Source organism: Narcine bancroftii, chromosome 7 (genome assembly GCF_036971445.1).
Source record: "Narcine bancroftii isolate sNarBan1 chromosome 7, sNarBan1.hap1, whole genome shotgun sequence".
In the NCBI taxonomy this organism is placed as follows: Eukaryota; Metazoa; Chordata; class Chondrichthyes; order Torpediniformes; family Narcinidae; genus Narcine; species Narcine bancroftii.
The window spans coordinates 95,713,838-95,785,926 of record NC_091475.1 but is presented as its reverse complement, the minus strand read 5'-3'; the positions used below and the strand labels follow the sequence as shown (position 1 = coordinate 95,785,926).

At 39.3% G+C, this 72,089-nt stretch overlaps 1 long non-coding RNA gene across 1 annotated transcript; it reads left to right on the top strand.

Annotated features, from left to right (window-relative positions):
• The first annotated feature begins 26,593 nt into the window (after window positions 1-26,593).
• On the top strand, window positions 26,594-39,619 carry LOC138739126 (uncharacterized). The gene is made up of 3 exons (XR_011342017.1): window positions 26,594-26,848; window positions 30,217-30,331; window positions 35,656-39,619. It is a non-coding gene; the product is annotated as an uncharacterized lncRNA (long non-coding RNA).
• Window positions 39,620-72,089: the final 32,470 nt, after the last annotated feature.

Sequence of the window (72,089 nt, the reverse complement as noted above, 5' to 3'; positions counted from 1 at the left end):
GGCTCAGTGTCGATTTTAAGGGACCTCTCCCCTCCACAAAGAGGAACACTTTCTTCCTCTCTATCATTGATGAGTACTCCCACTTCCTTTTCGCCATTCCACTTTTTCAGTCATAAAGGCCCTTTGATTCCATCTATATTCATAGCAACTCTTAAAGCTCATCCTTTAACAGTGATAAGCTAAGTCAGCTCCTGCTGGTAAGAGGAATTGCATCCAGCAGGACTACAAGCTACAAACCCTGGAGTAACAGGCAGGTTGAAAAGGAAAACACCATGGTTTTGAAGGCTATCAAACTGGCCCTGAAGTCAAGAGGCCTTCCAGACACATACTGGCAGGAAGTCCTTCTTATGGCACTCCTTTCCATCTGATCACTACTATGTACTGCGACCAATGCTACACCTCACGAGCTCCTATTCAATTTTGAAAGAAGGTCTACATTGGGAACTACACTCCCAACCTGGCTCAACACTCCTGGTCCAGTCCTTCTCAGGAAGCATGTGAGGAGAAGCAAGACCAACCCCTTGGTGGAAAGGGTGAAACTACTCCACGCCAATCCAACGTATGCTTATGTGGAGTACCCGAATGGCAGGGTAAACACCGTCTCCATCGATAACCTTGCACCCGCTGGAACAGAGGGTCCGCTGCCTCAAGTGCCCTGCGAGCACTTGAGACCTCGCCCGCCAATCCTTCCCTACAAGGGGCCCAGGAGACCCAAAGCACAAGGCCTTCCCATGCTTAGATGCTCCACTAGGATCCCTAGATCCTCAGACCACTTAAATTTGAAAATAACTATTTTTTTTTTCTGAATCAATGTTCTCTGTCTTCATCCACAGACACTAAATTCTGCAGGAAGGGGTGAATGCAGTGAACTGAGATTCGCTGGTGGTGTATTATACTGATGGGTGGCTCTGCCTCCTGGTTCCACCCCCATCTACCCATATATAACCCTGGTTTCCCGCCTAAACCATGAGCCCCTCTGAAGACCACTGTAAGACACTGCCCTCAGTTGTAAGCTAATGAAAGCATACGTTCTCCCTCCAGTCATGGAAGCTTTTATTCACACTACAATCCTGCCATTTTTATTCGGCTTGGTAAAAACATGACTATTAATACCTGCCTAATTCAGGGGTAACTAAGGATGGAAAATAAATGTAGGCATTGCCAGTGATGTCCACAATACGTGAATGGATTCATTTTAGTTTCAGAAATTTAAATTAAATTCATTAGCCCTCAGTGCCAATGTTCACTCAAAGCATTAAACATTTTTCATATTTTCTCATTTCAGTCCTGCAGTTTTTATCCAACGCCCTGTCCTTATTGAGCATTCTTGAATTTCCAGCCAGTTTGCACATTATTATCTCGCAACGTTGATGTTTACAACTGATTTATTTTATATGTAGATCTTAATTAAGTAAGATTACTTGCAATATCTAAAATTAATTATAAACATAAGCACTTTAATAACTCATGGGACAAAGATTTAGCAATAACATTTCACTCAAGTGCAGTCTCTGGCTTCAATTTAATATTTATCTACAGAGTTGTTTCAAAACTCCCCACTCATTATCCAGGCTCCCTGGAGGTGGAATGCATTTGGTGCATGGAAGGCATGAGGAACTGCAGATGCTGGAATATTGAGCAAACAAGGAGAAGCTGGAGGGTTCCAGCATGTCAAGCATAATCCACACAGCACAAATGGACAATCAATGTTTTGGGTTGGGTCTCTTTTTTTTCAAGTTTGTGCATGTTTTAAATGCTGTAACCAACATTTGTAAATAAAAGAGGCCCTCCTTTGAAATACCAAAAATCTAACGATCAGTTCAGGTTATAAAAAGACTTGGTTACACCTACTTTAATAATGTTAAAATCTCCAGCAATTTTTAAAATCTGTTCAGGATGATTGATTGGAACTTAATTTTTACCCATAACAATAATTCAATTCTTTGTGAAGCATTTACTTTGAAGAGTACACGTCACATATTTAATCAGATGCTTTGATGCAATCATGCAAAAAAGGCAGTGTGTGATTAAAGTAATCAAAATGTAGATGTGGCAAAAGAGAACTAATTAATTATTGCACCTAGTTGAAGCATTATAAATGTAGAAAACACAACTTCCACTCCATGCACGAACATAAGGGGACATCCTGGATGTTTTCTATTGTTTATATTTGTTTTTATGATTAACATCAGAGGAAAAAGATTTTCATTAAAGTTCTCCTTCAGTCATCTGGATTTTTAAGAAATAAGCCCACACACAAGGAACATCAAAATACATTTATATTTTCCCTTGGTAAAGATTATGTTCAGTGTATGTAACAACATAATGTGTTGAAGTATAGCCCTCCAAACTTCTCGGTGCACTTGCAATGGGCTGTCATGATAATTGAGTGGAAGGATATGCCAATGCAGTTAAAAAAAATGCTTCAGCTTGAAGCTTTCATCTATGGCAGTGGTTTTCAAACTCCCCCCTGCCAAATTCACATTCAACCTTAAGTAATCCCGATGCCATCAGAGTTCTGTGAATAGTAAGGGATTGCTTAAGATGATATGTGAGTGGGAAGGGAAGGTTGAGAACTACTGCTCTAGACCAATTGTTACTGAAATATTTTGCTTGAGAAAAATTGTCACTGGCCCATTTCCTTTGGGGTTCTGAAACTGTGCACATGGCAAGTCAATTTGCTATAATTAAAACAATGGTTTTCACACCTTTTTCCACACTTTCATACCACCTTGAGTAATCCCTTACTAATTACAGTGCACCCATGGCATAGGGATTGCTTAAAGTGGAATGTGAGTTGGTTGGGGGGGGGGGGAGCAGTTTGAATACCACTGCACTAAAGTCTAACTGCATATCAACAGCATATTCTAGACCAGAGCTTCAAATCATCATCCATTGTCACTTTAAAGAAAATGGATCAATTGAATTATTTAGTGCCATGTGTACTAAGATGCAGTGAAAAGCTTTGTTTTGCATGCTATCCAGGCAGGTCAACCCAAACTTAAATGCAGTACGTATTCCAATAATAAAGCAAAAGTGCAGGTTGTAGTATTGGAATATTGTAGTATTGTCAAGGAATGCAGGGTACAGAAGTACAAAGACAAAGAGCAGGGTAGAGAGAAGTGTACAGTTAAAAGTGTACAGTTAAAAGACCTCTCTTTTCCAATGAGAGGTCCATTTAAAAGTCTGTTAACATTTAAAACCCTTGAACCTGGATGTTTGTGATGTCAAGCTCATGCATCTTCTGCCAAATGGAAGTGGGAAGATAAGAGTGTGATCGGAGTGGGATTCATCAATGGTGCTTATGCACTCTAATCTAACCACAGGTGCTCCCCTACTTACGATGGTCCGACAATGATTTTTTTTTTACAGTTACTATGGTTTGACTGAGTATTTTCAATTTTGAATTCTGATCTATTCCTGTGTTTACGATGTATGGCACACTACTTTCTCATGATGCTGGGTGATGGCAGCATTGTGTGAGGATATCGTACAGTATACTCTTTTGCAATGATGTCTCAACCATGCTCACAGTCCTCTGTAGCGATCATGTGACTGAGTGCACCATAACCAACCCATCATGTTGTCTAAACATCCATGTGTATCTCCTTACCATCCAGCAATTAATTTTGGTTCACTGCTTCAAACATTCTTCTTGCCCAGTGTACTTATGCAAATAGTTTTTTTTAAAATCAGTATGGAATAAAGACATTCAAAATTTAATGATAAATAATGGTGGTGTGGTATTCTTTCTCGACTTTCGATAGGTTTGTTGTGTGAGTATGTACAAATATAAGTATGTACAACATATCTCTCTATGTATATCAAGCCAAGTCACCTTTATTTATCGATCATATCATGCTTGCATGGTAAAGTCGAGACAGTGTTTTTCCAAGACCATAGAGCATATTTACATAAATACAAGTTAGAATCAAAGTTAAACATATTAATATTAATACAGTCCACAGTACCTTTTCCACAAATATTCTGGGAATTAAGGAGTCTGATGGCTTGGGGGGGAAAAAGCTGTTGTCCAATCTGGACATAAGGGCTTGAGTGCTATGTTACCTCCTACCAGATGGGACAAGGGAAAACAGTTTACATGAGGGGTGTGTGGAGTCCTTCACAATGTTTATTGCCTTTCACCTCTATCGAGTGTTGCTGGGAAGAAGAGAGCCCCCAATGATCTTTTCTGCTGATGTTACTATCCTCCACAGGGTCTTGCTTCCGAACCATGTGGTGATGTAGTTGCACAGGATGCTCTCAATACATTCTCTGTAGAACGTAGTGAGAATGGAAGATGGGAGATGAACTTTCCTCAGCCTTCACAGAAAGGAGATGTGCTGCTGGGCTTTCTTGGCTATGGAGATGGTGTTAAGGGACCAGGTGAGATTCTCCATTAAGTACACACCAAAGAACTTGATACTCTTGATGACCTCAATGGTGGAGCCATCAATGGTCAGCAAAGCATGGTTCCCCCTGGGCCCTCACATGCATATATAGCAAAAAGCAGGCAGGTGTCTGAATAAAATGGTGGGAGGTAATAGGCAAGGGAGGAGCACAGGCCCAAAGGCAAGTAGTCATAGGTGGATATGGGTAGGAGAGCACAAGAGAAAAAAAGTTGAGGTGATAAGGGGAGAGGAAAGGTCTCTGAATGGAGAAGGAAGGGGGTGGGGAGCTGAAGGAAAGCAGATAAAGGGATGGGGAAGAGAAGGAGACAAGGAAATGCCTTACAGGTACAAGAGAAGTTTATGTTGGAGGGTATTTTGTTTAAATGGTGTTGTGAGTGAGCAAACAGGTTTGGTAGGTCTCAGAACACAGTTTCCTTGTAGTAAAGGATTTTATTTAAAGAAGGCAAGTGTAGAAAATACACACACACTCTGAACAGGTACATGCAATGATCAAGGAAAAATCACTATGATGGCCCACCACCCCTTGACTCAGTGCAGGCACAACTCGATGCTACAAGGGGTACTAATTAAATGCTCCCAACCTTTCCAACAGTGCATATCTTGCCAACAGTTTCTCCAGCACACATCCACATTTCTAGGTTTGTAGTGAAGCAGGGTGGTCTCAAGCTAGCAAAAAAAAAAAACACATACAGCACATGGCTCCTTTATAGTGCTGGAAGGACAATCCCAGATCATTTCCAGGGGACCAATGACTATGGTGCCAGGAGGGTTAATCCAATTACAACAGCCAATGGCCTAAGGCCAAGTATTGGCAGGCTGGAGAGTCCAGTACAAGTAGTTTACATGGAGCCAAAAGCAAGATGCGCACTAATGGATGGGGTGGAACCAAACCTTGATTGGCATACTGTCACATGACAGCCAGAACCCTTACCAATACAAATGTTGAGGGTCAAAAGTATTGTCTAAGGCTGTAGTTTTCGAACTGCCCCATAAACATATTTCTTCTTAAGCAACAGATGCTCTGTGATAAGTAAGGGATTGTTTAAGGTGGTATGTGAGTGGGAAGAAAAGGTTGAGAACCAATGCTCTAGACCCAATTGTTATTGAAATATTTTGCTTGAGAAAAATTGTCATTGGCCCATTTCCTTTGGAGTTATGAAACCATGCACACAACGAGTCAATTAGGTACAATTAAAACAGTGATTTTCAACCTTTTTCTTTCCACCCACATACCACTTTAAGCAATCCCTTACTAATCACTGAGCACCTATAGCATAAGGAATACTTAAAGTGGTATGTGAGTGGAAATAAAAAGGTTGAGAACCACTGCACTAGACCCAATTGTTACTGAAATATTTTGTTTGAGAATCTGTGCATACAAGTCAGGGATGATTAAAACAGTGGTTTTCAAACCATTTTCTTTCAACTCATACCACCTTAAGCAATCCTTTACTAATCACAGAGCACTTAGGGCCTAGGGAATACTTAAAGTGGAATGTGAGTTTAGGGGGGAAGTTTGAAAACCACTGCTCTAAGGTAATAGTGCAATTAAAGTAACTTGTAGCAAATTGAGAAGAGTTGCGGCACAGTTGGTGCAGCAGTTAGATCAACGCCTTTACACCAGCAGCGATTGGGACTGGGGTTCAAATCCTGCGGTGTCTGTAAGGAGTTTGTACATTCTCCGTGCCTGTATGGGTTTCCCCCACAGGCTCCACTTTCCTCCCATAATTCGAAACATCCCAGGGGTGTAGGTTAATTGGGTGTAAATTGGGTGGCACAGACTCTTGGGCTGAAATAGCCTGTTACCATACTGTATGTCTAAATTAAAATTTAAATCTTAAAGGAAAGAATTAGCAGGAAAATGGACAAGGGTAGGGGAGTGGAATGAGATGGATTATTCTCACCTGTACTGCTTGGATCATCCAGATAAAACAGACACCATTCATGCAGTGATCATTCTGTGATTCTGAACTTGGTCTCTTTAGACACTACCTTTTGCCCCTTTGAACTGCTCTTCTGCAGGAGCTGGCCCCAATTATGACTCCACTGTTTCCACTGACGACATTGCAGCGAGCGAAGCATGATCTAAGTGTGACACCATCATATAGGTGCCTTGCTGAAACCATATGCTGCACATACACCTTCCTGTGTTTGTTGGCCAATTGAAAAAGATGCTTTTTGGAACCATGAACAGTAAAGAGTTCTAATTTCCCATTTGTTTGCTTCCATTGTGATTAAAGTTTTTGAAACAGACGTGAAATCTTCTCTCTTTAGAACTTAACTAGAAACAATATTTCTGTCAATTCTCTTTCTGTTACTGTTAAAAAGATTCAATCATACAAAGCACAAATATGTTTGTAATAGTCTTTTCATGAGATGTTATGCTGATGTACTTATCATGGTGCTATGGGGAGCAATTTAATATTTCAACAGGAAATTTGTTTCAAATTGAGGGTGAAAATCTCTTGCGACACCTTATTAAGATGTATGGCTCAATCTCTCCTGACCCACAATCCCACAGTGGGTGATGAACATTCCGCACAACTGGATGTTTCAGTGTTTCTCGCAGTCATGGATTTTACTGCACAGAAACAGGCCTTTAGGCTCACCACGTCCACACAGACCATCAAATAGGAACGAACCATTTACCAGTATTTGGTCCTTAAACAATTTGGATTGCTAAACCATAGAAGACTGTCATAGAAATAGATCTTAAATAATATAAGAATCTTTGTCTTTACTATATGCACAGACCAAGGACTCCTAAATTTGATCACCCTCAGGGTGAAAAACTACCTTTCTGAGATCCCTTGGCCTCTGAACCTCCCATCTGCTTAAGCTTGTAAACAACTCTATTATGGGGATATTTCCTGCTATCTACCCTCATAATTTCATACACCTCAATCAGGCCCCCCTTCAGCTTCCTCCATTCCAAGGAAAACAAAACTGACCTCTCTTTCTGACTGAATAGTTCAATCCCAGGCAACATTCTGGTCAATCTCCTCTTCACCCCTTCAAGTATTAATATATCCTTCCTGTGTGGTGGCAATGTGAACTGCACAGTATTCTTCTACTCTAACCTTATTAAATTTTCATAATATTGTACATGATCTTCATACTTCATGTCCTAGCTAATGAAGGCAAGCTAAATGTATCCTTCCATCAGTACCTCATCTACCTGTGGTGCCATCTTTAGGGATTCATGAACTTGTACATCAAGGTTTCGCTGTTCCTCAGTTCTCTCTCAGACCATTTTCCAAAAAATGAATCATATGTGATGATTAAATTCCATCTGCCATTGCTCCATTCAATTTACAAGCTGATCCAAATTATTGTGTAACCTGAGACTATCCTCTTCATTTCTAATTTTCTAATCACAAGTACACTTACTGGTTGTTCTTTTTAGTAGTAGGTGCTGCTATTGTGAACTTCCAATCCAGCTTCCATTGGGAATAGGCACAAACAATATTTCACTGTATGATTCAGGGTGAAAACCACAAGTGCACTGATTTCAATTGATTTTTAATAGTTGACAATGTCCTGCCGGAGGTTTGTTTGGGCATTAGTACAAGAGCATTGAATCCACGCTGCTGAAGACCCAACTGCGCTGGGTAGGTCACGTCTCCAAAATGGAGGACCATCGCCTTCCCAAGATCATGTTATATGGCGAGCTCTCCACTGGCCACCGAGACAGTGGTGCACCAAAGAAGAGGTACAAGGACTGCTTAAAGAAATCTCTTGGTGCCTGCCACATTGACCACCGCCAGTGGGCTAATATTGCCTCCAACCGTGCATCTTGGCACCTCACAGTTTGGCAGGCAGCAACCTCCTTTGAAGAAGACCACAGAGCCCACCTCACTGACAAAAGACAAAGGAGGAAAAACCTAACACCCAACCCCAACCAACCAATGTTCCCTTGCAACCGCTGTAACCATGCCTGCCTGTCCTGCATCGGACTTGTCAGTCACCAACGAGCATGCAGCAGACGTGGACATACCCCTCCATAGATCTTCATCCGCGAAGCCAAGCCAGAGAAAGAAGTACAAGTGCAGCACCTCAAATAGATAAAATCAATTTTCTAGGAACATGCAAATCTAATTGTGTGACTTGGGCTTGCAATACACAAGGAGTTGTCTGGGTCTCACAAAAAAAATAGGTTTCATAGCTGGTTCAGTACAGATGTGCACACTATGATTAAACATGTCTTCAAACTTGCAGTTTAGTGTCTAGACTCACCAAGTCATCTTTGAATACATTTCTCCGATTGAACTTCAAGTACCACAGGTAGCACTGCTCCATCATGATAAATAAGTCAAGTATAATAGTTTTCTACATCCTATCAAACATTTTGTTTGTCCTCAAGGTTGAAGAATTTCTCCAAAATACAGTTTCAGTTCATTTTTATCTGAGAGATACAGCATTGAAATGGGCCTTTCTGGCCAATGAATGTGTGCTGCCTATAAATACATCCAATTAACCAATTAATTCTATATTTTTGGGGGGGGGGGGAATATGAAAGGAAACCAGAGCATCCAGAGGAAACCCATGCAGACATGGGAAGAAAATACAGACAGAAGAAGATTTATTCTGGGTCACTGGCACTGTATTAGCATTGCGCTAACCACTAGCTAGCCTTTAAATAGTTCTTCAATTCTATAAGTTTGGTATCCTAGTTCATAACACAGCAACTTCAAAACATATTTCTTATCAATCAAAACTTGCTTCTAAAATCTTGAGATTTTTCTTCCAGCAAGCTGATACTGAGAGTGAAGTTTGGCTTTTCAAGATCAGTGCTGGGATCACTAATATTAACATTCAAACTGTTGCAACCTAACCTTAATTTGATATCCTAAACAGGTAGCTACATTGACCTTGTATCATTGTTCCATGCAATTTCAATGGCAAATCCCCAGGTAGGTTGTCTGGCCATATTTGTTCCTCACACAGCCTGGTAAGGTGAAGCAGTCTGCTTTATGACTTTGTACATCATGATACAATTGGGCAATGAAAGTACTGATATTTTTTTCTCATTTAACTCTTCCATCTTTATCAAACACTTCTTTTACAAGTGTTTGAAGAAGTATCTTCAGATACATTGAACAACTTGATTGAATCTTTCCAACAGTTCACCCACAATTTACATTTTGGAACTTTACAAAGATGCCAATTAATAATTTTGCAAATTTCAGTGAAATCACCTCTGTAACTATTCAAGAATAAAGACCTGTTCTATTTACTCTCTCCTCATGTGGCAATTGTGCTCAAATCAGGATTCAATCTGGTGATTGATTCCCAATTACTACTCCCAATTACATTCTTCCTTACATAGGAAAACTTGGTCTATACTTAATATTGTAGTTGTCGTCTCAGCAGGAACCATTTTAATTGCAGTGAGGTGCTTTACTCTTGTATTTAGACCATCCTTCAATAAAGGCCAGCATGCTATTTGCCTTCCTAATTGCTTGCTATAGTTTTACATTCAAGTTCAGTGATTTGTGGTCAAGGGCATCCAGGTTCCATTCAATACCAACCCCTTTCAATCTCCCACCATGTGAAAGATACTCTGTTTTTCTGTTTCTAATCACAGTGGATGATCTCACGTTTTCCACATTATAAATTATTTTCCATGCTCTCAGCCATTCACTTAATCTGTCAACAACATTTTAAAATCTGTTCACAATTCACACTGCCACCCAGCTTTGTGTCACCAGCAAGCTCGGATAAATTTGTCTCCTTATCCAGAATGCATTTCACTGAAATATCGAAGTAGAAAAGAAAGGATCAGAATAGGTGATTCAGATATTTGAACTTCAAGCAAGCAATATGATCATGGCTTATCTTTCTTTCAAAACTATATTCCTACTCTCTTCTCGTATTCTTTGATGCCAACTGGGACCATATCTCCTTCATTAATTATATAGCAGTTTAGCCTATACTTCCTTCCATAGTTAACCCAAGTTTCATGGGTTTAATGACTCTATTAATGTAGAAATTTCTCTTCACCTTGGGCTTGAAGATCTTTTCATTGAATTGTAATTTTATGATACAATTGGCCCAAAGCAACATGCACTGAAAAAAAATGTACTATGAATGACTATGCATCCTCAGTGAAACTCCTGGCTTTCCGACATAAAGAAACAAAGTAGATAAAGATCTTGTCTTCTCCCTTAAGTGAAAGTAACATCAAAAGTGATAATTGTACACTTCAATATCTAAATATTTTGAATATTATCACATTGAATATTGAATCATTTTGGGGTGGGATGGTTAGAACAACACTGTTACAGTGCCAGTGACTGAGGTTCAAATCCAGCACTGTTCTTATGGCTTATGTGTGGACTTCCTCCGGGTGCTCCAGATTCCTCCCGCTGTTTAAAAAGTACTGGGGTTGTAAGCCATTGGGCAGCAGGGGGTTGTGGGCCAAAAAGGCCTGTTACCGGGCTATACATGTCTAAAAAAATTAAATGGCTGATACTGTGTTATCACTGTCCTTCAGGAGTCTTGCAAAATATTCTGGTTTCTATGGACTACGGCAACCTCACATTCCATCATTCAAGCGATGTTCTAATTTGCTCTCTATGTGGTAATAGTTTTCACTTGTACAGAGGACTTTACACAACATTTGACCCCACTGGCTCACCTGACTAATTCTGAGGCCTCGGAGCAATTCATGCTTCCCTGAAGCTGGTGCTATATCCTTGATGAATACTTTGGAGATTCTTCAAAAAGAAATGTTCTACCTCCCATGCAGTTTTAACTATTCTTACTGTCAGTTTGCAAAGAGTAGTTCACGGACAAGTTTCTCTTATGTCTTGATGTGAGCTTGCAGGCGCCTCAGATTGAAGAGACTGCCATCCGTGCGGTACCGGATGTAAACAGCGTCTTCATTGTTGGGGAATTTCATGGCTTGGTTCAGCATCATGCTGAAGAAGATTGAAAAGAGGGTTGGTGCGAGAACACAGCCTTGCTTCACGCCATTGTTAATGGAGAAGGGTTCAGAGAGCTCATTGCTGTATCTGACCCGACCTTGTTGGTTTTCGTGCAGTTGGATAATCATGTTGAGGAACTTTGGGGGACATCCGATGCGCTCTAGTATTTGCCAAAGCCCTTTCCTGCTCACGGTGTTGAATGCTTTGGTGAGGTCAACAAAGGTGATGTAGAGTCCTTTGTTTTGTTCTCTGCACTTTTCTTGGAGCTGTCTGAGGGCAAAGACCATGTCAGTAGTTCCTCTGTTTGCGCGAAAGCCGCACTGTGATTCTGGGAGAATATTCTCGGCGACACTAGGTATTATTCTATTTAGTAGAATCCTAGCGAAGATTTTGCCTGCAATGGAGAGCAGCGTGATTCCCCTGTAGTTTGAGCAGTCTGATTTCTCGCTTTTGTTTTTATACAGGGTGATGATGGTGGCATCACAAAGATCCTGAGGCAGTTTTCCTTGGTCCCAACAAAGCTTGAAAAACTCACGCAGTTTGGCATGCAGAGTTTTGCCGCCAGCCTTCCAGACCTCTGGGGGGATTCCATCCATACCTGCTGCTTTGCCACTTTTCAGTTGTTCGATTGCCTTATATGTCTCATCCAGGGTGAGGACCTCATCCAGCTCTAGCCTTAGGGGCTGTTGAGGGAGCTGGAGCAGGGCGGAATCTTGGACTGAGCGGTTGGCACTGAAAAGAGATTGGAAGTGTTCTGACCATCGGTTGAGGATGGAGATCTTGTCGCTGAGGAGGACTTTGCCGTCTGAGCTGCGCAGCGGGCTTTGGACTTGGGGTGAGGGGCCGTACACAGCCTTTAGAGCCTCGTAGAAACCCCTGAAGTCGCCAATGTCCGCGCTGAGCTGGGTTCGTTTGGCGAGGCTAGTCCACCACTCATTTTGGATCTCCCGGAGTTTGCGCTGAAGATGGCTGCATGCGCGACGGAAGGCTTGTTTCTTCTCTGGACAGGACGGCTTTGTAAGGTGAGCCTGGTGGGCAGCTCGCTTCTTTGCCAGCAGCTCCTGGATTTCCTGGCTGTTTTCGTCAAACCAGTCCTTGTTTTTCCTGGAGGAGAAGCCCAGTACCTCTTCAGTGGATTGCAGTATGGTAGTCTTCAACTGATCCCAGAGGGATCTACTCTTTGCAGACGATGCCACTTTAGTTGCCCATTCAGAGCCAGCTCTTCAGCGCTTGATGTCCTGCTTTGCAGAAACTGCCAAAATGTTTGGCCTGGAAGTCAGTCTGAAGAAAACGGAGGTCCTCCATCAGCCAGCTCCCCACCATGACTACCAGCCCCCCCACATCTCCATCGGGTACACAAAACTCAAAAAGGTCAACCAGTTTACCTATCTCGGCTGCACCATTTCATCAGATGCAAGGATCGACAATGAGATAGACAACAGACTCGCCAAGGCAAATAGCGCCTTTGGAAGACTACACAAAAGAGTCTGGAAAAACAACCAACTGAAAAACCTCACAAAGATAAGTGTATACAGAGCCGTTGTCATACCCACACTCCTGTTCGGCTCCGAATCATGTGTCCTCTACCGGCATCACCTACGGCTCCTAGAACGCTTCCACCAGCGTTGTTTCCGCTCCATCCTCAACATCCATTGGAGCGCTTTCATCCCTAACGTCGAAGTACTCGAGATGGCAGAGGTCGACAGCATCGAGTCCACGCTGCTGAAGATCCAGCTGCGCTGGGTGGGTCACGTCTCCAGAATGGAGGACCATCGCCTTCCCAAGATCGTGTTATATGGCGAGCTCTCCACTGGCCACCGTGACAGAGGTGCACCAAAGAAAAGGTACAAGGACTGCCTAAAGAAATCTCTTGGTGCCTGCCACATTGACCACCGCCAGTGGTGCATCGCCAGTGATGCACCGCCGTGCATCTTGGCACCTCACAGTTTGGCGGGCAGCAACCTCCTTTGAAGAAGACAGCAGAGCCCACCTCACTGACAAAAGGCAAAGGAGGAAAAACCCAACACCCAACCCCAACCAACCAATTTTCCCCTGCAGCCGCTGCAACCGTGTCTGCCTGTCCCGCATCGAACTTGTCAGCCACAAACGAGCCTGCAGCTGACGTGGACTTTTACCCCCTCCATAAATCTTCGTCCGTGAAGCCAAGCCAAAGAAAAAAGAATGTCAGTTTATATCATCTTATACATGTGCAATCTGTGAATGCATGTAGGCAAGCACAACTAATATCAAGGAATAATAATGATTTATTAATGATGCTGAATATGCAAAAACTCAACCATGTAAATGCTGCTCCAGCAAGCTTCAATTCCAAATAGGTTTCTGTGCAAAGTAGTGGATCACATTGATTCCCTTGCCAAATGGGTGTATCACATGACTTGTTGAATCATTTTTTTTAAAAACACCTCAACAAGCTGCAGTTGAGACTTGGCAATCGTATTTGGCGTAAGCTGTATTGTGGTTACTGCGTGCATTGGCAGTCATTGGCAAACCCTGATTCAAGGAAGCTTTTAGATGGCTCAACATAGGAGATTATACGCTCCAAAATTGTATTGATGAAAAGGTGCAGAGTAAGGGAGATATCCATGCAATCACATACTTCTGCCACATAAATTCAAAGTACTGCAACATAGCTAAAGACTGCCTAAAGAAATCTCTTGGTGCCTGCCACATTGACCACCGCCAGTGGGCTGATATCACCTCAAACCGTGCATCTTGGCGCCTCACAGTTCAGTGGGCAGCAACCTCCTTTGAAGAAGACCGCAGAGCCCACCTCACTGACAAAAGACAAAGGAGGAAAACCCAACACCTAACCCCAACCAACCAATTTTCCCCTGCAACCGCTGCAACCGTGTCTGCCTGTCCCGCATCGGACTTGTCAGCCACAAACGAGCCTGCAGCTGACGTGGACATTTACCCCTCCACAAATCTTCGTCCGTGAAGCCAAGCCAAAGAAGACAGGCAAGAGATGTCAAACTGGATGATGTCACCTTAGATTACGTGCATAAATAGCGAGACTTGCTCTGAAAGTTCAGACTGCTGTTTGAGCATTGGCTTCTGAGCTCAGTCTGCTCTTATCCTGTTTCAGATTACTGCCATGGAAAATCAGATTGCACACAAAGTGACTTCAAATTGAAATGTGTGGGTTGTCTTGTCAGCCTGGTGTAAGATCTTGAGGGAACTTAAAAGAATGGATGAGGTTAAGGTGCTCTCTGAAGGGAATCTTGAATTAGGGATCTCTGTTTAAAAATAAGGGACAATCAGCTAAGATAGAAATGAGATGCATTATTTTCTCTCTGAGAGACATGAGTTTGTGGGACTCTGAGAGTGAAACCTATCTTTGAAGAATGAGTTTGATAGTGAAAGGTTTACACGCATGTCGACTTGAAGCAGATTTGAGGACTGCTTCCATCTAAGATCAGACATCTGCCAAGTAGTTTAAACTGCTGTCGTGCAATGAAAATTTGTTGCTATGCAACATCAAAATGGTGCCGCTCACAAGGCAGCAATGTACTAATGCATGAAAGCAGTCTGACCTTACGCAACAGAGGTGCGTCAATGCACTGCACCATTTGGAAGTGACACAGCAACAGAATGAATATGCAGTAGTGTGTAATCCATGGTAACAGTCTGATTTCACAAGAGAGCAGTGTGCCAATGCATGATAGCAGTCTGATATTACTCAACAGCATAAAACAGGAGACTACCAAATTGCGGCAGCAGTCTGACCTTACAAGGCAGTGTGTAAATGAATGGCAGCAGATTGACAATGCATGACTGTACTCTTACCTTTCACAGCAGCAGTAGTATGTCAACACGACATCAAGCTGCTGTGAAGCATTGACTCACTGCTGTTGTGAAAGGTCAGACTGCTGAATTCCAGTGGCACTCTGTGTAAGGTGAGACTTATATACAGTGACAGATTACTGCCGTGTAACATCTGACTGCTCCTCGCTGTGCCAATATGGGCCAATTCAGACCTACAATTGCTCAATGACATGTTCCAAAATCATCAGAAGGAATCACAATTGCTGTGAACTTACCGAGCAGATCCTTCGATGATTTGCTCCAATAGCTTTCTCCTACCCCACCAAATACACATTATCTTACTTTGACTTCATTTTGTCCTCCCTGCTTCAGTCTCTTCCGACTTACATCTGCAATATATCACATGCCCTCCATCACTTAAACCACTTCCAGTCCTCTGGATTTGACTACTCATTTTCACTATGAATGTCCAATCTCTATGCACCACCATCCTCCATATTGAAGGTCTTAAAGCCCTTTATTTCTTTCTCAGCAACTGAATCAACCAGTCCCCCTCCACCATCACCTTCCTACTGCCTGCAGAACTTGTTCTCACCCTCAATAACTTCTCCTTTGTCTCATCCTAAGTTCTCAGTCAAAGGGATAGCCATGGGTAGCTATGCCTGGCTTTTTGTTGCTGGTGTGGAATAATCCATGCTACCAGGCTACACAGCTAAGGATTCTCCTCAACTCTATTAACAATTACACTGGTGCTGCCTCTTGTACCCATGATGGCCTCATCAACTTTATCCACTTTGCTGATAACTTTCATCCCAACATCAATTTTATTTGGTCCATATCTGGCAAAACTCCCTTTTCTCAATCTCACTGTCTCCATCTAGGGAGACAAAATCTCTACAGATATTTTCTACAAGCCTACCAACTCTCACAATTACTTCAATTATACCTCTTCACATCCTGCCCCCTATCAATTCCTCTGCCTCTGTTGCATTTGCTCCCAGGGTGAGGTCTTCTATTTGAAAACAGCCATGATGTCCTCCTTCTTCAAAAAACATGCCTTCCCCTCTAATGCCAGTAACTCAGCTTTACCTGCATCTCCTCTATTTCCTGCAGATCTGCAGGAGCTCCTCTGTCCCACGACACAACAAGGAAAGGATTCCCCTTGAGCTCACTTCCCACTCCACAGGCCTCTGCATCATATTGTCCTCTGCATCATATTGTCCTCCACCATTTCCACCACCAGACACATCTTCCTCTCCTCTTCCCTCCCCTCTCCACATTTTGCAAGCACCATCCTCTCCAGGACTCCCTTCCACTAATCTGCCTTTTGCTACCTATCCCTCTGCTACATTTTCCTTCACACCTCCTCCCTCAATCGTTTGGAGCCCCAAACAGTCATTCCAGCGACTCAACAGTTGAGAAACTGCAGAGGTTATCTCATGCCTATAGTGTCCCACTGTGGAAACCTCTATATCAAAGAGACTAGAACCGGACTGAGAGTTTATTTTGTTGAGCACTTTCACTCTGACTGCTGACCGATATCCATCCCTGAACACTTAGCTGTTAGCCTGTGCTCCTCTCCTGTTCCTTTTCCCTTCTCTCCTCTTCTCCTCACTTTCCCCAATCTTTTTATTCAGGTACCATCCTCCTCTTTGCTCATACCTAGATGAAGGCCTCTGTCCAGAAACATTGCTTACCCTTCATGCAGATGCTGAGTTTACCCAGCACTTTTGTGTGTTGCACTAAAATGCTGACATCTGTAGACATTCCTCTTTCATTCTGGTCTGAAACATTAACTCTGTTTCTCCCCCACAGATATTGCCTGGCCTGCTGAGTATATCCAGCATTATCTGCTTTTTTTGGGGCCCACTGAAAGACTTTAATCTTTTTCAGATTTATTGTCAGAGTACATACATGACATCACATACAACCCTGAGATGCTTTTTTCCTGCTGGCTGGGCAGAATTACCACTTATTGGTAATGCAAGAAACAACTATACGCAATGTACACATTAAAAAAAAAAGAAATGTAAACAACAAACTGTGCAATACAGAAAGGAAACTAAAAACAAAATGAGCAAAAGTAAGATTTCTTAAATGAATCCCTAATTGAGTTTATTGTTGAGAAGTTGATGATGGAGGTACATGTCTTGTGGCACCTATTCCTTTTTCCTGATGGAGGCAGTGAAAACAGAGCATGCGCTGGGTGGTGTAGATCCTTGATGATTGTTGCTTTTTACTGACGGCAGGGTTCCCTGTGGAAGTTCTCAATGGTGGGAAGGGTTTTGCCTGTGATGTCCTGGGCTGTGTCCACTACCCTTTGGAGGGCTTTACACTCAGTGTCCCATACCAGACTGTGATGCAGCTGGTTAGCACACTTTACAACACACATCTGTAGAAATTTGCCATGGTTTCTGGTGTCATTACAAACCTCCGCAAACTCCTGAGGAAGTAAAGGCACTAACCTGCTTTCTTCAAAACACCATTATTGTGTTGGGTCAAGGAAAGATCCTCTGAGATAATGACTCCCAAGAACTTAAATGTACTCACCCTCTCCATCTCTAATTACCCTCTCCATCTCCTAACGCCCAATGATCACAGGATTGTACACATCCAGTGTTCCCTTCCTGAAGTCAACAATCGTCCCCTTGGTTTTGGTGATATTGAGTGCAAGGTTTTTGTTAGTGCACCATTCAGCCAAGTTTTCAATCTTCCTCCTGTATGCTGAATAAATTCCACTTTTTATACAAGCCACTACCATGGTATCATCAGCGAACTTGTAGATGATGTTGTTGTCATACTGAGCCACACAATTATTGATGAAAAGCAGGGGGCTAAGAATGCAGCCCTGTGGTGCTCCAGTACTGATGAGATTGTGGTGGAGATGGTCTTACTGATTGTGGTCTGTAGGTGAAGAAATCAAGGGCTCAATTACACAATAGGGTGTTGAGTTTCAGGTCTTGGAGATTGCTGATCAGATTTTAGGATATGATGGTGTTAAATGCCAATCTGTAGTCAATAAATAGGAGCCTGATGTATGCATTTTTCTGTCGAAGTGTTTCAGAGTTTTGTGTAGAGCTAGTGAAATAACATCTACTGTAGACCTGTTCCTACGATAGACAGAAAACTTCCTGTACTTTCAACGTTGTCATGCAATGTGGTGCTATGCCAATGACAACATATCCCCATGAAATTATCAATCACGGCCATCATATAACCATGATCAGCTCACATTTTAAGTTCATGAGGAATTTCAGGTGGGCAATAATTAATATCTTTCTATTTTTCTTTGGCTTGGCTTCGTGGACGAAGATTTATGGAGGGGTAATGTCCACGTCAGCTGCAGGCTCGTTTGTGGCTGACAAGTCCGATGTGGGACAGGCAGACACGGTGGCAGCGGTTGCAAGGGAAAATTGGTTGGTTGGGGTTGGGTGTTGGGTTTTTCCTCCTTTGTCTTTTGTCAGTGAGGTGGGCTCTGCGGTCTTCTTCAAAGGAGGTTGCTGCCCGCCGAACTGTGAGGCACCAAGTTGCACGGTTTGAGGCGATATCAGCCCACTGGCGGTGGTCAATGTGGCAGGCACCAAGAGATTTCTTTAGGCAGTCCTTGTACCTCTTCTTTGGTGCACCTCTGTCACGGTGGCCAGTGGAGAGTTCGCCATATAACACGATCTTGGGAAGGCGATGGTCCTCCATTCTGGAGACGTGACCCACCCAGCGCAGCTGGATCTTCAGCAGCGTGGATTCGATGCTGTCGGCCTCTGCCATCTCGAGTACTTCGATGTTAGGGACGAAGTCGCTCCAATGAATCAATCAATGATAAAAAGTGAAATATATTCATTTAAATAAGCTTATCATTTTATAACAAAGCACCTTGTATAAATGTGATTTGAGTTCAACAGTGTTTAATGTCATCAGGTATATTTAGGCTGCAGTACAGTGCCTAGGATGCAGTCAATTAGTTTATGTTGTTAATTTACTTCAATGACATTACTTCTGAAATTTGTCAGATCTTCAGCTGTTTAATCAAAGGACTTCCTGTTAATATAATCCAGAAATTTGCTGACGATTGGACAGTCTTTGATACCATTTGCAGCTTCTCACAAATGAAGGAGCCCATGCCTGGAGGGAGGAAGAGATATTCAACATTCCAGCATAAGTAGGAGTTGCATTCATGTCACTCATATTCTGGGGAATAGCGACCTTCAATAAAATAACCTACATTTAAAAGTACATTGGTGAAGTCCACTGCTACAGGATCACTTCTGATCAAAAACTTAATTAGTGGGTCTTAACAGGCACTAAAGCACTATTACAACAAATATATCAAAGGTTGGGTATGGTGAATGTATTGCCTCCTCCCCCCCCCCCCCCAAAAAAAATTCCACTATTTAACAGTCGCTCATCTGGAGTGCCACAGCATGTTCTGCACGTGCCTGAATAAACGCACAATACTCAGCACCAAGCCTAAAGAAAGAAAGAAATCTTCCTTCACTAAACCATTACCACTAATTATAGAGCGCTGTTTACTCACAATACTTTCAGAATAAGAATTCGATGGTCATGAATATGTGTCACAAAATGTGTTGTTTTGCAGCAGCATTCTGCAGAACAAGATGCAAAATTGCTGTAAATTACAATTCCATAAATACAGGATTTAAAACATAATTAGTGCAAAAGAAGAGAAAAAGCGAGGAATTGGCCATCATAGGTCCCTGGCAGAGGGGAAGAAGCTGTTTTTAAAACAAAATGTTGAGTATCTTCAGGCTCTATTACCTCCTTCCTCACACTAGTAACAGTGAGAAAAGTGCATGGCCTAGGTGATGAGTGTCCTTGATGATAGAAGCTGCTTTCTTGAGGCGCCATCTCATAAATCTCTCCTTCATGGAATGAAGACTGATGCCCATGATGGCACTGACTGAGTTCACAACTCTCTGTAGTCTATTCCTGACCAGTGATAGGCACCTTCATACCAGACAATGATGCAACCAATCAGAATGCTCTTCACATTATGCCTGTAAAAATTTTCAATACTTTTGGTGACCCTCTCCACAACTGAGCCCTCGATGAGGACTGGGTCATGTTCCCCTGACTTCCTCCTGAAGTTTACAATCATCTTCTTAGTTTTGCTGATGTTGAGCTCAAGGTTGTTGTTACTACATCATTCAACGAGCTTTTCCATCTCCCTCCAGTATGCTTCCTCATTGTCATTTGTGAGTTACAAAGTAGCTTTTAATTTGAGCACGTTAATTTACTTAAATGACATATTTAAAATGTAATTTGTACATCACCTGAATACATCCAAACATTGGGAAGACTTTTATTGAATTCCAAAGGGATGTGTGAGATATTCCAGCTGACATTTCATAATTAGAGCAGAATCACAGTCCCAAACCATTCCTCCTTGCATCCAAACTATCTTGAAAAGGTGCCTTACCTCTTTGGCTTACCTGAACATTTCTGCACCTGAAGACGAGGGAACTTCTGCCTCAGTCTTTTGATATCAAAAAGCTTTAGAAATAAAATGGCAATATTTCATCAAATCCACACACTTCAACTCACATCTCCATCACCTTTTTTTTTTATTACCCTGTGACAGGTACCTTAAAGTTGCATTCTCATTTTTTTTTTTAATATTGCTAAATAGAAGTGTTTCAAGCTACTGATGTTAACCTTCGTCTCATCAATAAGCTCAAATTAAAAGGCTTTCTAGTGACCAGCATTATCAGAGCAGAGATATTTGTGTAGACCTATTAATGAATAACAAGAAAAAAAAGTCTTTCAATGGGTTTGGCTCAATATTCAACTCAACAGACTTCATGTGCAATGAGAGAAATGTATAAAAAGACACTGCTCAATATTTTGATTTTTTTTATCATATGTTCTGGATGCTCAAAAGTGCCTTACAGGCTGTGAATTATGTTTTGATTTGCTACTGTTTTTCAGTGGTGCACTGAAGGATCCCAAGGGCAATGCAAGCATTACTGATCATCAGATTTGTTTTTATTCCCACATAGTTGACAGGCATCAACACAGAGGATACAGGGTTCTTCCCCAACTGGAGATTGTTACCATTCATTAGAAAAGGCAAATGATTCTTTCAGCTCCTCTCATCTGAGGAGCAACATCTCTGACAATGCAGTGCTCGTTAATTCAGACTGTCATCTCCAATTACGTGCTCATGCTCCAATAGTGAAGCTCACTGACACACTTTTCCCATTTTGAAGCAAGTGTGCAACTATGTGAATGTCACGATAAAATTGTGAATATTTGATAAGTCAGTAGTTTGCTCAACAAAGAGGGCAATGGATATAAATAAATGAAAATAAAATGAAAACTACAGGTTTTTGGAATCTGAAATAGAAACAAAATGTTGAAAAGACTCAGGAGGTCAGGTAGTGTCTGCAAAGAGAGAAAGAGTTAACATTTTAGGTTCATAACTTTTCAAAGTAAACATTTGTAAGTTAATTATTGCTTTCCACAGATGCTGCCTAAGCTTTGAAGTTTTGCCAGCATTTTCTGCTTTTATTAATTGCCATAAGTAATTTTGATGGACATTTAGCCTTCCAATAATGACAGGATGAAGCCTTGCACAGAGCACCTTGCCAAAGGGCAGGGGTAACTCTGAGAGGAACCCATGAATTTTGCTACTAAGCTGCACAGGTGCAGAGTCCAGGAGTAATTGTAAGAATGTCTCCCATAAAATGAAAAATGCAGAGAGCCCAGTTATTTTTATAAATTCCATTCAATCTGGCATTTAAAATATTTTCAGTCTCAATGGGATGTTCATGTAAAAATGGAAGTCATGCATTTTTGCAAATATTTTTCTATACATAGATATTAATAGCGAGAAAGATAAATTGCAATAGCCTTATTAAGATAATGTGAATGTGACATAATATGAATGAAACGCAATACTGATAAAATTTCTCATATTGTAATGTCGATTAAAAAGAAGTGGATTGAATATACTTGGAAATCTGTAATTTGTAGTAGACTGGAGAACTATTACAATTAACATTTATGGTTCAAATAGTCAAGGTTTTCTGGTATATAGGAACATATAAAGTCCACTCCTTATCCCAATTATTTCTGAAAGGTATGTACGGCTCTTTGGAATGTGTATGGAACACCAATTATTTGTGATATTCCATATACAGTAAGCAAGAAGAATAGCCAGTTACTGGTAATTTCATTTTGATTTAGGGAGGATCGTTGCAGTAAATTATAAAAAAAAAACCCTCATTATTCTTCAAATAACACTTCAGGATATATCTGCTTGAGTTGATGGGCAGGTTAATGCTCACACTACTAAAATTACAACACTCTCTCCAGCACTGATTTGAGGTGTCAGCCTGGTTTATATTCCACAGCTCTTGAGAGTAGACTTAACTGTTTCTATGTGTTAGTTTATTGATTTGCCCAGTGAGCAAAAAAAAATTGAACAGGAAAGATCATATGCTTGCAAATAAACATTTGATTTTTTTTTTAACTGGTTAGAATCGATGAGAATTTTTTTTATATGCTCACTCTTTTAATGGATGCAGAATTATCCACAGCAACAAAATACAGAATCAGATAATCTAGATCAGATTTTGGGTCAGGGAAAAAATGCTGGCCTTAAAACTGAAAATCAATCTGTGCCTGAAAAACGAACCTAATAGTTGTTATAAGAGATATTTAATGCCATGGTCAGAAGGAAATAGAGTTTAATGTTTCATCTGAATAACAGTACTCAACTGTTCTGCAATGTTGTTTTCTTTCTATATCTTTAAAGTGGAACTTGAACCTGTCACTTTCTGAAGCAGAGTGGCGTTCTACTACTGAGCCAGGTTGATACTATTGAAATTGGTTGAAAATTGACACACAAACATGTTGTATATTAATAGTATTTTTAGAGCATGGGCAAATTAGCCACAGGGCTAATTGACCCATACAGTCTGTGGTTTCTGTTAGAAAGTCCAGGATCCAGTTACAGAGAGGGGTGTTGAGTCCAAGCGAGAACAGCCTTTGGAGAATAATCGTAATGCGACTGATTGCACTCAGACACTTGTGAGGAGTAAAAGCATGCTTTTAATTACTTATAATCAATGGCAGGTAGACACAATAGTCCTCCGGTGAATCTAAGGTAAGGAAGGAAAACCAGGGTTTATATTGGGGTAGGTGTTGGTGGAGCCAGGGGAGGAGCCAGCCATCAGAACAACACACAGACAGTGAATTCCAGTTCACTGCATTCACCCCTTTCTTCAGAATAGAACCTGTAAGTGAAAAACAGAGATCGTTCATTCAAAACAAAAAAAAATAATTTACAAATATTTACAAGTTAAGTCTGTCAGGGGTCTAGTTATTCTGGTTGAGCGCCTCAGCGCTATACAACAAGTATTACACAGAATGAAATACAGAGTTACTGAAAGAGATCCGTTGATATGAGGCAAAAACCAGCATAACTTTAAATTTAAAAGAGCAGAGTTAGTAATCTTAAATGTGCTCAAGTAAAGAAAAGTAGATCAGTTGCAGATCATGAAAGGAGAAGATTTGCTGGGAGCAGCATGCAAATTAGCACTTTTTTTTCTGGATAAATACATGAAGCCAACTAGGTATGAGGAATTTTCCAAAGAATGAACAAACTTGAAACATTAATTCTGTTTCTCTCGACCTTGGGGGTTCTCAGCATTTTTTGTTCTTATTTTGAGAACTGTATTTGAAGTTCCTCCATAGAGACAGTATAAGTGCAATGAATGAAAGGTCTCTTTCTCTGTTTTAAATATTCATGTTTTATACTCGTAAAGTTGACAAAAAGAGCATTTGATACATGCTGAGGGAACTATTGAAGAACAGACTTATCAAAACCAGACACTAAATGTCCAGCTGATAACTTTGAAATAGTACATGATAACTAAAGCAATTTCACTCACGATGAGTTTCGATTCTCTTAATCACACACAATTAATCCTGTCATGAAATTTTTACTGGACCTGCATGGTTCAATTTAAAACTCTCTATAAGTTGTCAATATCTGAGCATATTTATAGCAAGATCCTGAAATAAACATTGCAGAGTGATTCAGCACTGATGGCATGACAGATATGTGCTGTTTTAGCACTGCATTCCAGATATTTTCAAGTAATAGGATAAGGATCAGAAATTAACACCAGAATACTTTTATTTAGTGAGTTTGGGTTGACCTTTTTAATAATGAGTTTATACCACACTCCTTAACATTCCAACACAGGATTTCAACATGGAAATATTCCAATAACATTTCTCCATCCTTTATTTTTACAGAAGTGTTGATTTGTTTAAAATAAATTAGTTAACATGTTTATTGGAAGAATAGAAAATAATAATTACATGCAAATGTTTTTAAATATTAATTTGCTATTATTTCTTAATATAATATAAAGGTTAGTGTTTTATTTCTGTGGTGGAGTAATGAGGACCATTAATTTTAGAGTGAAAAAAAGCAGTGCAAAGTTTATCAGAAATGAAAATAATCACATTAAAGAATAAAATGATTAAGACCAGGGCCCTGAGGCAAGCTGAAGCATCAAAAGATCAGCATCTTGGATTGGAGAGAAGTATCCTAGGGTTATAGAATCTGATAAAAGCCTGGAATTGTATGACGGCTACTAGGGTTTGGAGAACCATGGCTGGACACTGGGCTCTGGGATTAAATTAATAATCTGGACCTGGATCAAGAGGATTAAGCCTGTGGTTTGGAAAATGCAATTAACAAACATCCTGAAGAAACTCAGCAAGTCACCAGGCCTGAGGTAGGTTAACCTTTTCTTCCTGTGGTAACCATATAACCATTTTACGGAGCGGAAATAGGCCATGTTGGCCTTTCGAGTCCGCACCAGTTCACTGATTTTGTGCGCCCTCTTCAGGCATTGGTGATTGTAAGTGTAGTGACCTGCTGAGTTTTTCTGGCACTTTTAAGTCTTGCACATGACTCCAGAATTTGCACATTTTCTTATTTAACTTTGTGATTTGGAAGACTATGGGTTTGGGTCAGACAATTGGTATCACACCATTGGACAGTGAGGGGAATTACCTTCCTGAAATGTGGAGTCAGAGGTTCAGAGCTTTTGATATTGGAGAATCTCATTGGGGAACATAGAAGGATGCTCGTTGTAGCATTGGCCCGAGTATAAACAGTAAGTATTCCTGTTGAGGGAGAGTTCCTCATGAGAGCCTAGTAGCTGCTCAGAGGGACCCAGTTTAAATTGCAGAGAAAGCAACAGTATTAGGCTCTGGTTGTTCTGAGTGTGTCCAATAAACTCAAAGCAACAGAACATAGCTTCCCTGGCTTTATTCAAAAAATAAGGATAGTGAATATTATACGACAAGAAATTAGACTTAGAAATTGTGCAAGTGCAATTTACAGTCAGAAATACCCAGATCTAATTTTTCAAGAACAGTAGTGCAACTTGATGCTGAAAGTATAATGTTTTCCCATCTGAAACAAAATCATACTGATTATAATACTGAAAACAAACTGTAATTGTGCCTGAAGCTCAAGGACAATATGAAATTCTGATACTTTATCAAGTTTTAATGAAATGACCATCAAACACATGTAAAACAAAATCATTGCCAAATTCTTCAAGGATAAATAAATCTAGATACATTTATTACATCACCAAGTCTCCAATGTTTTTGTGCCTGATAGAATTTGATGACTTTGTTTTATTTTCTATTTATTAGGAATAAAGCAGATCAAACACACCGTATGTCGGTAATTACGAGCACATACACAGATGGTGGATAATGATGAGTCGCTGTGCAACAAAACTGTTCCTTTGACAGCAGGAACAGAAATGGCACTTGACTCCATTTTGGAGATGAAAAACCTGGTGCTTGACAGCCGCGGCGAATGGTTCTGCTCTTCAAAGAAAAAGTGATCTGACAACAGTAATCAGGCACATCCTGCATGTATCCTAAGTCTTGCTCTCCTCAGACTAGACCTTTATTAGCCACCACAATCTTTACCAAGCCTTTACTATAACATAATTCTCATGCTGTCACTTCACAATGGAGTCAGTCTATTCACATAAATTACTTATTTTCAAGGTGCTAATGAAGATATTACAGTCCCTGACTCCTAATTACAAAATAATTTCTTATGCAAAATTTCTTCTGTAGGTGTAAATCACCAGAGAGTCTTTTTTCTCTGCAGTGAAAGTGTGGGTGTCAAGTGCTACAACTGTTAGGAAATAAGGTTTTTTTTCTCCCCTTTCTTGCTGAGATCCAATGTTACTGAAATCTGCAGACATTACCATTGCTGGATAATGTGTCCACAATCTAGGCTGGAAGCATTCCCATCCCCAAATCATCCCAGAATTGCTGAAATTGGAACATCTTACTGTAGTTATGCAAAATAAAAGTGCAAAATTTGTTTTGGCCGCATCCAGGATGTTTTGTAAAATTATTTTGACATGTTTAAATGTAAAACAAGGCTGCTCCTTCAGTTGTGCTGTGCTTTGTTAAACTGAACAGCATGTGTGACCCATCCTTGTTGCAAATTCATACAGTGTTGTTAATCAGCTTTGGTGTAAGCAAGGCACACTGGGTCTGCCTTTGTGTTTTTACAGCAGCTCTGAAAAAATCCTGGGTGAAATGCGCAGCCTTGTTTACAATCAAGTGAGTTCAATACTTCTGTAAGCAATTAAAGACAGATGACACGGCCATCAATCAAATCATGGAATTTCTGACCTGTCCCAGGTAAAGGAAATAAGAATCAATTCATAAATGTTGGGAATTTTACACAAGGAATATAGCTTTCAATACTTGACTTTTCAAGGCAGCAAAACAAATGCTAATCCATACATTATAAAAAGGAAAGAAAAAGAGCAGAGAATCATTTGAATTTGAAAAGTGCAGAGGACTGTTGCAAGCAGAGGAAAGTGGGTCATGGGTCCGAAGCCTTAGATGTGGTGATGGTAGAGAGAGTGGATGGGGGGAAGGACTAAGGTCCTGAGGATTAGGTTGGGAATTGTTTGAGGGAGATCTGATCAGCTTTTAAAATGGAAGACCCAGTTAAATCAGGGGATAAAACTGATGTGGGAGGAAATTGTGTTTACAATTTAGTAAGGATGGGGTGAGATGCGAGGAGAGCAGGAGATTAGTTTGAGATTCAGAACACCTGCCCACATGCAATTTCCAGTCCACAAACTGGCAACTACTGAGGCAGGTCTCGCCAAAGGTCCTGAGGATCCGGTTGGGGAATTGTTTGAGGGAGTTCTGATCAGCTTTTAAAATGGAAGTCCCAGTTAAATCAGGGGATAAAATTGATGTGGGAGGAAATTGTGTTTACTATTTAGTAAGGATGGGGTGGGATGCGAGGAGAGCAGGAGATTAGTTTGTGATTCAGGACACCTGCCCACATGCAATTTCCAGTCCACAAACTGGCAACTACTGAGGCAGATCTTGCCAAACCAAGCATCACATTTTGCTGTGCAATAGAAAATCTTGGGCAAAGTCTACACTTATTCTTTTAACACCTTTAACACCATTCCCAATTTTAATTCAACATTTTGCTCAATTTTTATTTTGAAATTGTGAACTATATCAATGAAATATTAAGTAACAAAATTGTATTTATTTGTTTGCATCGAAGAGATTGAAGAAAAATGTTAAGGGAAAATACCTTAATGAAAAGCTCAGGCCCAAAATGTTGGTTATAAATTTTTTCCTCCTCTGGACGCTGTGGGACCTGCTGAGTTTCTTTTAACACCTTCGTATATTTACTATAATGACAATATCTGCAGTCTTCCTTGTACCACTCCAAGCAAAATTCCTGTGTGTATTTTGTAATATAGATTCATGGAGTCACAATGATACAGAATGGAATCAGGCCCTTTGGCCCACTAAGTCTGTGCTGACCATCAAGCACAGATTCAGTGAGTCAAACCTGTTTTATTCTCATCACTTCTCCAATTAACCCTCGACCCTACCACTGCCCTACACATTAGGGGCAGTTTACAGTGATCAATTAACCTGCCAATCTGTACATCTATCAGATGTGGGAAGTCATTGGGAGAACATGCAAACTCTGTATAGGTAGCAACAGTGGTCTGGTTTGAACAAGAATCATGGAGTTGTGAGGCAGTAGATGTACCTGTTACACCACTGGTAATTGTTGAAAGCAACATGAAAGGGCTATAAAAATGGAAGTTATTTTGTCAATAATGCTAATTCTGTCTGATATGAAAATCCCTGCCTTAGATTGCCCAAGGGCCTACCATCAGAGACTACTACGTTTGGTAAGCTCCTTAAACATGGAGTTTGCTAATGGATTGTATGGTCTTTGAAGGTATAATGACAAGAAATTACCCTAGATATACAGCTCAGTAACATGCACCACACCCCTCACTTCCTAAACTATTTTTTTTATTTCTGACGCAGAAGTAGCCTCATTAACAAATGGGAGGGCTTAAAATCCTTTTCCTTGTTTTCAGACCCTCTCTGAACTTGTCGCTCAACTCCATGTAACTTGCAATCAACCCTAAAATTCCTCTAGATATCCTCACTTCTCTTGGACTGACTAGATTTTAAGCATATAACCCTCTTCTCCAACCCCACTACAACTATGCCTTCAGGTCCAAGGCCTCAACTTTTAGAATCCTTTACTTCAAACTCCCTACCTCATCTCTCTGACACATGCTCCGCAGAATCTATCCTTACTGAGAATTAATGCTGATACCTCTGGAGCAGGGGTGGGCAATCTTTATTGTTAAAAACCTCACACTCCACCTTAAGTATTCCCAATGCCATAAATGCTCTGTGATTAGTAAGGGGTTGCTTAAGGTGGTTTGTGGATGGAAAGAAAAAGTTTGAAAACCACTGTTTTAATCACGCCTAATTGACTTGTTAGGTGCACGGTTTCATAACTCCAAAGGAAATGGGCCAATGCCAATTTTTTTCAAGCAAAATATTTTAGTAATGATTGGATCTGGAGCAGTGGTTCTCAACCTTCCCTTCCCACCCACATATCATCTTAAAGTTTGTAAGGTTCTTCAAATAATTCCAATTCATAACTCAATTTCTTCCACAAGCAAACCAGCATTCAATTGATTCTTGACACAACTATCAACTGAAATAGATCCACTAGCGTTGGTGCATTACTTCATTTATCATCTGCTCTGCATTGTTTCAGATTTTTATAGTAGTTATAACAAGTTTTTTTTTTTAACAATTGAATTAGCTAAATATTAGATGCTGACAAATGTTCAAAAGTCAAGATTAGATTCATCAGAGACTTAGAGTAATTGAATGTTCTTAAATCAGATTGAATCAATAGGTACAGAAACAAGCCTTTTGCCCCATGGAATTGAAGCCGATCATCAAGCATCTTTTGGCACTAATTTCAAGGTATTACTGCAATATTTCCAACAACTCTTCCTCAATTCTGTCACTCACTTACTCCCAAAAAGTGACTTGCACTGGCCAATGAATTTAACAATCCAAATGCAATTAGGACATGGAGGGGACCTACACAATCAGAAGGGAGCATATATACTCTGCACTTTCAGTTGCAGAAGTCTGGATTAAACCTAGATTGTTTGGGCTGTAAATTAGTCTTTTAAATTGTATTCATGAAATAGTGACATTTATAATATGGTGGCACAGTTAGCATAGCAGTTAGCGCAACGCCTTTACAGCACCAGCGATCGGGACCGGGATTCGAATCCCATGCTGTCTGTAAGGAGTATGTATGTGTTCCCCGTGTCTGCATGGATTATCCCCAGGGGCTCTGGTTCCCGGGGAAACGTACCATGGTGTAAGTTAATTGGGGGTAAATTGGGCGGCATGAACTCGTGGGCCAAGATGACCTGTTACTGTGCTGTAAATCTAAATAATAATTTATTTGATATTTTGCTATTGAACCATTGTTCTTTTGCACTAAAAAGACATTGGTCACTTTTTTTTTTCAGGGAACCGCTTGTAATTCCACATGTATCTGACAGCATTTCTAAGAGGACAATACCTATAAGATCATAATGTCTCCACGGTGTGGGTGGCACATAGAATTACCAAATTTATTGACAGCTTTTCAACAATATTTAATTAATTGTACTCTGATATTGCAGACTGAGATGATACTTACTGTGGGGAATCAATTCAACAAACCTGTGCAGCTTTGAGTATGTGCAGTAAATTGTTTTCTATTAATTTCAATGGAGGAGAATGTTCTGAGGAATCAAGGTAAATGTTAGTACTCTTGATTTTCAATTGTTTGACTCTACTTATTGTCATATTTTTAAGGTTTTTTATTTTTTTAATTATTTAATATTTAAAATAAATAGAGAATTGTAATATTTTTGGAATGCCATTCGATGTCAAAGAAACATAGAAGAATTGATACCTGGATATTCCAGTTTTTCTGAATGAGTATACCAGAATGGTTGCAGAGCAGTGATGGAGTATGATGGATGGCATCTGCAAGCAGTGTGCTGACAAGAAATGCCAGAACATTTTCCCTCAAAATGGTCACAAATATTAATTACTTCATTATCAATTAGCTTTTAATTACCTAGTTTATAATTAAAAAAAGGACTAATCCCAGCATTACTGCAGCCAATGTTTAGATATCAATGTTTTAAAAAAAAATAGTAGTGGCGAAGCCAGGGACATGACCAGAGACATTGGTGTGCCACTTACCTATAGAAATATATATTTATTTACTTATTTATTTATTTTAATTATACATGAGGTTTGTTGAACTCCTCACATGATGTCATTTTCAACACAGAGTATCTGCTACAGCACAAGAATTTCCAGGTAAAATGCAAAAGTTAGAAGTTCAACAGGAGAATGTCTTTGTATGTACAAACCCTGCCCTGGTGATTTCCTCCATCTAGTCACATTCACTAATTGTTAATACAGTAAAATCCCCAGTATCCAGAATTCAAGCAACTGCCAAAAAAAATCAGAGTAAATAAATAAATAAAGACTTAGATAAATAGATAGATAGATAAATAGAATTAGAATAAAAGTTTTAAATTATAAAAGTAAGTTTTATCAAAGCAACATAAAACCCCTTGGTGAAAATGGAAGCAAACATTCTGCAAGCGGTGTGCAGTTTGAAGGAAGTTTCAATAAAGTTGTGTTTGTACAAAATGGTGGTGCCCAGGATGCTTTCCCCTGGTGTGACTCTACTGAAATGCCTCCCTATCCTTGCTTTTCTTTTTCAGTCTTTTTATTGGTTTTACGATACACAAATTACATAGGTAAAGAGAATTTAATATCAAATTACAAATATCAAATAACAGTGAACAAAGTACACATGAATCCATATTATTAAAATGGAAAAATGAGAAAGAAAAAAAAACTTATATTGCTAAACTAAGAACCTAGCCCCACCCTATGAAGGTTGCTGGCCAAGTTAAGGTGTCCCCTGCTAATAATAATGACAACGGGGTTGAAAGAAAAATCCCAAAAATAATTAATATATGTTTTGAAAATAATTGAGAAAAGGACCTCAAAGAGAAAGTTAAAATCCATTGTAGTAGTAGAACGTCTATTTTTTTTTTCTAGAGACAGACATGCAATCACATCCGACAGCCATTGTGTATAAGTGGAGGTACAGCATCTTTCCATCTCAGTAAAATGGCCCTTCTAGCAATGAGGGAAGTAAAACCCATGACATAGGATTAAATCCATTGGCCCATTCACTCCAAAGACAGCTAACAAAAGGCTAGGTGTAAAGTTATCAATAAAGTGAAAAATATCCCTTGCCAGAAATTAAATAGAGGACATAACCAAAATATATGATGCAAAGTATTTTCCTCAGTTAAGCATTTTTCAAATTTAGTAGAAATATTAGGATAAAATATAGCTAACTTGATAAAGTGGGCTTGATAGATTACTTTAAATTGTATTAATGAATGCCTAACGCAAAGAGAAGATGAGTGAACACATTACAAAATAGAATCCCATGTAGTTTTGACAAATGATTGTTGAAAATGTTGTTCCCATAATTTCTTAGTAGCACTCAGGGAACTATCTCTAGATTTTAAAAATAATTTATAAAGGGCCAAAAGCAATCCTTTATGATTGTGTTTTAAATTATATACTTCCCAAATAAGATTGAGATCTACATCCTGGGCAAGTTTCAATGTTAAATAATTTAAGAAACTCTTAAACTGTAAATAATGAAAAAAAGTGATGTTTAGGTTTTTAAATTTAATAGATAATTGTTCAAAAGAAACAATATTTTGGTCAATATATAGATTGGATCCCCAAACTTGACTGTTGAGTATAACCAGTATCTTGGACTGAAGGTTAAAAGAAAAGGAATTATGTAAAATAGGGCTAATCAATAAAAACATGGTAACAAAGGTGCTTTCTAAATTGAAATCAAATTCTCAAAATTATCAGTAGACCTGGAATCCAAAAAAGGCAAGGGTGCTCCAAGTATTGAAAGGGGAGAATATCTTTCAGTAGTCTTAATCTCGAGGTCAATTCATCTGGAAACAACATGGAATTCATTATAATGAGTCCAAATAATGATATACCTAATATTCACTGACCAGTAATAAAATCCAAAATTAGGTAATTCCAAACTCAGATTTTAAAAAATACTTTGAAGGAAACTTTTTTTTGAGGTGGGAGGAGCACTTATTTTTCCAAATAAAATAAGATATGAGAGAATCTACTAAATTAAAAAAAAGGATTTAGGAAAAAAAAACTGTTACAGATTAGAAAATATATAAAAATTTAGGCAAAATATTCATTTTGATAATATTAACATATCCAATTTAGGTCATCGAAAGAGGAGATCATTGAGATAGGGACTTCTTAATATGATTTAATAAAATAAGGAAATTGTCCTTAAACAAATCATTAAACTTTTTAGTATTTGTAATGCATAGGCAGTTACATTGATTTTTAATAATTTTTCCTATCCCTGTCTAGTAAGAGTCTTTATCTTTTTAGTATATTACTAAGTATATAAGTAAGGCTTTCTTGGGAAACTTGGGTGGGGGGTTAATTATAACAGTGGCAAGGTTAGCATAGTAGTTAACACAATACTGTTAAAGCACCAGCGATTGAGGTTCGAATTAAAATTTAAATTTTATAAATCACGGGAATTACCTGATTAAAGTGAACTTTACATAATTAATTGATTTTTTTTTTTCAAATTACTTTTCTTTTTTTTTGTTTTTAAATTGTTTATTCCTAATGCAGGTGTAATACTTAGGCATTGTAAGAGTGTGTTTCAGGCAAGCAGAAATTTCCATAACTAGCATCTGCAATCTCCATCGTGTAGTGATGGAGTGCTACCACCAGGAAGAGTCAGAGATGGAGTTTGTGGCATCTGGTGAATGTTACATCTTGGAAATGTTGTTCCATCTTGGGTAGATTCAAGATGGATGTCTCCACCTGAGGTCTGGTCTGTGTTCAGTTCTCAGGGCTGTTTGTGTGGTTAATAAATCTAGTTGTTTTAACAAGATCCCAAGTTTCTCTATTGTAATAAAAGAAACATCACATGGTACCAGGAGTCGAAGAAACAACACGGTGAGCAACAGTCGATAACAGCAGAGAAAATATGGAGACAGTCTCTTCAATCTGAGGCGCCTGCAAGCTCACACCAAGACACAAGAGAAACTTGTCCGTGAACTACTCTTTGCAGATGATGCCGCTTTAGTTGCCCATTCAGAGCCAGCTCTTCAGCGCTTGACGTCCTGCTTTGCGGAAACTGCCAAAATGTTTGGCCTGGAAGTCAGCCTGAAGAAAACTGAGGTCCTCCATCAGCCAGCTCCCCACCATGACTACCAGCCCCCCCACATCTCCATCGGGCACACAAAACTCAAAACGGTCAACCAGTTTACCTATCTCGGCTGCACCATTTCATCAGATGCAAGGATCGACAATGAGATAGACAACAGACTCGCCAAGGCAAATAGCGCCTTTGGAAGACTACACAAAAGAGTCTGGAAAAACAACCAACTGAAAAACCTCACAAAGATAAGCGTATACAGAGCCGTTGTCATACCCACACTCCTGTTCGGCTCCGAATCATGGGTCCTCTACCGGCACCACCTACGGCTCCTAGAACGCTTCCACCAGCGTTGTCTCCGCTCCATCCTCAACATCCATTGGAGCGCTCACACCCCTAACGTCGAGGTACTCGAGATGGCAGAGGTCGACAGCATCGAGTCCACGCTGCTGAAGATCCAGCTGCGCTGGATGGGTCACGTCTCCAGAATGGAGGACCATCGCCTTCCCAAGATCGTATTATATGGCGAGCTCTCCACTGGCCACCGTGACAGAGGTGCACCAAAGAAAAGGTACAAGGACTGCCTAAAGAAATCTCTTGGTGCCTGCCACATTGACCACCGCCAGTGGGCTGATAACGCCTCAAACCGTGCATCTTGGCGCCTCACAGTTTGGCGGGCAGCAGCCTCCTTTGAAGAAGACCGCAGAGCCCACCTCACTGACAAAAGGCAAAGGAGGAAAAACCCAACACCCAACCCCAACCAACCAATTTTCCCTTGCAACCGCTGCAATCGTGTCTGCCTGTCCCGCATCGGACTGGTCAGCCACAAACGAGCCTGCAGCTGACGTGGACTTTTTTACCCCCTCCATAAATCTTCGTCCGCGAAGCCAAGCCAAAGAAGAAAAGAAGACTGGAAATTTCGACCACACGTGTAAGCTGCTTAAACTAAGATTTATGCTGTACCTGCAAGTGATTGGGATCGATAGCAAACTGGATAAACAGAAGATTGCAATCCTATTTATCATGACAGGACTTAAGCTTTAGAGGTTTTCAACACATTTGTTTTTGCTGAGGCAGAAGACCAGAGCAAATTCAACAAGGTTATTGAGATGTTTGATGAAAACTGTTCACCAAAGATAAATGAAACCTGTGAGAGGTACGTGTTTTGCTCAAGCTCGCAGTTGCAGGGAGATAGCTTTGCTACTTTTATTAGACAGAATTAAAACTAAAAGCAAGAATACACAATTTTGGTTTGCTGCAAGATTGAATGATTCATGATCAAATTGTCTTTGGAGTTAATGATAAGAAAGTGAGAGAGAGGTTGCTGCGAAAGACAGAGCTTACTTTAGCTGGAGCTATGAAGGTATGCCATACCAGTGAATTAGCTCTGCAGCATACAAAAAAGTTCAGTGATAGTGTAAAAGCCAGTGAAAATAAAGGCATAGTTATAGCCACATTGTCTACACACACACACACACACAAAACAAAATATGAGACATAGGAAACAACAAAAAAGATGGAGAGACATTCAATTTTAAGTGATGTGGCACAAAATATGTGACAAAGCAATGCCCAGCTTATGGGAAAGTCTGTATTAAGAGCGAATAGCAGAATCACTATGCAAAGCAATGTTTTTCCAAAGGGAAACAAGACAGAAGTAAAAGTGTACACACTATAGAATAAACTGCTCTCAATTATACACTTTTTCTGGGCATGGTAGTGCAGAAAGTGAACAGTTTCAAACAGGATAAGTGGACGGTGTCATTGCATACAAATGGAATAAATGTTTCTTTCATATTGGACACAGGGGCAAAGGCCAATTTGAACTCTGAGTGTGACATCAGGGCAAGAAGATAAAGCTGTACATCCACACAAATCCTGTACTGCTCAAAGCCTACAATGGACAGAGCATCAACACAGAGTTCAAGGTGAAAGTTAAAGATAAAGAACACCACCTCACCTCACAGTAATCCTAGATGGACATGAATCACTGATTGGTGTCAAAGCATGTGAAAACATAACCCTAGTCAAGAGGGTGTATCACATTAACAGTGACCATGCAGAGAACAGCAAAGAGGAAATACTAGATTAATTTCCAGATACCCTCAAGGAGGTTTGGAGTTCTATCATTAACTTATAAGATACCATTAAATGAGCACATACAGCCAGTAGTACATGCCCTGAGGCGGATACCCGCACCACTGAAAGGTTAACTTCAAGCAGGAACTCGACCAAATGACGACACTAGAGGTCATAAAGAAAGTGAAGTAGCCCACAGAATGGGTGAATTCAATGGTGTGTGTCAAAAAGAAGAATGATGACTTATGCGTGTGCATGGAACAAAAGACCTGAATGCCAATATAAAGAGGAAACATTATCATATTCTAACCAGGGATGAAACTACAAGTGTGATGACTATGCAAAGCTTTACACAAATTGGATGCATCTCAGGGCTTCTGGCAAATAAAACTGCATGAAGATAGTGCAAAATATCATACATTTAATACATAGTTTGGCTGATACTCCTGTCTGAGGATGCATTTTGGAATTTCCTCAGTTCCAGAAACATTCCAGAGCAGATCATAGAAGGCATAAATGGGGTACGTGTGTTCGTGGATGACATGATCCTATGGGAATCCTCACAAGAAAAACACAACAAGAGGCTCATCAAAGTGCTACAATACATCAGAAGTATGGATTAAAGTTGAACAGAGAAACATGTCAGTTTGGTATGAAGGAAATCACCTTTCTGGGAGATAAACTATTGGAGGCAGGTGTGGAGTCAGACAAGACGAGGTGAAAGCAATTTTAGAAATGCCCAGACTCATTGAACAAAAGGCATATTGAGAGTGCTGGGAATGATCAAATTCATTCATAAATTCATACCAAATCTGTCATCCAAAACAAGGATGTTGTTACAGGACAAATGTGAATTCAAGTGGACAAACAGCCACATTTGAATGGGAGTGACTGAAGACCATTCTAACTACAGAACTAGTACTTTTGACATTCTTTGACACATCTAGAAAAACAAAAATATCCTCATATGCTTCAAAAGATGGAATAGGTGCCATACTACTTCCAGCTAGAGGAGAAGATTGGAGGTCAGAAGCATACTCATCAAGGACAATGACCACATCTGAATGTCAATATGCACAGATAGACAAGGAGTATCTAGGTGTGGTCTATGGACTTGAGAAATTTCACAGTTATGTGTATGGTCTACCAACATTTGTAGCAGAGACAGAGCACAAGCTATTAGCAATAATCAAGAAATACCTCAATGAAATGTCACTGAGAATCCAAAGATTGATGATGAAGCTACAACATTATGACTTTGAATTGGTGTACCCACCAGGGAAACTTATTGTATTAGCTGAGTGAAGCATACAATCAGGAGTTCCACAGAGACAGATGTGAATCTCCATGTGAATTTGATCACTTAATCTCTTCCAGTTTCTGTCATGAAAGCCAAGCAGATCACAGCTGAAACAGAAAAGGACATAGTTCTACAGAAGGTAATCAAGGATCTGAATGAAGGATGGCCTAGCAGTGAATGGCAGCGATACTACAACATCAGAGCTGAGCTGAGTGTTGTCAATGGCTTCTACTCAGACAGAACAGAATTGTCCTTCCTCATTCACTGCAACAAGAGATGCAGATAAGGGTGCATGAGGGGTACCTTAGAATTGAAAAATGAAAGAGGAGGGCTAGAACCGTTGGTTATTGGTGAGGGATAAATGCTGACATTGAATGGATGGTTTCATGCTGTGTGACCTTTTTAAAACATCATGCAAAGCAGGCAAAGGAACCCATGATAGTAACTGATGTACCAGCAGAACCATGGCAAAAAGCTGGGACTGATCTGTTCCACATGGATGGAAAGAATTACTTGCTGGTTGTTGATTAATTATCTCAAGAAAAGGGGATGTAGTGATAGACTGTGACCACCAGGAGGAGTCAGAGATGGAGTTTGTGACACCTGGAGAATGTTGCATCTTGTGTAGATTCAAGATAGATGTCTCCACACAAGGTCTGGTCTGTGTGTGTTCTGTTTGTTTAGTTAATAAATCTAGTTGATTAAAAAGAACCCAAATTTCTTTATTGTAATAAAAGAATCATTACATATGTGTGCTGGGTAATGGGGATTTACTGAAATGTTAATTTATATGCTCTTTGGGTAAAAAGTTTCCACCATTTATTTATTTTATGAGGGTGTTTTTAATTTGTATGTCATTTGCTGTGAATAATACCATCTCCTGTGAAGTCAATATTTTCTTGAAGAGATCTTGGGTCCGATTTGACATAAGTTAGATTCAGTTTAAATAACTGGCTGTCATGCTAACAATCTAGCTAAAGGTTCATCTCCTCAGGACTGTGTCACCATGTCAGCATTATATTTCTGTTTCTAATGACTGTTTCATATTTTCAAACTCATCCATTTTCCATGCAGTCTTTCAGATATAAGGAGATATGGACATAAATAAATAGAGAGAAAATGAAAGACAAGCAAAGTAGCACATTAATCGGCAAGTGATGGCTCGATAGATAGATGGATGCATATGTAAAGTTAAATATGCATTAGTCCTGTGCTTTTGAATTAAAGCAGAGGTAATTGAAAAATATTATTTATAGAAATGTACATTATTTTATCACAGAAGCAACCTGATTAAAGCCATCCTAATGAGAAGTTTACAAAATAGATTATTTAATGGTGTAAGAAAAGTTTGGCCTTTCATTGTTATATTTATGGACAATTAACAGGTTCCAGGTGGGAAACATTAGACTAAATGACTCTCCCCAATTATCTTAAGAAGTATATGGTATCTGAGCACTTTGGTTAATAACAGCCATCTGGAACCTATTTATTGGTACACAAATACAGCATCCAGAGACAAAGGCAAGAATGCTACAGGGAAGTGGTTAATTACATCCAGGCAAACAAAAGTAGGTAAAACATGAAGAATTATTGTAAAATAAGTGTTGAGTTTATAGAGACTGCTTTTGTCTAAGAAGAGCTACTGGCAGCACTTAATTTCTTGTGTTAAGCAATTTCAAACATGTTTGCGTAATTGGTATTTCACAAAAGAATCTACCATGTTCTTGCTCTTAAATGGTTTGGCATTTTGAGGCAATTTGTATTTTGAATGACTTTCAATGTGAGTATTCACTAAATCAGTAAAGATGGATCATTTTTGGCAGACTCTTATGAAAAGTTTAGATGGTCTCGGTTTTCAAGGTTCACCTTTGAAATCCACAAAATTGCAGTTGGTCATCACTTTTTCTTGTGATGGTCTGTGCAGATTAAGCTGGAGTTCATGGAAGAAACAAACCAGTGGTCTTTGCATCTTAAATTATGTGGGGATGTGGGAAAAGAAAGCTTCCACTCACTCTGCCATAATCACTTCCCAGTACACCACTCATTTTGAAAATGTACCCAAATATAACTTCACAACTTGTATAACTACTGTAGGATATTCACCCAGAAATTCATTCTCAGTTGGTAGTACGAAATGTTCCGTACAACTATATTAGAACATTGCATTCTGTTTTAAATTCTATTCCACTCTAGTCAATGGAAAGAATTTCACAGGCAGGTGACTGAAGCAACTATTATATTACTGACCATGAGAATTATTTTGACTGGCCTTTCATTCTCATTTAAAAGCATTTGATAATTTCTGGTTACAAAAATCAAAACCACATCTTCATAATGAAATCCAGGCCACCAAGCCAAAATAGTTCCATGCAGCCCCATAGAATAATAATGCAAAGCTCTGCTAAACTCAACCTTTTGCCCTTTACTCTAATCTAATTGATTAGAGTTGCCCCTTATTGGGTAGAAAATAATTTCCCATAATGTGCAGATAACAGGCATAGTTTGCTGCTTGTAAAATCATCTGTCTAGTGGTCTAAGCACTAATGAGGTTCAAAATGACCATCTGATGATGACTTCTGCATTTGAAATTCTATGCCACAGGTTTCTAAACCCATTGTTCTAGGATAATTACAGCATGCATAGCTGGAGTGAACTTGCAATTATTATTTCTTTTCCTTACTTTCTAGCATTATAGTACTCTGTCATAATTCAATTGCTTATTTGTGTATTTTTCCAAAGCACAGAATAAACACTGACAGCCTTATTATTCCCATTTCCCTGGAATAAAATGGGAACCTTCCGTAGATTTATTTTAAAACTTTATTTATTTGTTCAAAATACAGATAGTAAATAACATATATAACAATAAATCATAAACATGAACGTTATATTTTATATATATAAAAGAAAGAAAAAGAAGGAAAAAAAAGAACACCCCCTTCAGTCAACTGTCCTAAGGAGAGCCATAAAGAAAAGAAAAAAAAACACATTAAGAAAAAATTAAGTATACATATTAAGATCTGATCAATGTAAATATTCTGAATATAACAACCACTTATTAATAAAGAAACTAATTATCATGCGAAACATGTGTAATTTTTTCAATTATTAAACAATATTTCATCTCATTATGCCATCTATTAATATCAATCATATTTGTATCTTTCCACATACTAGCAATACATTTTTTCGCTACAGATAAAGCTAAATATACAAAAGCAAGTTGAAATTTATCTAATCCCAAACCATTCAAAGGTTGCAAACTACCCAATAAAAATACTGTCGGATCTAAAGGTATTTTAATCTTATACAGGTATTCTAGAAACAATTGAATTTTCTTCCAAAAAGGCTGTGTGTGTGTGTGTGTGTGTATATATATATATATATATGACCAAACCACATGGAAAAAAGTTTCAACAGAGTTACCACATCTAAAACACAAATCTGATTCATGAAAACCATACTTTTTTAAAAATTTTTTCAAGTGTTAAATATAATTGATGTAAAAAAATTATAATTAATCATTTATCAGTCTAGTTACACTATCATAACAAATATCTGACCAATCATCCTCAGAAAAAATAAAACTGATATCCACTTCCCATTTACCTTTGGATTTATCCCAACCCTTTTTATCCATACCATCCTGTAAAATTTGATACATAATGAAATATAACCCTTCTCTGGTACCTTCATAAGAAAAGTCTCAAATTTAGTCATTTCAGGCAAAATCATATCTCTACCAAACACATGTTTTACCAAAGAACTAATTTGATAAAAAATAAACAGAGTTCTTATCAATACCATACAGTCCATCATCTAGTCAAAAGATAAAAATTTACCTTCTTTAAAACAATCTCCCAAATTTTCCACACTTTTAAGTCTCCAATGTAATAAACTTTGATTGTGTACTGAAAAAAAAGATAAGATGATTATTATACAATGGAGTCAAAACTGATAATTCACCCCTAGAACCTATCATTTTCTTTTTCTTTGTCCATGACTTCATTAAATGTTTTAATATAGGCACATTATGTTGCTGTAACAAATTTACATTCCATCTAAACTAAAATTGATGTATTTCAAATTCAGAGATATTTGCCATCTCAATTTTGGCCCAATTAGGGGGGCCGTTCCAAATCCATCAATGAACTAATAAATTTAAGTTGGGCTCCTTCGTAATCATTTTGAAAATGTGGTAAACATAGTCCTCCTAATTCATATTTCCAAGTTAATTTATTCAAGGCTACTCTTGAAAATTTACCTCTCCATAAGAACTCCCTTACCATTTTATTCAAATCTTGAAAACAAAATTATCAAGTAAATACGGAATAGATTGAAACAAATATTGCATACATGGAAAAATATTCATCATAATTGTATTTATTCCACCCAATAAGTTAATAGGTAAATCTTTCCATTTAATCAAGTCAGTTTTATTTTTTTAAATTAATGGAACATAGTTTAATTTATATAAAGATTGATAATTAACATCCAAAATGATACCCAAATACTTAATTCAATCCGTCCATTTCAAATTAAGAATATTCTTATAAGCTGAATAATCTCCTTCACTTACCGGTAATATTTCACTTTTTTCCCAATTAACTTTATATCCAGAAAGACATCCGTATTGTATCAAACACTCCTTCAAATGTAAAAGTGATTGAGCTGGATTTGTTAGATACACCAATATATCATCGGCAAATAGATTAATTTTATATTGCTCATCTAAAACTTTCATACCTTGTATCTGTGTATTTTGTCCTATCAACTGTGCCAAAGGTACGATCATTAACGCAAACAAAGCTGGTGATAAAGGACAACCTTGATGAGTGGATCGGGTCAATTTAAATGGTTCCAAAATCAAATCATTCGTCAATACTCTACCTACTGGTTTGCTATATAAAGCCTTAATTCAACCAATAAAAAAAGGACTAAACTTGAATTTCTCCATAACTTTAAACATAATATTCCACTCAACTCTATCAAATGCTTTTTCGGCATCTAAAGATATCACCATCGGATGGTCTGAAGATTGTCAAAATCTATTAATCAAACTAATCACATGCAAAATATTATCTGAGGCATATCTATTCTTTATGAAAGCATACTTGAGAGGACAAATAATTAGTTATACTTCTAAAATAAATAAAAAATCGATGAAATCAGAGTCTTGAATTAGAGAAATGGATTGGTGAGTTAGAAAAGGAATTTCAGAAAGATGCTACAGAAGATCAGAAAATGGAATTGTCTAGGTTGAAACTGGAATATAATACTTTGCAATCTGATCAATTTGAATGTATGATTAATAGGACTAAACAACGATATTATGAATGGGGAGAGAAAGCACATAAGGTATTGGCATGGCAATTAAAGAAAGAACAGGTTTCAAGGACTATTAATGCTGTTAGACGGAATTCGCTTATCACTTATAAACCTCATGAGATTAATGATGAATTTTGTTCATTTTATAAAAATGTTATATACATCTGATGGAAAGCAAGAAAATGGATCGATTGATTTCTTAAAATCACAGTTGAATTTACCGACTTTAGAGGATGCAGATGTACAGGAGTTGGAAGTACCATTTACTGACTCAGAAATTAAAATGGCTATGATGGAAATGCCGAGCGGTAAATCGCCTGGTGATGATGGATTTTCGGTCGAATTTTATAAAATTTTTAATGATGATTTTTCTACAGTGTTTGGAGATGTATTATGTCAGGTTGGAGAACATTATGAATTACCTGAGTCTTAATTACAGGAATCCCAAAGAAAGATAGAGATCCTTTGAAAATATCCTCATATAGACTGATTTCATTGTTAAATGTAGATTATAAAATTATAGCGAAAATTTTAGTGAATAGATTGGCTAAATTTTTACCTAAGTTGATTCATATGGATCAGACAATCTTCCCTAGATTTAGATAAATAAATTGAGCGTAGATCATGATTTGTATTTTATTAAGATAACAATAGGATTTCTTTCTATAGTGCAATCAATTATTTTGAACTTGTATCTCCCAGGCTATAAAAAGTTATTAACACCAATGTTTAGTAGTGTCTAGTACTTAAAACTGCCAATGACTCACATCATGGTGAGTGTAATTACAATTACCCACAGAGACCTGAGAAAAATACAATTCTGAGGTCTGTTCAGTTAAGGTCACTTGTGGAGAGCAAGTTTCATTCAACACTGCAGGAGACAATGAGAAGTAGTCCAACACTAAGTAAAACAACTTGGTTCATCCATGAAAGCTTGTTATCAATGATTCAGATCTCTACAAAATTATGGACAGCCCTGCACTCATTTTGTTTCTGATATAAAAGATTAATTACTGTGACAAATTGATTTTATTTACCTATTGCAATAGGCCTACCATTTGTAAAGTCAAATCTTCAGTTGATTATCAATTAGTACAATCTGAATTGAGCTCTAAAATGAGATGTGATCCAATGTCTCATTAGCGTCAATGTTTCTGCCTTTCTGTGTCATTGCACACATTGTACAAGGAATATATTTATATTAACCTGTGGATAGATATTATTGGATTATAATTTATAAAGTTATTGAAGTGAAACTTCAGCAAGCCCAAATTAATTTTACTTTAATTATCCATATCCTCAGATGAAATACTTCAGATCATAGATTAAGATCACATCAATATTATGGACTTCTAATGCACTGCAAGTTATATTCATATTTAAAATTACTATAAAATAAAACCAATTAGATTGCACTGGGAAAAAAAAACCCAGAAAATGTAACCACTTCATGTGGCTGAAAACTATTGCAAAATACCTTGATATACACTTTACATCCTTTGGTTTTGAAGATTGCGAGGTGATTTGATCTTTCGAATGTTAAAGAATATATAGAATGAACTCAGACAAACCATTTCTTCTAATAGCAAGATCAAAACAGTATGATTTTGATATTAAAGATAACTTGACCAGGAATAGAATTCATGAGCATACACAGAAGTGCTGAAGAATCTCAGCAGATCATGTAGCATCATTGGAAGTAAAAAGCAATAAATGATAGGGGCTTGAGCCCTTCATTAGGAATCCTATGGATGCTGCATGACCTGCTGCGTTTTAGCAGCACGTTTGTGTATTGCACTAGACCCCAGCATCTACATATTTTCTTGTTTAACTCCAATGGAATTCAAGAGCTGTTTTTCACCTGGGTGAGTGAAGGGAAGGGAGGTGCGGGAGGGTGGGAGGGAGATGTTCCCCCACATCCTGCATGATTTTCCATTGGATGCTTTGTTTCCCCCCAAGGATGTATGGGAATAACACATGGATTAATCACCTGGGTATATTTGGGTGGCTTGTGGGCTGGAAGCACCTGTTACTGTGTCATATCACTAAATAAAAAAAAAGCCTACAAAGGTGAAGATGGAAACAGTGAAGAGAGAAAAATGGGAACAAATACTACCATGGTGGAATAATGGTGAAAATGGGAACAATTAGGTGAACAGTGAGGGTCAGCTAGGACCAGATCGAGCCAGAAGAGAAGGAGATCAGGTGGGTGAAGGTATGGTTAGGAGTGGGATGAAAATGAGTGAGATTCAGATGTGAGGCTGTCTGATAAAGGGTATAAAACTCAAACAGGAGGCGGATTCTAATTTGTCACACAAAATCCTGGACCACCTGGGCAGTAACAATGCATACATCAGGAAGCTCTTAATTGACAACAGTTTGGAATTCAACACCATCATTCCCTCAATTGATTAGCAAACTCCTACATCTGAGCTTCAATGCCCCACTGGGTAAATGGATTCTGGATTTTATCGTGTACAAACCCCACAATTTCCATCAACACTAGAGCACCACAGGGCTGCTTACTTTGTCCCTGCTCTACTTATTTTACACTTAAGACTGTGTGGCTCCGAATAACAGCAACACCATTTACAAATTTGCTAAATGATACCACAGTAGTGGGCTGTATAAAAAGGGTTAATAATTCTGACTTTGCATATTATTAATTACTGATTCTTTTTCTGTATTCTTACAGTGTATTTGCATTTGATTTTTTTTTTAAATTCTCTCTTTGTATGCATGTTTAAGTACAGTTACCAATGGGTAGAAATTCAGCCTGGTGCCCCCAGGAAAAAGTATCTCAGGTTTGTATGTAATGTTGTCTATGTTCTCTGACAAGAACGTTGAACGTAAAAGTATGCAAGAGCAATGGAGATAGTTGTGGGGAATATTGAGATTCTCAATATTGACTGAGATTGCCTTAATTCAAGAGACTTGAATGGGAAGAATTTAAGTGCACCCGACAATACTTAGAGAAGATTGCTATGAATGGGATGATGAACAAGTTCATTTCATTTCTGTATAACTCTACGATCTGATGTTTTACACACCTATATCATAAGTTTTGGGGACTAGAATCCACAATGTACCTCCCTTTTAATCCCCTTTACCATTGTCATTTTCACCAATCTTTAAAAAGATTGAGAAAAGATAAATAAAATAATATGGTGGTCTGTCTTATCAGTGTTTTGCTTTTAATGGAATGCCAACCAAAAATATAATTTGCATAAATCTAGCAGCAATAAGGCGTATGGGGGCAATCTACATGTTCATGCCATGAAACATGAAGGTGAATGAATAGCTCCTTTTTTTTTAAAGTATGCTCAATCTGCAGATGCAGTAAAAACACAAAAATGCTGGAGGAATCCAGTGGGTCCTGCAGCACCTGTAGAGGTAAAGATACATAACCATCGTTTCGGGCCTGAGTATGAGGGGAATAAAAACATCTGAATAAAAAGACTGGGAGAGAAGAAAGAAAGCATAAGGGGATGAGCTCAGACCAAAAGGCAATAATTTGACATGGATGGGAAGATTGGAGAGGAAAGGTGAGAATTGATTAGGGGAGAGAGGTGGCTCTCTGAATGCAAAGCTAGAGGAAAGAAGACCGAGAAAAGAGAGAGACGGACAGAACTAAAAGAAAGTAGACATAGGGATAGGGGAATGGGAGAGATTTAGGTGTGGTTCCTAATACAAAATATCAGTTGATGTTAATTCCATCTTGTTGGAAGGTGCCTAGATAAAATATGATGTGCATCTAAATTGGAGCATCTCTCTCTAATTTCTATACTACCCTCCTTTCTAATAGTTTTTCCTGTTCACCTCCCACACCTTCTGCTCTGTATTGTTTAATTATTTTTATTGAATTTTAGATATGCGAGAAAAAGTGTAAGCCAAGAAAAATGTATTGTACAGGTACAAAGTAATTAAAATGTATCCTAGAATAAAAATGAACATTGCAACTAATGATTATAAAAAAAAAGAATTCAATATTGTTTCTCTTGTTCCTGCATGGGAGAAAAAAAGACTAACTAATTTATCCTAAATCTATAGCCCTTAAACTAAAAAGAAAAAAAGCCACTGGGATGCCTTAAACCACCAAGAGGATAACAGTAATGCTACATTAGTGAATTGCCTAACACCCAACCCCAACCAACCAATTTTCCCCTGCAACCGTGTCTGCCTGTCCCGCATCGGACTTGTCAGTCACAAACGTGGACATTTACCCCCTCCATAAATCTTTGTCCGCGAAGCCAAGCCAAAGAAGAAATAAGTAAGTTCAGGAAGAGATTATAAACATTTTTTATGTTATTTATGAAACAATAAACCATTGTATTGTGCATTAAACATTAAAATATTCCATCAAAGTATGCCACATTTTATCAAACTTAACTTAAGTTTTCAAAACATTACATCTAATCTTCTTGAGGATCAGGTTTGGATCATCCATTGTGCATAACTGGGAGGGATAGAGTCCTTTCACCTGAGCAAAATTTACCTTCAAGCCATTAATAGCAAAAGCTATCACATGGCAATCTGACACCGATAATCGACTATTCTCTATCACTACACCAAATAAAGCTGTAATGGGATGAAGTTAAAGAGTAACTAAGAAAATATGGAAAATGCATTAAAAATATCCTTCCAATAGGGATTTAATGCTGAACATGACCAAAACGTATGAAATCCGGAAGCAACCCCAATACAAAATCTGTCCCCTAAAGGGTTGATAGTAGGAAAAAATCTTAGCAAATTTATCTTTAGATAAATATGCTCTATGTACTATCTTGGATTGAACAAATGAATGATGTGCGTAAATGGAAGAGGAATGGACCAATTTTCAACAATTGGACCATATATCCTTGAAAAGAATAGTTTGTAAGTCACTCTCCCAAGCACTCTTAATTCTATTCATAGAAACGCAATGTATTTTATAAATTAATCCATAAAAGAATCTTATTAACCCCTTTTGACAAAGATTTAACTCTGTATTTTAAAACCTGTGGGGCTCCTTCCCCCCCCCACCCCCCGCACTTCTTCCCCTTTATATATGTAATTTTACCTATTTGATCCTTGATGAAGTGCTTCAACTCAAAACTGACCATTTCTACCCACGAGTGCCATCTTACCTGCAAAGTTCCTCCTTCAATTTTTTGAGTAGGATTCCAGCATCTGAATCTTTTGCCTCTCCTCCAACAGGTTGTGTTTAGGGTTTAAGAACCATTGATGTGGAATGAATATGTAAAATTCATTTCACCTCAAAATATGAATGGTGAAGGTGAATGAATGTCTCCATTTTTTTTCTCTCTCAGTAGCTTTGAAAGAGCAAATCTCTAACTGTTACTCCTATCTACACTCAGCATTTGTCTTCATCCTTATTTTTCCATCCAATTTCATGTATTCATTACCTCCTGTGATGATTCTCTTGCTTTCCTTCCAACATATCTCCACTATACCCATTTTTCTTCCCTTTCCTAGACTCAGCCCAATACCCATTTCCATTCCTGGTTCCATCCATCAACTATCCACACACATCACCTGCTGGATCACCTCTCTTTTTTGCTCCACATCCCCTCATTTCCCTTGCATTTCCCATTTCATCTTCATGATCAGATCGCAGACATTTTGTCCTCACTTATTACCATCCAGCCTCTCCCTCCACCTTCACCATCTCCCTTCACATCTGACTACCTGCATTTTTTTCCTCTTTGTTTCCATGTATCACCTATTAGTCTGTCCCAACTGTAGTGTTCCCTCCCCCACACCCCCTGCCTGACTCCTTGTCTGTCACCTTTCTCCTCTCATCTATTCACCTATCATCTAGTGTCCCTTTTGCAGCCCTGCCACTCGGCCCTTTATTCTGGATATAATCTCTCTTCCTGCTTCACAAACCCCAATAGCCTGTGAGCACCTCTATTTCCTTAGGAATTTGTGGAGGTTTGGTATGACACCAGAAACCCTGGCAAATTTCTACAGCTGCTGACCAGCTGCATCACGATCTGGTGTGGGAACACTAATACTCTTGAGCATAAAGACCTCCAAAAGATAGTGGACACAGCCCTGATCATTACAGGAAAAACACTCCCCACTATTGAGTGCAGGGAACGCTGCTGTTGGAGGGCAGCAGCAATCATCAAGGACTCGCATTACCCAACATACACTTGGTTCTTGCTGCTGCCATTAGGAAAGAAGTATTGGTGCCACAAGACTCGCATCACCAGCTTCAAGAACAGCTGCTACCCCTTCACCATCAGACTCCTCAATGACAAACTCAGTCATTTAATGACTTCTGCACTTTATTGATTTTTTTTCTTTGCTCCCTCTGTTTTGTACAGTCAATTGTTTACATTTGTTACCTGTTAACAGTTTTTTTTTTAATTGCTTAATCTGTGAACAGTTTACATTCTGCATTACCAATCAGTAGTAACTCTGCTGTGCCCGTAGGATAAAGGAATCTTGGGGTTGTATGTGATGTTGTGTATGTAGTCTGACAATAAATCTGAAATCTGATGCAGGGTCTCAAACATAAATATTAATATTTATTTCACCATTCCCCCCCACCCAAACAATCCCTTGGATCCTGCTCAACCCACAGTAATTTGTTTTTTTATTATTGTGGATTCCAGCATCTGCTGTCTCTTGTATTTCCATTGCCCTACATTGCAATTGTGTTCCTTTATTACATGATTGTTCTAATTCTTCAAAAGTCCACCAGTTCCTGCCTCCTTAGCTTAGGAACTGAATATTGGAAGCAGAATATAAAACACATTTACTGTTTCATTGTACAATTAGCAATCACAAGCAAGAATTAATTTCTCATGTCTTAACCAAAGGTATACCATCCACTAGCGCAGTCAGTTCCGTCTTATGGTCTTGTTCAGAATTGATGAAATGTATACCAGCTGTATCAGGCAGGTCTGAGTGACAAGTAGCCTTAGGACATGCACCCATTGCCATCTGTTTCATAAGTCAGAGCTGTTACTAATAAATCTGCTAGGCAGTTAGTAAAGATAATTGTTTCTGAATATTGGAACAATCTGATATTTGAATAATAAAGTTAATCACTGCACTCCAAACACCAGAAACTGTTTAGACATCTGATGTTCTTCTTTATTACATAAATAAAAAGCTGTTTTAAATAATTGTTTGCATGCTATGAAAGGTATTTAGAAGTAAAACTGATATATTTGTACTCCAAAACATAAAAACCCCGATGCCAATTTCCTTTGTAATGTCTGTCAGCACCTTTCCTACACATTTAAAAGAATCATTTGAATGCACAGACTATGACAGGTATGGTTAACTTCAGACTGAGTTTGAACAAGGAAGGACACGTTCAAAATGAGCGATATGCGATACTCCAGCAAGTCTAATGTTTTGTTAACCATTTTCCCTCATGATGCAGTATTTGTTTGGGGTTCTAGGAAAACACAAGTTTCCATTGATTTATTAAAAGAAAAATGCTGGAGAAATATTATGAAGGGAAAGGAATTAAAGCACAAATGTCAAACTCTGGCCCGCGGGCCAAATTTGGCCTGCGATATAATTATATTTGGCCCACAAGATCATATCAAAAATGTATTAGAGGTGGCCTGCTGGCCGCCGCGCCAGTATAGCGCATGCACAGTAACCGCTATGTCCCAGGGTGAGAGAGAGAGAGAAAAATCCTGGTCCTTGAAAAGTAGTGGTGGGTGGTTTTATAAACACGCTGTCGTGTCCCCCCGCCCACCCCCCCCCGCACCGCAGCGCGGCCTGGCCAGTGTCAGGGGAAGCCAAGGCCGCTTCCCAGTGCCCGGAACCCTAGTGGCACAGCATTTCTTGGAGCTGCAGATGGAGTCGGGACGCCGGACGGAAGATTGGGGCTCCCCGCCGGGCGATGGGGGCGCCGGCCACCCTGCGCCTTCCCACCGGACCAGCGGCGGGTGCTCAAAGTACACGTGGAGAGCGAGGCTGGTCGGGCAGGTAGGGTTGAACCCCCCCGCCAATCTCAGGAGTGGCGTGGGCTGGATCGGGATTAGCTGCGCTCACCTGCTCCTCCACCACTGACCGGGATCCCAACGCGGTCCTGAGCGCAGAGACTGCCCTGGAAAGGTCCTGGGACACCGGCACGGAAAGAAGAGCAGGGTCTGTAGAACATTACAGATCAGAAACAGGCCCTTTGGCCCTTTGACTCTACCTCATGAAAACCCAGCACTGGAGAAACTCAGCGGGTTAAACCGTATCCTTTATCCAGCAGAGAGGTACCTGACAATGTTTGGCCCTTGATCCCCCTCATCAATGTATGAGCGAAAGTCTGTGGTTCTCGTAAAAACACCAGAAGGGAGAAACTCAGCAGGTCAAAGTGGGTCCGGGAGAAACTCAGCAGGTCAAAGGGGGATCCGGGAAAAACTCAGCAGGTCAAAGGGGGATCCGAGAGAAACTCAGCAGGTCAAAGGGGGATCCGAGAGAAACTCAGCAGGTCAAGGGGGAAGGGTCCGGGAGAAACTCAGCAGGTCAAGGGGGGTCCGGGAGAAAGTCAGCAGGTCAAAGGGGGATCCGGGAGAAACTCAGCAGGTCAAGGGGGATCCGGCAAAAACTCAGGGGGGGCCTGACCTCGCCAGGACCGTTTCCCACTCCCCCTCCCTGCCGCAGGCCGACCCGCGACTCACGGTGACGGGGCCGGTGATCCGCCGAGGTGCCGCCCTGCAGCGAGAGCCGATGCCCCCGCACTGTCGTTGTCCAACCCGATCGCCCGCAAACCCCGCCCTCCCGCACACAGGCCTGAGTAAGGATTATGAACTTTGATCTCAGGATAAAACGATCTTCCAATAGTTTCATGTCACAGTGATAAATATATTCCTGGTTAAAAATGGTCCTGCACCTGGATACAAGCTCATTAGGCATAAAACTTGAAAAGTGTGTAAATCAAAGGATATCTGTACCAATGTAAAAAGGGCATGGCAAATAACCCTGCTAGAGTTCATGCCCATAATCAGCCACCCATTTGATTGTTTCAGGAATCATGTTATTCTCTCACATTCTCAATAGCCCTCAGATTTTACTATTCGACAGCACACTAGCAACATTTGGCAAATCCTCTATAGAGAAATATTATTTATTGAATATTTTATTTCTCATTTGTTAATGCTTCTGGAAAGAGTTTATCCAAAACTATTATTAAACATTTATTTTAATAAGAAAAAGTTTAACATTACATATGTTGAAAGAAGAGAAAACATGCAGATGTTGTTGAAAATTTTCAATAAATGTTTAGTTCGGCCCTTGACTTAGTCCAAGTTTTTAATTTTGGCCCTCAGTGAATTTGAGTTTGACACCTCCGAATTAAAGATTTCAAAGGTAAATTAAGAGTTCAAACATTCAAAAATAACAATGTCTAGGCCATTGATCTGCTCGTCTTATGATGTCATAGGACACATCACCTCATTCATTCAGTCACCAAAATGTGTTATTTTTCCCATGTCATTCAAAATGCTCATCATACAGGGGGAAAATGGTTATTTTGGGTCAACATTAGTCAGTACAAACAGTAGTTGGTATTACAGGAAAATGTCTCTACAGGGTACTGATCATCGCTGCTAGAAAACAACTTAAACATTTTACAGAGATGAATTTGAAGGCAAATCTTGGTGGATGAGGAGAAATGAGGAAAGATATTGAGAACTGAGCAATTATATAAAAGAAACACTTCAGAGGGAGGCTAAACAGTCCATCAAGACTGTGCTGGCTCACAATCAGGCCAACCTGATTAAGTCTCTAATGAACTACAACCAACCTGTCATCTGCGAGATCAGATGAACCAGCATTCTTGACCACTGCTGCACTATCATGAAGTAAGCTTACCAAGTCTTACCATTACCACTCTTTGGTAAGTTTGATCATCTGGCTGTACTAACTACACCTAGCATACAAGCAGAGACTGAGGACTACAGCACTAGTGGCGAAGTCAGCAAAAGTATGGTTGAGTGAAATGGAGGAGTGCCTGTAGGATTGCTTTGAATCTGTGGACTGGACCATATTCAAGGACTCATCCAAAAACCTGAGAGAATATGCAATAGGCATGACTGACCATCAATTCCTGTATTGACAAGTGTGTGCTCACGTGCACATGCCAGGAGTTCCCCAACCAAATGTATTGGATGAATCAAAGGATTTTCAACCTGCTGAGGGTGAGAGCAAGGGCTGGGGATTCATACCTCTACACGAAGTCCAGTTGTGACCTGCGGAAGGTTATGTCTTCAACAAAGATGCAATTTCAGAGGAATCTGAAGACAGGCAGATACATGCCAGCAAAAGCAGGAAATGTAGGCCATTGCATCCTACAAAGTGAGGATGAGCACCGTAGTTGGCTGTGATACTTCATTACCCATGAGCTGAACACCTATGCCTGCTTTGAGAAGAAAACTCAACAGTGCCTACAAGAATCCCTGCAAAGGCTGAGGATCCTGTGAAATCTATTTTTGAGGCTAAAGTCAGAACATCATTCAAGAGAGTAACCCTCACAGGGCGTCATGCCCTGATGGTATATCTGATAGGGTACTGAAAATGTGTGCCAACCAACTAGCTGGAGTGTTCACTGACATTTTCATTCTCATTGCGGCAATCGGAGGTTCCCATCTGCTTCAAAAGGGCATCAACCATCACAGTGCTCACAAATAGCAGAGAAACCTGCCTCAATGCCTATTGTTCAGTACCACTGACATCTACCATGGAGAAATGCTTTGGGAGGTTGGTCATGGCCAGAATTAGCACATACCTAAGTAAATATATGGACCCACTTCAATTCACCCATCATCAAAATTGCTCCACAGCAGACAGGATTTCCACACAGCTTTGGATCACTTAGAAAATAACAACATTCAACTGACTACTCTTCATTGATTACAACTCAGCCTTCAACACCATTGTTCCCTCAGTGCTGGTCAACAAGCTCCAAACTCTGGACCTCTGCCTCCCTCTCTGCAACTGGATCCTTGACTTCCTCAACTGAAGACACAGTCAGTACAAATTGAAATGTTTCCTCTTCACTGCTGATGAACAGAGGTGCCCCTCAAGGATATGTGCTTAGCCCACTGCTCTATTGAATGTACACCCATGACTATGAGGCTAGGCACAATTCAAATGCTACCTTCAAATTTGCTGATGACACCACAGTTATCGGCAAAAGAACAAACGGCAGTGTACAGGAGATTGATCATCTAGTTCAGTGGTGTCACACCAACAACCTTGCACTCAACATTGGCAAAACAAGGAGGTGATTGTGGAATTCAGGAGAATGCAAACTGGCCCTCATCGAGGGCTCAGCAGTAGAGAAAATCAAGATCTTCAAATTCCTGGGTGTCAACATCTCTGAGGATCTGTCCTGGAGCCTCCACATTGATGCAATCATGAAAAATCCTCGCCATTACCTCTTTGAGAAGATTCAGTATGTCACTGAAGACTCATAAACTTCTAAAGGTTTTCTGTGGAGAACATTCTGACTGGTTGATTCACTGTCTTGTATGGAGATGCCTACACTCAGGACAAGGTAAAACTCCAGAGGGTTGTTAACTCAGTCTGTAATATAGTGGACACCAGTCTGCACTCCATTGAGGACATCTACAGGAGGTGGTGTCTTAAAAAAGCAGCCTCTATTCTCATGGACCCCACCACCTGGGCCATGCCTTTTCACTTTGCTATCATTGGGGTGGGAAAAAGATTTGGATGTTTGAAGACGAGCCCTCAGCGGCACAAGAGCAGCTTCTTCCCCTCAGCCATCAGATTCCTGAATGATCCATGAATGTCAGACACTGCCTTACTTTGACTTTGCCTTGCACTCTTTTTTAAGTTTATTTTGTGTTTGTTTATTGCTCTGTAATACTGCTGCAAAACAACAAATTTTGTGACTGGTTCATGATAAATTCTGATACTAGTACTTAAAGCAGGGTGAGTTCCTTTCAGCTAACCTTTCACCATGCCCAGAGTCAGTAGGTGCTCAGAAATTGTAGCACCTGGGTAGCCCTCCTGGGATCAGAATGTGATTACTGGGTCATGGAGGCAGGGGGCGCTTTTCAAATTGCAGCCAGACCTACCTGATAAATTGCCCACCCGGCAATTTAAGGTGGGGGGGAGGGAAATCCTCCCCCGACAGTAACGCGGTGAATGACACATGACGCACTCAGGGGAAGCTCAAATGGTGAGTGGGAAGGATATTCAGATGCTGGCCCCCTGGTGCTGTAACACAACGGGCAAGTATTCTGAGCTCCACTGTCTGGTGTTTTTCCCCCCCCCCCCCGTTTAAATTTTGTGCCAATATGTTTCTGCAGCGATGAACACAAGCGCTGACTTCATTGGAGTAACTGGGTTGGCCATTCACCTTTCAAATTGGAGGAGGAAGAGGCATAGGTAGGTTTTACTGGGATTTCCTGACCACCTCTGAGGTAGGTCAGGGATCTGGTTTGGTTTTGACCAGGTTGATCCAGTTGGACCCTTTCAAATGACCATATACTATTAACTCGCCCGGTTAACCACATTTTACATGGCAGTTTGAAAGGACCTCGTGAAAATTGGCCCTTTGATTCATCATTGCCACACCAACCAAAATGCTCCACCTAAGCAACTTCCACCTGCCCATATCCTTTTAAGCCTGTACTCTCCTGGTATTTCAACTCAGGTTTTTTTAAACATTGCAATAGTACCTGCTTCAACTACCTCCCCTGGCAGCTTGTTCGATGCACCCAGCAACCTTTGTGGAAATGAAAATCTTCTATTTTTTTTTTCAGTTATAATACAACTTCCTTTTAATGAATACTGCTGAAACCATATCTTCACCTTTTCAGATAGTGCATTTCAAATTCTCTCTGCATGTTTCAGGAAAGCATTTTCCCTCATGTGGCTTCCAATTGTTTTTCCATGTGCCTGACTGAAGTTCTTTAGTTTTCACCCTACTGTCATTGTTGCTTGTATTCCGTTTCACCATCTAAATCTTTCAGGGTTTTAATTTCCTTTATCATTTTAATTTCTTTGTTGCAAGGTGAAAATCTTGGCTTCTGCCAACATTTTCATAACGTATTCCCTACCATGTTTATTGGTAGATACCTTCCCAAAGCAAGGTGCCCGGAATTGGACTGCTGATGTAAACTTTTCTTTTGTATGTGATTTCCGTGGCCCTCAAGCCTATGTTCTTTTAAAAATGTTCAGATTAATGTTGGATTTGTGTCAATGGATGCCTGATATTTGTCCATTCTCCTTTTATCCCTTCATATTTATTGCTTTAATATCAGGCATTGTCTGCCATACAGATGAGGCCCAATCTAACCAACCATTTCCTGTACTTCCAGTATCTATGCTTGTAGATTTAATTTAGACTTCTTACTTAAGCAAATGGCTTGAAGAAATGTAAAATCGACAATATGCCATGTCAAATTTGAATGTGCCATTCTTTCCAGATGAAATAGATTCAAATTGGAGCACAGAGATTGAGCATTTCATGTAGAACAGCATTGGTAATAAAACTGATGGGTGCTGGACTGGTGGATGGACTATATTCTCTTTGATGGATACAAAATATTCCAAGCTACTATTTTACTGTAAAGCTGCAAAGATCTTCTGTACAAAATTAATGGCTCACCTATGGGAACAGCTTTGTGGAAATGAAAATCTTCATTTACTGTGTTTACTTGTTGACTGTAGTTTCTTGCTGTGTATAAATTGCAATTGCATCTGTTCATCAAAATACACAATCAACTTTGAAACAGACTGAGGAATCCTGTAGTCTTAAAAGTCATTAATTCATAATTTTCTCTTTTCTGATACGTTTCCTCTGTACAAAAGTTCTCAGTTGAGAATGCATTTTAATAAACCAATATTTAATCACTTTCACTGTTCAATAACATCTATTGAACCCTGAATACAGCTGCTTTTATCTGGGCTGTTACTCATTACTGTGACTATGTTAAAGAGCACACTATTTAAAACAAAGTGTCCTGAAATTAGGAACTTTTTTTTCTCTAATTTAATTCTTATTTACCATGAATTCTTTAATCCCTGGAATGGTGTTGCCTCAATAATTGTTTTTTTTTTAAACTTTATTTAAGATTTTATAACATGAATAATATATAGGATTACATTAAAAAAATTAAGAATAAAATAATAAAATTACAATACAATATCAATAATCTAAATAAACTATACCCTCCCCAATAATTATTACACATTAATAACCCGACTCAAATTAGTCCAACCCCCCCTTTCCCCCCCAAAAATAAAGAGTGAAGAATTAATAAAGTTAATAATATATGTGAGAAAAAAACCCACTTACAAAAAAAAAACAAAAACATAACCGATTAAAATACTAACAAAAATAAAAGTAATTAATACTAAGATATTAGACTTAAAAACATATTTAAATCAAACTTAAATGCATATATTTAACAGAGTTAAGATGAAACATATATTTAACTCAAACTTAATATAAAAATTAGTAAAGTTAGTAACATTTGTCACATTTGTGGCCCGAAATGTGAAGTTAATAAAACATTAAACACAAGTTTTATCAGGTAAACTTCTCAGTGGCTTTATTTTCCCGTTTCCTTTGTTCTCCTGCTTGTGTTCTTATCTCTCTCTCATACCACGTGACTTCCGGTACATCTCATACATATTCATTATCATGACATCCCTCCTTTAATCAGAAATAAACTTTACCTTCACTTACCAATATCCCTCGGAAACATACAAACATCGTAACTAATGGTAATACTATAACTCAACTACATAAAATTTACTTCCTACAGCACTCATACATGCACTTTATGATATAAGATTAAATACTGTCCCAAAGTTCTTATTAAAACTATGGCACAAAGTCTTCATATCGTTTGGGCACTTTCCGGTTTCGTTTCGGCCTGCCTGCGATATTGTCGTCGCTTCTCGGTTGTTCACTCTCGGCGTCGGAAATACTGCTCGCCACGGCTTCGGGTGTTTCTGGCACTCTAGTCACTTCATCAGGAGTGCTGGTAACTGCCTCTGGAACATCATCAGGTCTCTCAGTTTCAGCATCTCGTGTTGGCCTTTCAACCTCTTCGCTCGATGTATCTCTGGACTGGTACCTTTTTACACCTGATATATTTCTCTTATACAGGACTCCAGTCGGAGACTTGACTGTCACCATACTGCCACTTCTGGATACGACAGTATAGGGTTGATGGTAATAAGGCGTGTCTAGCTTACCACCAGTTTCATGCCTCACTAGAACATTATCTCCTGGCATGATGTCTGAGTACTTGGCTCCATGTTTCAAATCTGTGTACAGCTTTGCTGCACCTTTCTTTTCAGCATCGTGGTCCCTCATCTCCTGGTCGTCTCGGATTTCCTTTATTTCTGGCATTTTTGTGTGGATTTTTCTCCCAAAAAATGCTTCTGCAGGACTTTTTCCAGTGGTTGCATGAGGCATTGCTCGATAGACAGCCACATAAGATAGCAATGCTTCTCGCCAATTTTGTCCTTCTGCGTGTGCAATCCTCAATCGTTTTTCAATGGACTGATTTTGTCTCTCTACTTCTCCGTTGGCTTGCAGCCATTTCGGAGTTACTTTATGATGGTGGATACCTGTGGTCCTCATGTATTCCGCAAATGTCTCTGAAATGAATTGTGGACCATTGTCAGAGTATAATGTAACAGGTAATCCATACCTTGCGAATATCTCTGCTAATGCTTGTATTGCTTTTTCAGTTGTTGTGGACTTCAACACCACGTACTCATAGTATCTTCTGTAGTAATCTATCACTACCATAATTGATTCACCCGTCGGTAAAGGACCAAGAAAATCAACAGCTACGTCGATCCATGGACCTGTCGGGAGTTGCGTACTCCGGATCGGTTCTGGCGGATTACTCTTACTTGTGATTTGACATCCGTGACAAGTTTTAACAAATCTCTCTGCGTCTTTATCACAACCTGGCCACCATACCTTGGTCCTGAGGTTTTGCTTGGTACCAACAATGCCTAGGTGTCCTTCATGCGCTAAGGATACGATCTTCGGTCTCAATCTTTGTGGTATCACCAATCTGCAACCTCTTAATACACACTGTCTGATGCAACAAAGTTCGTCTCTAATGGGAATGTAAGCCTTGTGAGTACACTTGTCCCATTGTCCACTCTGTATGCATTCTCTTACTTCCATGAGTTCTGGATCACGTTCGGATTCTCTCTCGACCTCCTTCGTAGTCGCAGCTTTCGGTGTCGCCTGAATAGCTACGAAGTGTACAAAGCTCTCTGTTTCTGTTCCCAATTCTGACTTGGATTGTGGACATCCATCCTTCACCAATCTGGACAGCGGATCAGCAATGTTTGCTTTCCCTGCAATGTGGATTACTTTACATTTGTAAGGTTGTAGTCTGAGTACCCATCTCTCTATTCTGGCACATGGTTTGGATCTAGGTGCATAGATCACCTCTAATGGCTTATGATCTGTGATGAGTTCAAATTTAATGCCGTATAAATATGCATGGAACCTATCACAGGCCCATACAAGTCTGAGTGCTTCTTTCTCTGTCTGAGAGTATCTTCTTTCCACATCTGATAACGATCTGCTGGCATAGGCAATGATTCTTGGTCCTCCATCATGGATCTGGACCAACACGGCTCCTAAACCAACCGGGCTGGCATCCGCTATGACTTCAGTTGATGCCGCCGGATCGTAATATCCAAGAGTTTTTGCATCTGTCAGGCTTTGCTTCAGCGCTGTGAACGCTTTCTTCTGCTCAGATCCAAAATGAAATGGTACACCTTTCCTGGTTAGTTTCTTTAGTGGTTCTGCCACTGTAGCAAAATTAGGAATGAACTTTGCACAAAAATTGACCAATCCCAGGAAACTCCTCACCTCTGTTGCATTCTGAGGTGCACATGCCTTTGCAATAGCTTTCACCTTGGCCTCTGCAGGGTTTAGTCCTTCCCGTGTAAGTCTGTGTCCCATGAAGTCCATTTCTGACACACCGAACTGGCACTTGTTTCCATTCACGGTAAGGCCTGCCTCCTGTAGTCTAGATAGTACACGCCTCAACCGTTTGTCATGCTCTTCCTTCGTTGGTGCATGGACTATGATGTCGTCAGAAATGTTGGCAACTCCATGAATGCTTTGAATCACTCGATGGATTTCATACTGGTAGATCTCCGAAGCTGCATTAATTCCAAATGATAGTCTCTTGTAACGATACAATCCACAGTGAGTCACAAATGTTGTTACATCTCGGGAACCTGAATCCAGCTCTAATTGATGATAGCCCCATTTCAGATCAATTTTTGAGAATATCTTACTGATAGTTAGTTCTTGAAGTATTTCCTCCACCGTTGGTATAGGGTATCGTTCTCTAATTATAGCTTCATTGGCCATTCTCATGTCAACACATAGTCTTATGTCACCCTTTGGTTTGGGCACAATCACTACTGGAATGACCCATTGCGTCGAATGTTCCACCAGTTCAATAATGTCTTGTTCGATCAATTCTTTAATTTTGGCTTCGACTTTCCCACGAAGTCCAAACGGAGTTCGGCGCATTGGTTGTGCCTTGGGTTTGACCGTTTCATCTACCGCTAGCTTCAATTGTTGACCTTTCAGCTTTCCTACTCCTTGGAAGACTGCGGGGAATTCTTGCTTCATATCCTCGTATGACTGAATTGAATTGACACAAGCTCCAATATGAAGTATTGCCAGGTCTTGCGCTGTCCTTCTACTCAGCAATGGTTCTCCCTTCTCTTCTATGACCATAAACTCTGCTTCGGTGTACTTATCTCCAGCTTCAACAGTTGCAGTAAAACATCCAATGGTCCGCAATGGCTTGGTTGCTGTATATGGATACAGTTTCTTGGAACACTTCTTTGAGGTACAGATGATCTTTTTCCTTTTCAACTTCTCCCATAAATGTCGATCAATCACATTACTGTCACTGCCTGAGTCTACAATGACCTGCACTGTCATTCCACCAATGATCACTGGGACCTTCTCATGATGTACTTCATTCAACGTAAATTGGTAACAACTCTGTTCCTCCTGGGTATCATCATCATCACTGTCTATCTGGCGAATGGTATCTTTCTTTCCAGGATACTTTCCTTTCCCCCAGGCTTTGCCTTTGGAAGTTGTACTCTTCCTCTTCTGGTCTGCATTGGACTTGCTTTTGCACTTCTTTGCAAAATGGTCCTTACCTCCACACTTTCTGCAAACTTTGCCTTTGGCCGGGCAATATGGGTTTTTTTCAAAGTGACCTCGGTTTCCACATCGATAACACTCCACATCCTGTGTTGACGTATATCTTGGCTGGTTATGGCGATGTGAGAGCCTCTTAATTTGCTGGCTTGAGTTGTCTTTCAGGGTCATGGTATGAAATTGCCCTTCAACAGCCTCTAATGCAGCAGCAATGGTTAAAGCATCAGTGAGTTGCAACTCACCCCCTCTTTCTAGTAGACGTCTTCTGAGTTTATCTGATCTACAGTGCTGTACGACTTGATCCAATAATTGGTTGTCCAAATCAGCTGGCATGTAATTGCATCCAACAGCTAGCTGGCGTAGTCTCGTCACGTACTGAGCAATTGTCTGGCCATCTTCTTGTCTCGTTCTCCGAAACAAATGGCGTTGAAATGTAGCATTTGGTGTCACTACATAGTGTGCATTTAATGCATCTACCGCTTTCTGGTACTCATCCTTTCTTCCAGTATTCAAAAGTGTCTTAAGTGTTTCCCGAACTGCAGGTCCTGCGGTGAAAAGAAGTAACGCCCCCCTCTGCGCTTTTTGTTCAACCGTACCGGTATCTAGAAATAGGCCACGACTGTCAGCGTAGGATTCAAATTCTTCCAGCCATGCCTTCCACTTCACACTTACAGTGCTTGCATCACCAGTCGGATCAAAATTAGCAATTCCACTATGTGTTAGAAAGTCACCGTCTGCACTAGCCATGAGGAAATATTCCAGCCCCAAAAGTACTGAGACAAAGAGAAAATTCTTATCACCTTGAAGTCGTCTGTAATCCTCTGTAATCTTGTTTAGTCTTTAATTTTCTTCAAGCTTCTTTCATCCTCGTCGCCAATGTCACATTTGTGGCCCAAAATGTGAAGTTAATGAAACATTAAACACAAGTTTTATCAGGTAAACTTCTCAGTGGCTTTATTTTCCCGTTTCCTTTGTTCTCCTGCTTGTATTCTTATCTCTCTCTCATACCACGTGACTTCTGGTACATCTCATACATATTCATTATCTTGACAACATTATCTATCAAAAATTCTTAAACAATAATCAATTCTTAAAAAAAATTGTAGCATGAAAAAAAGATGAAAAAAAAACTTTCTCTATAGAGATAAACCTTTACCAGCCTCAATAATTGTTGAACTGAGTTTCCTTCAACATTGCTGGTGAAGGTGTTCATTCACTCAAGCTGATTTGTGCAGTCACACCTGGATTGTGAAAGTAGCTGCTGCACCATTGACTTATTTACAAGATTATATTTTCTTTTGACATTTCAGCTATTTCTAAATGTTGATTGATGTTAACAAGTTCAACTTGCATTGATCAATGTAAATCTGGTCGTCAAGTACAGGCATGCATCTTCAACATGCAGAAATATTTCAGAGCAGATTGTTAATGATCAGCCTGTTCGTTAACCTTTCTATTGGGCTTAATATTATGAGGATAGGATGATAGAGCCTGTGTTCTGCTGTCAATACTTTCCACATAGAACTCCATTAATGAATGCAAACCAAACAGAGCATCCCTGTCATATAAAGGCCACCTCTTGTCAGAAGCTGTTGTCTTGCTAAATAGGTTAGGGGACATGCGTCAAATCTCTCTACTGCCTGTAACTATCTCCAGATGAGAATTATTGCACATTTGCAGTCTGTTAAATGAACAAATAAGAACTAATTTCAGTTGCTGCCAAAGTACATATTGTTTAAATAATTCCTTCTCACTTTTTGCTGAACGTTATTCCACCTCTTCTTGACACAAGCTCCAATTCACTTTGCATGCGATTTTGTTTTTAATTTACCTTCCAACATCTAGTCTACTGCTTACCTCAAAATAGGCATAAAAGAGATAATTTAGTGGTGGTATCAACATTTTTAAAATTTTTACAGATCTTGAAATATATATGAGTTTGTGATCTGTTTTGTAATGGATGAGCTAATTCTGAATTCTTTATATTTGTAACTATGACATGTATTAGAATGTGGATACTCTTCAAAACTACTATATTGGCTATGAAGTGATTTAGGAGATCCTGAGATTCTAAGTGCCGTACCAATGCAAGGTCTTATTTTACCTTTTCTCCATATTCTGAAGTTTCAAAGTGGACTCAACAATGTTATTGGGATTGATTTTAAAAAAAAAAACAATTATGGAATATGGATGAACAGAAGGACCTTGTGGTTCAAATCCATACATCCCTCAAGGTCGCCGCACAGCTTGATAGGATAATTAATAAAGCCTATGGGATGCTGGGATTCATTAATGGGGGACTGAATTCAGGAATAGAGAGCAAATCCTTGGTAAGACCACACTTAGAGAATTGTGTTCAGTTCTGGACACCTTATTATAGGAAGGATGTGGAAGCAATGGAGAAGGTGCAGAGGAAATTTACCAGAATGTTGCTTGGATAAAAAAAAAGACTTGTAAGGCAAGATTAGCAGAACTGGAATGTAGTCACTTTGGAGCGTTGAAGGATGAGAGGAGACTTCATAGAGGTCTACAAGTTTATGAGCGGCATAGATAAGGTGGAGAACCAGCACCTGTTTCGCAGTGTAGGATCAGCAAACACCAAATGATGTGAGTACAAAGTTAAGAGAGGGAATTTATCAGGAGCAAGTTTTTTTTACTATAAACACAGAGTTGTGGATGTCTGGAATGCCATGCCAGAGATGGTGGTGGAAGCTGAAATATTGGGGGCATTTAAGAGACTCTTTAAAAAAAAAATTAAAAATTGGATGAAAGAAAAAGGGGATTATGGGGTAGGAATATAAGGGTTGGCACAACATAGGGCTGAAGGGCCTGTACAGTGCTGTATTTTCTATTAATGAAGGCCAGAATGGAGAATTCTCCCATGACAATATCAACAGAAATCTCAAAGAATAGTTTCAGATTTTTCTCTGGAATTTCTGCCAAATCACTGGATATGATTGGACATTGAATTGTTGGCTACCCAGTTGCAAGATGAATTAGCCTATTTTCCGATTTGAGGTTACTCCACTATAATCCAGTTCCACAATTTACACCTGTGCTTTACTCCTTGACAAGTTACCAGTCCTCCTTCTCATTCAACCAGGACATCTCTCTTTTTAAAAAAAATATGTAAGTGGTCTTCTTCCCTATCTGTTATTCCACTCTGCTTTCCTTGGCTTTTCCCCAGACATTCCCTCTCTTCCTTTTATGGTTGTTAACTCTCCTTTGCACCTTGGTCCCAAAAACGAGTCCTGACATGAAACCTTTTTATGGTGCAGCCCTGCATTAAAGCTGACTCAAGGAAAAAGAGAGGTGAATTTACTTGAATGGTGACGGCCTATAATGAGGATCCTAAAATGGAGAACAGAGTCGGGAGCCATTTTCCAGAGATGAGAAAGGTGGGATGAGTGGTGCAGTAGCACCGCCTGCCACCGTGACATCAAACGTGCGCAGCACAAGTGAAAAATTAATATAGACATTCCCTCCCACCCAAAAGAACAAAAACCTTTAGACATCATTCATATAATCTGAATAATGATCCTTTAGAGACAAATTGTGGTCACTATTACCCTGTATCTAAACACACTGAGCGCTTTAAACCTCACACTTGGGTCATGGGCTGATGACGTCATTGCTTTCAGGAAAATTCATTTTATGGAGGAGTTGAAGTGACTGCATTCCACTTTAAGTATACCTCCTTAGGGGAATGGAAGCTGGAGTGTATTCCACCTTTGGACTTTTTATGGAGGTAAGTGCTGCATGTAAAGATAGAGATTCTCCATTTTCTCTCCATAAAAAGGTCTATTGAGTATCCACTTTTTCAAGAATGCTGCCTGACCTGTTGAATTCCTTCAGTTTTTCATTGACTAGACTGTAGTTAGGTTACTTTATTTGGTTTGATCTCCACAAAAAAACAAGATAGAGAAACAGTAAAATAGAGAAACCATGCAATTGCCAGAGTAATAGAGCTCCTTTTCTTGAAAAGGATAAATGCAACTAAGTTATGAAGAGGATATTTCCACTTGAGGACAAGATCAAATTAGGTCAAATATTCAAGACATAGTGCATAAATCTAACAAGAAATTAAAAATAATTTTCTTTTATCAGAACAGGAAATTTATTCAGGTGAAACACTGGGTCAAGTAAGGGACAACTTTTGAATTTATAATCCCATGTTAATTTTTCCACAGAAATACTGGAGACTTTGCGATCCACAAGAAACTTCTTATACTGTCATTTAATATTTTAAAAAAATGTTGTGGCATAATGTTACAGTACATGTATAACCTGTAATATATATATCTTGATAGTCATAATAAATTCCTGTGTTACTGGCTTAGGTTTGTATGTACTGTACTTTCTATTGTTCTTTTAATGTGAACCTTCCCTACTTACAAATTAAAAAGTTTACCATCTACTTCCTCAGGAGTTTGCAGAGAGCTAGTGGAGTTGTTCAAGTGAACCGGTACGGACTTGACGGGCCGACATGGCCTGCTTCCGTGCAGTAAACGGTTATATGGTTATATGGAACGGCATATTTGGATTTGAAGGCAAACTAGATATGTTTTTGAAAAAAAATACATCAACATGTGTAACTGGAATACCCTGCGATTAACCTTGGGGTTTAACAGTAAATTCCTGACAACTGAATTTAGGATATAATCTGAGGTACCGGCAATTGGCCTCTGGTGGTATCAGGAAATAATTTGTAATTGACCTCTGCCTGTAACTGGAAATGCCCTGAAAATGAACTTGAGATACAACAGAATGCCCTGGAAATGACAGACTTTACCTTATAACTAAGCTTGTGATGAGACTACTTGCAGTAATTAAACCTCATGAACTTAAAATGATGGGAAGATTACATGGAGCTCTAAATCAACAACCATAAAGTGCCAGGATTACAATTATGTATATGAATGAAACGATTATCCTGAAAATGCTTGAGGTAGCTATCTCACAAAACAATTGTAAATGTATCTTTTGTATTTGCAGACACTTATTGGAAAAGTATTTTCCTACTTTTACTCTAAGTGTGACCCATTGCAATATCCTCTCCACAAACTCCCTCTTGTTATTTTCATCCAATTTGGCTCCAAAACAGGACAGCCTGATTTATTACCACTTACATCAGCAAGTTTTTTCCAACATGCGTCAAATGCTTGGTTTAATTGAGAAAGGAGCAGGGCCACATAATCCAAACACATTTGCTTTGTGATTTGTACAGAGATGTAAAGATATCACTGCTTGTTAATGGAACAAATTGTTGCTAAAATTTGAGAAGTCCTGTTTGTTGATATGACAGAGGGCACTTGTTAGTCTACATTGATGTAGTTGACATGTTCTACCATCCCTGTGGTGTCATTGTATCATTCTAATTTAGGAAAGGGCTAGTGGAGACAGTGCATGATGCCTGTATTCTACTTGTTAACTCGAGTATGCCATTAGATATCAGGTCACAGGCTATGGTTAGGAGAGAGATCAGAGCTACCTTTTTCAGTCAAAACTAAGACATGTAAGTCTGCATTCACTGTAGTTAAAGTGAAAGCACAATGCTGGAGAAACTCAGCAGGTCAAGCAGATAAAGATATATAATCAATTTATTGGGCTTGAGCATTTCATCAAGGTACCATTTACAGTCCTCTCCCCTATCTGCCTATTGCCTCTTAGGTTCTTTCTCTTCAAATCCAACCTGTATCCACCTCTTACTTTTGTAGCTTATGCACCTCTCCTTTCCTCTTTCTCCTTCCTTTTCTCTCTTCCTCCCCCCCCCCCCCCACCAAATTTTATTCAATTATTTATCAACATGTTTTTCCAGATATCTGAATATATGTTTGGGCCTGGAAAGTTTATTGCTTTTCACTTATGGATGTTGTGTGGCCTACTGAATTTCTCCATCATATTTGTGTTTGAATCTGGAGATGCTGGACTCTGGGCTTCTCTACCTTAGTTAGCTGTGAGAAGATGAAATGACCAGGGTAATGGGAATCCTTCTTGAGGCAACGTCTCACATAGATGTCTTTAATGAATGGGAAGTCAGAGCCTGTGATTGGCTTGGCAAAATTTGTAACATTCTTCAACCTACTATGTCTTGAGTACTTGAATTACCCATCAAGACAGTGAAACGAGCTGTCAGTATACTTGTATACAGGCCACCTGTAGAAGTTTGATAGAGCATTTGATGACTGACCAAATCTCCTTGGACTCCTTAGAAAGTAGAGACATTGCTCTACCTTGTTCATACACTGGCTCCAGGAGAGGACCTGAAAGTACGAAGCGCCTCTACCTCCATCCAATCAATGCAGATAGATGCATGCTCCCTCAGCTTCCCCTTTCCAAAATCCAGAATAAGCTCTTGGTCTCAGTGAAGTTGAGAGCAAAATTAATATTCTGACATCACTCAACCTCATTTTTGATCTCCATGCTGTATTCAGACTCATCATTTTCTAATAACTGTATTTGTAAATTATATAGTCAGTTATGACTAAAGTTACTGTCCTAGAAAAATTGGTTCTATAATAACACTCTCACTGCTAAATTAGAGGGTAATGGGTCTAAGTCCAACTTCGGAAACATGAATGTATCATCTAAGTTGAACCCATGCATTTCTCCTCTTCCTTAGCCACTCCCTCAGCAGATGACTTGGTTACACTCTGGTTTTGTGTGTTTTGAAGGTGATGATTCTAACAACCATAGTCTTATTCACAAATGGGATGGGAGATCACCCAAATGGCTCGGTGAATGGTTATTTGTGTCACGGAGCATTACTTCCATTGCTCATGCAAGACTATGGTACTCTCTTGAGCCATGACATCATTGGCATTCTGAATGCTCCTTCTCCATTTAAAAGGTCAATGGCCAGAGATACTGAGGATCTAGTGAGATATTACACTTTTTCAAGGAAATATTGGACCTTGTCTGACTGCTAATCTCCTCCCATGACAGAGCTTGGAACAAGATGCCTGTTTAAATGTCTGGCATGGTGCATCTGAGCACCATGGTCTGCCTAATGTAGCCAACTCTTCTTTTTTTTAATTATTTTTAATTTTGAAAATATGGAAGCTGCATTAATGTAGCCAACTCTGTGCAACTAAGGCCTCTGTGCTGAGGATGTTGCCTGGGAGACTGATGTTTGTTCATTTCTCCTGCTGAATCTGGAGGATTTTGGTGATTTTTTTTTCACCCCCCCCCCCCCCCCCAGTCTCTTGAAATAAGGGCAGATATCAGAAAGTTATTGGAGCTCGGGCACTTATTCCTCATTTTTTAAAAAAGAGAAACAATAGGTATTCTCCCAGGGCTGAAATCTTGATTTTTTTCAAGCATCCTTTTTCTCAATTGTCAAAAGTATTCGGGTGTATTAACACATTAAAGGTGATTGTGAATTTCATGATTGGTTAGCCTTTACCAAGAGGTTTTACCCAAGGCAGAAGAAGTTATCTACATTTTCCAGGACACCTTCATCATTGCAGGGCAAATGAGGTTCTGCAAAGGAAGTTTGGTAGAATTTCATCTTGTAGATGCTGACTGTAGACCCATCTTCGTGCATGCTTCAGTAAACAATTTGACAGTGATTTTCATGCTCAGAACCTCACTTCACTAATACTAGTGTCATCTACACACTGCTGCTCAGCCATTGAGGTAAGGCGACATTGATTCTGGAGTTCAATCACCATGTTTGAGTTCTGTTAGACTTCAGCATCGAATCCGTCCTTACTGGATATTTGGTGATCAGTTGCAACATTCCCCAAAATAGAATTATAAAAAAATATTGGCTAAATGACATAGCTTTGTTTGACAATGGTCTTCACTGATATTTGGCCTGTTGTGATACCATTAATTTCTTTGTTCTTATGGTTTTATGCCATTCTGTTGTAAATATAAGATGGAGATATTCTATAAGCAGCTAAATTTCAGACTAATGCTTGATGGATTCTAACACTAACCTGTCATTTGAAGTGGGTGGTGCAATTTCTTATTTTTCATGAAGTTATCCCCTGATCAAGATTTGTTTGGAATGGACAATATAATTCATGGAGAAACTCTGTGGCCATTGAGAAGAGATTGTCAAGAAGGACCATGGTAATGATTTTTTTTCCTGCAGCATTTTGCAGGGAGACTACTTTGTAGTTATTGATGTCAAATTAGTCTTCTTTCTGGAAGATGTTCCTGATTGGATAACTTTGATTTTCTATCATATCCTTTTCTTCGCAAGTGTATAAAGTTAGATTGAGGATAGATTACCAAAGCTGTTCACTAGCAGGTTTTAAGACTTCAACTTAGGTGCCCTCTGCTTCTCCGTCTTTGTTATTATTTGTCTGGAATATGGTCTTCTTAATCTTTTGTGGTCAGGAATGATGACAAGTCAGACACAAAGAGAAATCCATATCACCAGCTGAGAAAAAGCTGCACTATTAAAGCTATTGTCCATAGAATGATATGTTAGTATCAAGCTTCCATTGGTCTCTTCCATTGGACAGAAAGGTGCCCAGAGAATTTGTTGAAAAAAACAGGGTGTTCTCTCCAGCATGTTTAGCAATATTTATTATCTCATCACATTTTTATGGGAGTTGGCTGTGTATTTTCACAGTTATATCTTTTATAAGATAATTGGAGTATTCTCAGATCATGACATTCTGTTTGCTTGATATAACATCTGCAAAACTTAATGTTTGCATGCATGTTGTCCTGTGCAATATAGAGTAAACAGCACAGTGCTAGCAAATATTTTTCAATACAATGAATGAAATTAACCATCAAAGTAAAAAAATTAGTGGCAATAGCAATGAGTTTGAAATTCCAAAATATTAGGAATGCAAGCAGGCTATCACTCAAGCCTATCTCACCATTCAAATAGATGAAAGCCAATCCTCTAAAATACAGGCACCTCATCCCTTTTCTTCCCTTACTCGAATCTGGAGACATTCACAAGCCGCTGTTTCCAAACCAGAAATAAACTGCTGCTTTTTTCATGCAGATTCATCCAAATGATGTGTGATGTGGTCTGTTTGTAATTTATTTAATTCCTTTACATTGTCACTAGCCAACTCTCACTCTCACTTTTTCGAAACCTAAATCATTAATTCACAGCTAACATGTCTGTCAGGCCAGCATCGTCTTGATTAGCACTGTTATTCTAATCAAAAGGCTGATAATTAAGATCATCCATCTGTGGAGTTCTAAGTGCTAACTAGAACTGGAGAAGAAATTAACGTTATTTAGGTGTTACTTAACCACTCCCACTTGCTAATCATATCAGATTTATTTATTATATAAACTGTTTTGTGGATTTGAAAGAACTTTATCAGAGAAGTGAAGGCACAAGCCATAGTCAATAAATCAAAATAGATATTTGTGTTACAGTTTTACTAATCGTTCCATTGTTGAATGTGTGATTTTTAAAAAAATAACTTTGGCAACGTTTGGGCTTCTCTGTCATTTCTGATAGTTGAGCAAAAATAATGACGCACTTATGATATGACTGATGACTATTCAACAAGATTTATTGGTACCCTCGGTGTTGAGGAAGACATCATGTTGAAGATGCCTTGTTCAGAACAGAATGTACAAATTCTGCTGAGAGCAGAACCGTTGATTCATTTGTAGCAGAATCCAACCAGCATTCACTTGCTGAAACAGTGGGTTTCCATGGCTACACATGTGCAGCAAAACTTTCTCTATTAGTCATGAACAAGACCAACAAGGCAGCAGCTGAGCATTGAAGAAAACCGGGTTATCTGAATCACTGTTGTAATAACACTCACCTCCACCTTGTACATCATTCTCCAACAATTGATACCCTCATACCTGCCTTAGTGCTTTTCTAATTGACCTTCTACACTCCATCAACACTTGCATTGATCTGCAACATTAACCCTGTTCCTCTCAATGAAGGAAGCAGCTCTGTATTTCCAACTATTTCTGTTTTGCTTACACAACTTGACTGCACACTCTCTAATGCAGAATACCCTTATCTGTAACTCTTGTCTCTGCCAAACAAAAGTGTCTATTTCATTGACTTCAAAATGAGCACCACATTAACAAGCCTTGCTCTGATTTACCAACATATCCTGAAACATCCTACAGGTTATGGTCAAGTCACAGGACTAGCAAGTAAAGTCCTGGACCATTGATCCAAAGATAAAATTTTGCACCCCACAATAGCACTTTGAATTTTAGTCTTCAAATAAAACTTAATGCTGCCACAAAGAACAAATTTCATGGCACATGTTCATGACAATAAATTTTGATTCTGAAACTTACAAAATAAAAAAAGTTTGGGAAGTGATGACTATAAAACTATAGTATTTTCATCTAATTCTATTGAGTTTGTTAGAGAAGGAAATCTGGAGTCCTTTCCCAGTCTGATCTAAATGAGATTCCAAACCAACCAATACGAATGACTCCTAACTGTCTCCTCAGTTTGGAGTCGATTAAGTATGCCTTTTACGTAGAACTTGCATGATTTTTCTGTTCTGAAGTGTTTCCCTACCTTCCAGGAGTGGCCGTTCACACAAGGATGGCCAAAACTCCAAATATCTATATCACACCACGGGTTTAGACAGAATACCTGAAATGCAGTTCTTTTGTTGGCTGGACATCCTATTTATTAGCCCGTTGTTCACAGATCGCCTGCAGTTCAGTTTAGACCACAGGTGATTTGTGAAAATTACTAGGGGTTGAGGAGATAAAATGCTCAGGAAATTGGGAATAATTTCCTGGAATATGGGAGGGAGTGGGGGGGGGGGGGGGGGACACAACTTAAGGATGAACAATGACTCACATTGTCACCAAATATCACTTTCTGTGAATGAATTGAAAACAATCTTAGCTGCTTTCCTTTTTTTTTCTAATCTGACTTTGATTGATGGCACAATCTCCCTTTTCAAACCTCCTTCATGATGCTCATTTGCTCAAAGCACTTTTTCAGCAGAAGCCTTTAAACCTCTTAACTGTGTTTCTCCTCTCTCCTTGCTAGGTCTGACCTTTCCCATCCATGAAGCAGCATACACTAAAGATATTGAGACTTGTGCACTAATTCATTCATTTCCAGTAATGAGTTATTGCTTCTCACCCATATTTTGGTAGAGTTGCAATGCACACTAATTAACTGCAAACATTAAATAATATTATTGCAATTATTAGATGGGTTTATTATGAGGAATAAACGCAAACTGTTTCATAATTAAAGCAGGAGACATTACTATAGCGCATATTGGTTAAACTTATTTACCTTGTATCATTTGCAGTGAACAAGCTTAGCTCAGCAAGGATATCTGCACATTTGAGTTAGAAGGTTGTAACTTGAGCAAAAATACAAGTGTGCCCTTCACTGCAGTACAACAAGATTGCTGTACTTTGA